A 72,089-nucleotide genomic window follows, 5' to 3' on the forward strand; every position below is an offset into this window, starting at 1 on the left:
TGGCAAACTTCAATCTAAAAATCAAACCACTGAAGTCTGCTCAGGTGATATTCTCCCTTAAATCCATGCCGACAGTACTCAACGTTTCACTCGCAGGGGTACGAATACCAAACGTACCCTCGCACTCAAACCTTGGCGTTCTGATTGACCAAAAGATGTCCTTTGTCAACCAGATCAACAAAATCAGTACCAAATTCTCTCGTCTACGGTGGAGCTCAAAGCAGCAGCTGCTACACGTCCGACATCCTTTCACTGTTAAAAGGTTCATCACCTCCACCGTCTACCCCGCCATTCTCTATGGTGCAGAAATATGGGCCTCTGCTGCACCTACAAACCTCAAGCTGGTGTGCACCGCTGAATACTGGTTACTGAAATGGGCCAATAACAAGCTTCGGCTACCTCCCGCTACCACAACCACCATGATGGCACAAGCACTCGACATCCCGAGGTTGAAGTTCCTGATCGTGGAAAAGAGGCTGGTCTTCACAGCCAAACTCATCACAGGCCAGATATCATCCCCAAATATTTGGAACGCTTGCTCTTGGAGGATTCCACAGCCAAGCCTAAGGTCGGTACCAGCACTCGTGGGTCACCACAACAGGCTTGTACTCACTGAGAGATTTCTTCCCAAGCAGATGCTCGCTGCCCTCAACCGTATGGATGCCGACATCGACAGTATAATAAGTAAGAAGAAGGACAGACACAACTTTATCAAAGCCCTTGAACCCTGATATATTACCAAGTTGTATTTATTTCTGTGTTTGTGTGTAGCTCTGTGTTTTTATGCTGTATTTGTATTTCTTTTGCATTTGTGATCGGTATTTTGTAGCCTTTTGAATTTGTACGCTGTACTTATTCTGCTTTTCTCTAACTGCTATATGCGAACCCCTGGCGCTCGTCGCCGTGATGGGATATTGTGCTGTAACTCCACTTCACAATAAAGATTTATTTATTTATTTATGTAATTGCCCTATGGTCAGATGTTGACCAATCGCTTTGGACTGTCCCGTCTGTGATATAATTCTCTATATTTCTTGTTACCATAGTGACGTCTATGATTGCCTCCCAAAGCGTGTTGCAGAATGTTGGGAGACAGAAGGGTTGGATAATAACAATGAATATCGAGTTTGTTAAGCAGTCTTCCAACTTCTGTCCATTAGCCTTTCCTCTGCGGTTGGGGGAGCGTCTATACCACAGTGGTGATCTACAGTTCACGTCTGCCCCAATAATTATCTTTCGTCCAGCTAAAACCGATTGTACGTTGTCTAAGTACGCTGTGACAAAGTCAATTTCTATGCCAGATCTACAGTAGACAGTTAAGACGTAAATGGTTCCAATTGAAGTGATTAACTGGACACAGGTTGCCCAAGGCGTGCAAAGCTGCTGGATTTTTGTAACAATTATATCCGTATTCCTTACGATTATTGCCGCCCAAGACGTATCCTCTGTGCAGTGCACAATTTTGTAAGATATGGGGTATGCTCTCACATGTTTTTGGTGGTGTACGGTTCCTGTACAATTATGAGGTCAGTGTTTTCCTCGTCTGCCTTCTTTCTGATCTGCTCGACCACTGCCCGAGCACGCTGCGCATTAAAAGCTGTTGTAATTTCAGTATCCCGGTGTTGAAGGTTTGTTTAAGGAGCGAATCCATAATCAATCCTGGATTGGTATAACTCCTTGGTTCTGATGTATGTTGGACATTTCGCGTCTCTTAAGGAGTGCGCATGCTCTTACTTAAGGCTTTTACAGCTGGCGCAGACAGATTCGCTAACTTTATTTGGGCAGTTTCTAAACTCGTGCGCTTTTTCGGAGCAGTGGCCGCAGGTCGGTTCCTTCTGGGAGTAGGTGTGTGTAGTGTGGCCCAACTTATAGCAGGAAAGCACTTTGGAATGGCCACGTGCTCCCTGTACCGCAGACAGCTCCACTCGATGTAGATACTTGATTGTGGCTTGATCGCTTGCCAGGCAACTGGGACCAGCTCCATTTGACTGTCCAATTGACAGTCAAATGGAGCTGGCCATTTGACTGTCAATTGGATTTGCTGTCAATTCTATTTCTTGCTTTTGTTTTAAATTTTGGTATTATAAGATTTTTGGCCTCTTGGTCTGGGATCTCATGTTTTAGATTCTTTTTGTAGATCTCTTGTGCTCGCTGTTCAGCTGTCATCTCGGAGTCAACGTCAAACACGACTACGGAGGGACTCTTTTTCTTCGGGATCTCCACCCTTGACCCGAGCTTTGTTATTTTGGTATTTTTTTAGGATCTGTTCGGCTTCTTCTTTACTTGCCGTTTCTATTACTATCCCCGGGTTTCTAGTTTTTCTTATAGACTTAATCCTTGTGTTTTCAAAATCTCTCTTCATGTTATCGATCACCTTTTGCTTAATTTGTTCACCGGTGTTGTTTTCCTCCTCCGTGGAACGTAGGATTACTAGATTTGTTGTTTGTAACAGCGTTTTCCTTTTCTGAGTCTGGACATTGGTTCTATTTTCTACCTCTGGCGGTGTAGCCCTCAACGCATTGGCATAGGCTGGGGAGCGCTGTTGCATTTAAATAAATAAATAAATTTTTCATTTATTGCAACTACAGCAAGCCCATCACAGCACTAGGCTAGGGGCATAAATTCAGTACAAAGGAGACAAATATATATATATACAGTATATAAAAAATACATAGGATATTCTATATATACATTAACAACGAATATGAATTATATTGATCAAAAATATATATTACAGAACATCACATTTGGCTCTCGGATGCAGTTACTGGGTTGCAGGCAGGCAGTTGTTTGTATTTCTCATAATTTGTTTGGAAATGAGACTCTTGTAGGCTTCAGAGTTGAGCAACCTCTTACAATCAATGTTTTGATAATTTATGAGGTGAAGGGATGCATTGGGGAACATCCTGTCCATTTGTTTTAGTCTGGAGAGTTTGGATTTGAATTGTTGTTGGTTTCTTCAGTTTTCCCTGTTTGTGGGAGCTATTATGTTGACAAGGTTTGGTGAACTGGATGCAGAAGTAATTAACTTTGCAAGAAGCATGACTCCAGATTCGTTGATCATCTGTTGCAGAGGCTTTGTTTTTAAATTTTTATAAAGCTGTTGCCTGGATATTGTACGGGGAAAACGAAGTTTATTGTTCAGCCATCTAAGAACCCAATACTCTAGCGCAAGGAATTTTTTTACGGTAACTTGAGGAGCACCAGACCAGATTTCGGAGGCATAGGACAGAATGGGAGAAATGCATCTCTGAACATGGTTAATGACTGTTTTTCTATCTTGAATCGCCGCTGTTTCTTGCTTGATAAGCCATCTTGATTTTTGAATTTTTTTAGCAACATACACATAGTGAGAATTAAATGAAAGATTTTTGTCAAAAACAACTCCTAGGTCTTTGTGAGCAAATACGTTGGGAATTGAAACATGTGCAATTTTAATTTCTATGTGGTTTGGTTGTTTCTATAAGGAATAAGTTATTTGAGCAGATTTGTTTTTGAATGCCTCCATCAGCCTTGTATGTTTCCAGAGCTGCAATACCTTTCTGATATTCTACGTTGGTTTGCAGTAGAATTGTCTCGAGCTTTGTCCACTGTAGGACTATTTTAGCTCTAATCTCAGAGGATTTCTACTGCTGTTGTCTCTCATTATTGTTTCTAGTGCCGCTCTGAGTACCAGCATTTGATCGAGTACTGTCCCCCTGCGGGAGGGTGGGGACCCTTTCTCCCCTTGTTTTTGCTCTTCCACTCCTTTGCTAGGTTCCTGGGCGCCTTTAGCTTCTCTGGTGCTTCTTGTTTCTCGGTCTGAATTAGCCGAAATAAGTTTCGGTTTTGTTCTTTTGCCCATTGTTCTTTGTTTTGATTCTTCTGGGTTTTCTGCCCTCTCATTATTATCTATGTCTTGATCCGTGTCTTGGGTTGTCAGTAAGGTACCCGGCTGGGTTTGATTTCTGTCGGTCATTATTTTTGTGTGTTCTGCTTCCATTTCACGTATATTTCGGATTATCTGATTTAACGAGTTTATCCGTTTTGTAGGGACTTTAAGAGCTTTCGAACATCACCTTTCACAAGTCCGCAAGTAAATTTTCGAGAAACGCAATGAGGTTTTGAAGGTTTGAAGGTTTTGAAGAAGTACTGAAATGGTGCAGGCTGGTTGAGCTGGGATGACGCCGATCACAGAAATTATAGTTATTTTGGCGTGGGAGCAACGGAAGAAAAGTTGCAACTCGCCCATGTAATGTCTATTGGTAGGGAGGAGGTGAACTGGAAGACACATTTATTTCACTGTATTGTTTACAAGGTCATAGAGTTGACGGAGCACAATCCTACGCTATAGTAGCACACAGGGGGGCACTAATCCCCAGTCTATAACAGAATCTCACTTCTACCCAAAGAAAGTTAAAACAAAACTCACCAAGGTGTTCCAGTTCCTTAATGGCTTTGGTCCAACACAAATCCAGAGTTTGGCACTAACTTTAAACTAGTAAACCAGGTCACAATTTACGGAGCTGTTACACACACGTGCACGCTTGAAAGCGGCCATTTTATCAAAACCGATGTTCGGTAGTGGAGGAAAGGGACTTGGGCGTTACGATACGGTCAGACATGAAGTTCTCCGAGCGTTGTAGACTGTCTGCAAGGAAGGTCTGCGTGGGTAGCACAGTGGTATCGTCACCGCCCTCCCCACACCCTGTGGAAAAGACCCAGGTTCGAATCCTGTTGTTGATGCGAGGAACTTTAATGGAATTTGTTTATTCGGGTGGCCAAAAAATAATAGTTTTGGTTGCAAGGAAGGAGTTAGTCGGTCTCAGGCGTAGATAAGGAGGTTCCCCCCTACCAGAAACTGAGGTTTTTTCCAGCAAACAGGAAAATCGACCAGAGAACACAGGCAATTTACAGACTAATTAAATATGTAATTATTTTACGGGAAACACTAATATCATAAATTTTTTTTTTTTTTGGTTGCAAGGAAGGCCCATGGTGTCCTATTGGTGATTTATCGAACATTTGCTACTAGAGATAAGGACGTCATCATCCCATTGTATAACTATTGTTAGACCACACTTGGAATACTGTGTTGAAGTATGGAGAATGCACTTAAAGATAGACATTGTGCTTCTTGAAAGGGTCCAAAGATGGGTAACTCGCCTTGTGAGATTGGCAAAAGGGCGTCCATACGAGGAAAGACTTCGAATATGTGGGTTGCACAGCTTGGAAACTAAGCACCTTAGAGCAGACTTAATTGAGGTGTTTAAGGCTCTGAGGGGCAAACGCAAAATGAATGAGGACGAAATTGTGATGGTTATAAATGATTCTAAAACTAGGGGCCATAATTACAAGCTACGGGGGGAGTTGTTTAGACTGTATTGCAGGAAGTTACCTACATGGGTGGTAGAGGCTGACAGTTTGGGGAAATTCGAAGGGCAGCTGGATAATACCTAAGGGAGGACGAAAATGCATAGGTTGTCCATTTCCTTTTCTCTTATTAATTATTTATTTTTTTAATTTCTTATTATTCTTATTATTTTATTTTATTTATTTTTTGTCATTTTATATTATTTATTTATTTTTTGTTATTTTATTTTATTTATTTATTTTTTAAATTTAATTTTATTTATTTTTGGATTTGGATGGTGCAGCAAAAGCCATAGGATTCCTTGCACCACGTGGCCATTTCTAATACTAACTACTATTAAATGCTAAAATTATCACTAGATGATCACATTGAGTTGCGATTTACTCAAATATGTAACTATCATTAAGGGTAAGGGGAGGGGAGGGGAGGGGAGGGGAGGGTCGAAGAGGGGTTTTTGCTTTCCTAAAGGTGAATCTGATCGCAGTTGAAATTTGAAAGAAACGAGAACTATTCAATTAATTCTAAGAGTTTATTTTTTTATGAAAAGATAAAAATAGTTCTGAAGACATCAGACAGAACTAGAAATGATATACAGTTTCAACTAAGGTTGAAATCCTGATCTCGATCACTAACACCTACCGTTACAGTTTATAAAAAAATATATCTTCATTGAATAAAAAATAAAATCTTTAATATTTCTGCTCAAACAGGAGTAGTGAAGCTGATCTCCGGGAATATTTAAATATAAGGAATTTAAATTTAAGAAATAATCCTATCTTTCTAATTATTCTAAATTTCGCTCTTGGCTGACTCACAAAATATATTCTGGACGAAGAAAAGCGGACTTCAGAAAGCATTTTCTTTGTTGTACACCAAGATTATAAACAAATAAATTTAAAACTTAATACTCCCTTTCCATCACATTTCCTGTACCTATTTGGCAAAACAAATATTTCTATTTTAATTTGTAAGATCGACTTCTTACAATATCTTTGGGAAGGCTGTGCTGTTTGTTTTTCTCTTTGGTTCCATTCATAAGAACCCTTGCTTTTGGAAGAGTTCTTATGGATTGATCGTTTGAACCCTTGATTGTGTATAATCAAGGATTCTCTTGATTATACACAAATGTAACTTGGTTACATATTTTTATGTTGTTTTTGTTAGCCACCTACATTGACTTGATTAAATTACATGAATTGCTTCCAGGCATCAATCAATTCTGTTCCTTTAAATTTCTCGTAAAACTTTTCATCCAATCTTCGCGATTGTTCTTCAGATAACAAGGATCTCCAATCTCCAATTTGACCTTTACGGATGAATTCCATTTTGGCATTGATGTTGGCAGTTGTAGTGCCATTGTATACTCTATAACATATTTTATTCCTTCAGGTACTGAGGGAGATTTTAGCATTTCTGGAGACGGATGTGATAGTTTCTCAAAGGTATCATTTAGATTCGTCTTCATATTCTTAAAGCTACTGTGTTCCAAAATACTATTCAGCACTGTTGGATCTTTCTCTAGAAGATCGACGTGGTCTTTCCCAAGAAAGCTGGCGAGGTCTAGAATTATTTGACGGGTGTTTTTCTTCATGGTCTCGTAAGTGGTAAAGAAAACGTTGCTGTGTTTGCGGTGGTTGTATCCGTCTAGTGTGTGATCAAAATAACCGTCATATGCAGTCTGTCCACGTATAAAATTCTCAAAATAATCATCGAAATGTCCATTCCAAAATTCAAAGCCAAGAATCGATCTGCACTGGTGGTAATAAGACACGCAACAGTCTTTGGGATTTCTTGCAACACAGATGTATTTTGCATCGGGAACAAAGCTGAATTTACTCAATGGAATGTGCGTCTTAATGGCACTTGGCTGAGGCATATTCTCAACCACTGAAGCTCCTACCATATCAATGAACGGCGTTGCCATTAAGAAATCAAATGGATTTTCAAGTGGAACGCCTTTACGGAACAGAAGAAGAAGAATATTTTGCATCCAGGTTGTCCCACACTTTTGGTAAGTCACTACGAAGACATCACCAGAACGAGGCCGGAACTGCAAAGCAGAACGGCAGCAATCAGGAGAGAAGAAATTGGGAAAGAGAACGCCATCAATCATTTGAAATTTTAACTTTTGGGCGACTGCCATGGTGTGTGTGGATATCTGAAAATAAAAGAATGCAAGTTAAAGGAAGAAACATTTTCAGATTTCTTTAATATTGATATATTTCTTATTCTAAATGGATACGATATCATATTAGCATTATATCGTGTCTAATAGTTTTAACAGCTAGAAGTAATACATCGCTAGAATTACATTAGATTTACGAGGTTTGGCTATTAAATAACGAGATTAAGCATGCGGCCAACGTACCCACCCAGTGCCCCTTGTGAAACAAGAGAAGACAGTTGTTCCATAGTCGTCTGCGAAGTCACGACTGTGGAACAAAAGTGACAGACAAAAGAATCGAACAATGAATCAACCTAAAATTTTTAACAAAACAAAAGAGAACACCAACTGAAAGTTATGAGTTGCTATGTAAAGTGTATGGGAAAGATACTATGCCAAGAGCTCGTGTGTTTGAATGACATAAAAGATTTTTAGTATGAAGAAAGAATGTGAAAGACGATGAACGACGAGACAGATTTTAACTGAAAATTTAGGCAAGAGAAAAGTGTGTGCCAGATGGTGTAGCTCAAAGAATGAAAAGATTCTGTCTGTGAAGATGTTTTGAAAAAAAAATAAGAAATTCCATACTTTCAAAATATTGACCAAAGTTGGCTGAAGTATTCAGAAACTGAAAGGCAATCAGTGCAATAGAAGACGAAAAAAATAAGAAAATAATTATGATATTAGGGTCCCCCCCGTAAATGATTACATCTACCCATATATTTATCTTGTCTGTAAATTCCGTGTGTTCTCTGGTCGATTTGCCGGACGAAAAAACCCCGTTGTTTCTCGTTTTCTTCTATATTAAAGGAATTATTATCGCCAAGTACGCACCACCAAATCAGACTGTCAATGAAACACACCACATCGAAGTTCTGATGGCTGTGTAAAAAAATTCGAAGGAAGAGACTTGAATTTTGGAAGGATGGTTGGATGGTCCATGAAGACCATACTCCAGCACTCTATTCACCTGTTTCTGGCTGAAAAAAAAAAAAAATCCCTGTGTGTGAACAGGTGAAAAAAACATCCTGTCCAACTCCATGTGTATGAATGCACGTAACCCTACTCGCAAGGCCTAGACCCTAGGGCCTTTTTCATTTCCCCAAACTGAAAAGTGTGCTGAAGGAAACCCATTTTCAGTTCATTAAAGGCATTCAGAAAATAATGACTGAAGTGTTAAAAAGAGTAACAAAAGATTACTTCCGGAAATGTTTCTGTTCTTGGAAGAAACATATGGAAAAGTGAGTGCAAGTCCAAGGCAATTTAAAATAGAAATAGGCTTGAAGAACACGGTGGACGCCCTCGAAGAAATTAAATTGGAGTCAATCATGCGCTCAGATGCCCTCATTAACTCGACAGTTTATACTTGATCATCAATCAAGAGAGTGGCCACCCCAAAGGCAGAATGCACTGATCCCCAAGGAGCTAGTTCTTGTTGGTGACTTGACAGGGAAACCTGAAATATATTGTGCAAAAAGAATTGATGGAATAAGACTAGGGTGTGTCTGCTAGGGGCAAAAGCAGATGACGTTATAGAGCAGATATCATCTTTTAAGTGTACGAAAGATGACAGTGTTGCACAGATTGGCCTTATGACATTAAGACTAGGAGATCTGCAAACTTTTTTTAACAAGAAACAGGTCAGTGTTGAAAAAAAAATCGCGATTAGGGTTCAATTCGAAAGTGTCTGCAATTCTGCACAGACTTAGGAGAGAGTTTAAGATGAGAGCCTTGTCAGTCAATTTGGCCCTGGAGAGATTGTGCAAGGCTCACGGGGTAAAATTTTGATCTGTGCTTGTTAACAAGAGAGACTGCTTCTGTAGGGATGGGGTACACTTAAATATAAGGGTGCAAGAATATTTGCAGATGCTATCGAGACAGTGTTGGGTCGGAAAACTGTTAGCTTGGGGGATTCACAGACGAATAGGTTAATAGTGGCCGCAGGCACATGTGAAAGTGATTCTTGCACTGCTTCTATTGGAATGAGCAGCAGCCTGGAAAGCAAGTTGCTGGGTATTTCAGGAACTGCTGGGAGTCATCAGGGAACAAGAAAATAGATGGACTGCGTTAGAGGAAATAAGAGTAAGAACAGGTGCCAGTTCTAGAAGTTTGGTAAATAAATTTCATGAAATTGAAGTGCTGGTCACGACATCAAAGGCAGATATTGTTGGGATATCAGAGACCTGGTGTCACACAGAAGATATAAAGAACGCAAAACTGGAATTTGAGGAGTACAATGTTTACAGAAAGTACAGACAGGAGATGTGGGGGGCTTCGCTCTTAGTTATGAAGCACATAAAATCTAAGGCACTGCACTGTTGACATGAGTGGCCAGTGCAATGTTTAGTCAGTTTGTTGTGACATAAGCTGGGAAAGGAAAAATTTGAGTAGAAGTGTGTTTACTTGCTTGATAACTCTGATGAGTGAACGAACAACTGTACAGAGAGGGCCAGTAAATCACAATCATTTATAATTGCTTTCAGTATTGATTAATAATATTGATGATATTATATCGAGTTTGATGTCAAAGTTTGCTAATGGTAAAAAATTGTCAAAGATAATTAATGAAAGTAATCATAGCACTACGTTCAAACACCTGGATAAACTGGGAAGATGCTGAAAAGTGGCAACTGAAGTTAAACATCGACAAATCCAAGGTGCTGCATATGGGTGGCAGTAAATCCAGAAAATAAAACCAAGTGGTTGCTACAACACTCAAAACAGCAACCATTTGGATGCTACTTTGAGAGAACTTGTTTCAGGTAATTGTACAGTGCAACATGAAATTCTCTGAACGGCGCATACAGGCTGCTAGGATGGCTCATATGGTTCTGCAGTCAAAATTTCTGTATATGATTGACAGAACCCTATCTATATACAGAACCCTATATACCCTCTGCACCAGCAAAGGCGCAATAACTAGAAAATTTCTACCCAACATACGGCTGGTATACCCGAATTATCCACCGTGGCTCTCACCAGGCCTCTACACCACCTACCTGCTGACGGGACACGGGGCCATTAGAGACAAACTACAAGGATTTGGACTGAGTGATACACCGTTCTGCCTCTGTGGTGAACGTGAAACGTGGGAGCACCTAATGCACAGTTGCCCACTATATGAGGACCTCTATTGCAGGTTCATTACTAGAACACAGCTTAAACTCCGTAATCAAGAAGACCTCGCCATAACTGAAGTTGACACATACAAGGCATTCGCGCAGCTGGCCCAGGACCTCTTCACAAGGAGAAGGACGCTCCCACAGCCTCAACCACTGCAGTAAACAACCATGCCGTGCAGGCCAGCAGAATGTCTACACAACCACGGAAACCTTCCCAGAGAAATGATTGCAGCACATTGCTGCCACCTAGCCATATGGCGATCTGGGCTGGCAACTTTGACCAGCCTGCTTTCACTCCTATTCCTTGGCGGGGGGGGGAGATGGCTCGCTGTCTTCTCCTCCTCCTGCCATCCCCCTTTCCCTCTGGTGGGGCATGGGCATGCCCCACTGACTGCAGGGGCCATCTACCCTATCGGCCCCTTACTTCTCTTTCTTCCCCCCAGCCTTCAGTCTCCCTACCTTTCTCTTTGACTATACACCGCGAAAGCCCCACGCAGCCAAATTTAAATTAGCACCAAAATTATTGCCCGCCCCATTAGGCCTCTAGAACTTGTCATTTTAGCGTACAATCCCATGGTAATTTCGGGGAACAAACCGCACATACTAACTTAATAGCGATTTTGCAATTATACCACCGCGATTATCTATCTTTTTTTTTTTTTTTTCCTTCTATAGGACCCAGCCGCTGAAATCCCAGGAAATTAGGCGGCGGGACCTGCCAGAGTATAATAAATTTCAAGGTACACCTGGCCAGCCTCCTCGTTGGCATAGTACGGACAACGTCGGGTCTCATCAGGGGCTCGACGGCCAATAGGCCAGAAGAACAATGGGCACAACATACTACACAACACATGATCCACACACTTTTAAATCTCTAGTCTTGACAGAGTACTGTCCCTCGATACAGCGAACACTCGCGGAGATGGGAGAAATTCCTGGTGCCGTTTGACCCTCAACATACTTTGTACTTTGTACTTTGTATCTGTATTGCAAGTCGCCTTCCTAATTACAGGGCATGGACCGTTTCAGCAAAATCTAAGAACAATGGGAAGAGAAAATAATCCATATTGCCACTGTGGTGAAGAGGAGGCCTGGGAACACCTTATGTATGAGTGTCCCGCTTACGACAACGTTAGACTTCCGTTCCTCACAGAGATACAAGAAAACCCCTGCAATCAGGAGTCGACTTTACTACAAGAAGAAGCCACATGCCTAGCCTTAACACACTGCGCCCAGGCTATATTCACTTATAGACGATCTAGACTTGCGGACCTCAGGACGGAACAGAACAACGCACCACACCTGCGGAACCCGACTGGTGTAGAATAATGCAAGCACCCTTGGTGCAGGATTTCAAAGGCAAGTTGCCCTGCTAACTCGATAGGGGTAGAATTCAGGCTGACACTCCTCAGAGTGCGGATACTCAGAGAGTGCAAGGCTAATGGCGCTCACACAGAGGCACCTGCTCCTGCGACTTTCAACCCCTCTTCTCCATCCCCCACTTTCGTCTAACTTTGAGTGGACTGCCTTCCCTATTAGTCCACTCTAACTACTGTTCCCCACTTTCTGAGCTCTTCTTCTTCTTACTCCCCGTATACTCTCTTCAACAAAACCTTTTTTTTTATGGCCTCTATCAGGAAGCTTAGGCAACCCTGGCAGAGGACATTTCCATTCCATTCCATTTATTTGTGCACACACACACACACACACACACACACACACACACACACACACACACACACACACACACACACACATATATATATATACAATATTTACAAAAATATATATATACAATTTTATATACATTAACATTCTCATCACACATATATAAGACATTATATTATACCTCCTGGTGCACTTCGTACGTGTATCCCAGAGTGAAGGGTGGCTCCTAGGCAAAGCCCATCTCCAGCTAGTTCATCTGTTTTGGAGTAGAACCTCAACAAATCTAGCCTAAAAACATGTGCGAGGTATTTTACCACCGCCAATATAAGACTGCTGTCGCCCGGTCCCCTTCTCTATTACGTTATGTATTTGTGCCGAATGCACAAGTCCTGCACCCACCGGATGTAGTGCAATACCAGTGGGTGTCAACAAATGAATTACTAGTGAAGAACTTCTACAAATTATCCTCACTTATACCCACTAATTATTATATTAAACAGATATATACAATACTTTTTTTTTTTTTTTTTTAAAAGTACCCTGGCAGAGGACAGCCAGAGTATGATGGGCAGCTTGGCTCACCTCCCAGTGGTGGTGGTGGTAGGCAACGTAGTGTCCCACTAGGTCCTGCGGCCAAGCAGCCAGAAACACAACAACAGAACAAAGCACATAAACCAGACACTTTTTTCTGGCATTTGTAGTAGTTCTGCATTCCATCACAGAGCCGAAGACCGCCTCAAAAAACAAGAATTGCATCACAGAGCACATACGACGCAGATGTGGGTAACCACCAGTGGTGCCAGATCCTAAATACTATGCCACTATGACAGAACCCTATGAGCTATCCTAAAGCATTCAAGATACAGCCTAAAGTAATATTTAGGCCGCATCTTGAGTACAGGTCAGTAGTAGTAGTAAGACTTGAGGAACATCAGCAAAGCCATATTGCTCCATATATACTGTCTGTAAATTGCGTGTCTGTGGTCGATTTTCTGTTTTACTGGAGGCAGAGGCAAATTTACCGTGAAACTAATAAAGCTTAAGGGCCCTTCACTTGCACAAGCCCCTTCCAAGGCCCCGAGAGGGGCTCTAGCAATGCGTTTACATGGTCGTATGGTTTTGTAAAATTTGCAAAAGTAAGATATTTTAACCACAATCGGTTAAGACCACTGTCTCTCTCCACTACGACTTCCCCACCGTCACACTTCTGTGTGTGACTTTATTCAACAAAAAGTGAAACAAGTTCTGGACGATTGTAACCTGCCGTTGAACAACATTCTCGATCAAGTCTTATGACAACGAGCTGTTATGAAAGGTGAGGACAAAGGGCTGCAAGCACTCTTTAAAAACATTAATAAGTACGCAGAATACGTGCGGTGCGCAGCTCATTCCCTTAATCTCGTGGGAGAAAATGCTGCCTCCACAGTACCTGAAGTTGTTGACTACTTCGGTATTTTGCTGCAGTTATATATTTTCATTTGGGATTCGTCTCGTATAGTACCACACAGATGATTACTCTGGGGGAGGATTGCTGCTAACTTCAGCTCCCATCTCTCAGTCCACCTGCTCAAATTTTCTAGATCCTGTACTGCTGGAAGTCAAGGGTAGAATAAATTTCCCATGGATAGCACTCAGGAAATATAGTCACACACTGAGGAGCAATATCCCAATTTGTTTAAAACGTAAAATAATGAACCAATGTATACTCCCCACCATGATTTATAGATGTGAAACTTGAGCACTCACCAAAAGAATGGAAAAGAAGCTGAGAACTACACAGCGAAGAATGGAACGAATTATATTAGGAATCAGACTGTTGGACAAGAAGAGAAACACAAGGATTAAGCAGCAGACACAAGTAAAGGACATTCTTATCAAAACTAAAGAACTAATATGGTCTTGGGCAGGACACATAGCTCGAAGACTTGATGACAGATGGACTAAGAAAATAACAGAATGGTACCCAAGAAGACAGATGAAAACGAAGACGGACAGATGAAATTCGTGGTTAATGGCTGGTAAATGGATGGCCATTGCACAAAACAGAAAGAAATGGAAAGTTGCTGTAGAAGCCTTCATCCTGCAGTGGACTGAAAATGGCTGATGATGGTGACTGTCGTTAGCATCATTAACAACCCTGCCAACCTTCGTATCGTCCCCAAACTTGGACATTAAACCTGATATACCTTCATCAATATCATTGATAAATACATAAAACAACAATTGGCCAAATACCCAACCCTGGGGGACTCCATTAATAACATTAGTCCACGAAGAGCAGTGTCAATGATTACTACTGTCTGTCTTCTCCCACTCAACCATTCCTTTATCAATAGCAGCAACTTGGCCGTAATGTCACACTGTTCCAAATGATACAGTAGTCTTCCATGTGCAACAGTGTCAGAAGCTTCCCTAAAATACAAGTATATGATATCAAAGTTATTTTTTTGCTTCCTGTTCCATTCTGACCACATCATAGTATCCAATCAAATTGGTCAGACAGATTTCCACTTAAGAAACCCACGCTGTATCTGAACTATAACTGCCGTCTATTCCAGATGATCCTGCAATTCTTCTTTAGCCAATGCCTCCATTAATTTCCCCCAAAACAGAAGGTAAACTAAGAGGTCTATAATTACTAGTGTCACCCTTAGATCCTTCTTTCTGAATTGGGGAAACAATTGCAGATTTCCAGTGCATGGGAACCTCCCCAGAGTCCAAGGAAGCTCTCATGATTATAGCCAATGGTTTGGTTATTTCCTTCGCTGCCTCCTTTAACTTAACTGGATAACTGGACATAACTGGATAAATCCCATCCACCCCAGGTGCCTTTCTTATGTTTATCTTCAACAATGCCTGCTCCACTTTGCTCTCAGTTATTACAAAATCATTTAGCTCCTTGTCAGAATTTGTAACCTTCCGGCATTTCGTATGCATATATACCATTAAAAAAATACTCCACGAGGAGGGTTCCAAGTTGGATGAATAGTGAAGTTGCCACATTACTTGAGAAGAAAAAGGTGGCATGGAAAGGTTACAGAGCAATAAAAAGTACTGAAGCCTATAACAGCTACAAGGTGATGTGTAATAGAGCCACAGAAAAGGTTCGACAGGCAAAGTCAGTTTATGAGAAATCACTAGCAAACAGAGCAAAGAGGGTTGGGGGATAATGAATTTTTCACATATATAAATGCCAAGAAGAGCAGGACAAACCAGATCGGACCTTTACGTAAGGGGAAAGGGGATAGTACTAAATACACCAGCTGCCGTTGCAGATGCTCAACAGTTATTTTGCATCGATATTTACAAATGAAAAACCTCTTGTGGCAATGGGAAATTGTGGGAGCGAAGTTGGGAAATTGTGGGAGAGAAGTTGAAAAATATGTAATTAATGATATTGAAATTTCGCAAGGTTATTTAATGAAAACACTTTCGAGCCTACAGACCAGTAAGGCTCCTGGAGTTGATGGAATATACCCTATAATCTTAAGAGAGGCGGCAAGCGAGTACATTGAACCATTGAGGCTAATTATGCGAGCATCACTAGACTCTGGGGAGAATCCCTTGGATTGGAAAAGTGCAAATGTATCTCCCATACATAAGGGTGGCTCTAAAAGTGAAGTTGGAAATTATCAACCTGTCAGTGTGACTTCAGTAGTAGGGAAAATCATGGAGGCAATGATCAAGGGTGGAATTCAGGATCATTTGGATCGAATTGAAATTCTCAAGGATACTCAGCATGGTTTTGTAAAGGGAAAATCATGTTCAACAAATCTGGTTGGCTATTTCGAAAGGGTCACTCACGAGCTGGATTCAGGGAATAATTTCGACATTGTTTATTGTGATTTCAGCAAAGCTTTTGACTCAGTCCCACATGAGCCGTTGCTTTATAAGCTGGAACAGGTTGGAATCACTGGAAAAATCCTTAGATGGATAGAAGGATGGCTTCAGGGCAGGAGGCAGAGGGTTGTGATAAATGGCTATTCCTCGGATTGGGCTGATGTAAGAAGTGGGGTTCCCCAAGGATCAGTATTAGGACCACTGTTGTTTTTAATTTCCAACTTCACTTTTAGAGCCACCCTTATGTATGGGAGATACATTTGCACTTTTCCAATCCAAGGGAATCTCCCCAGAGTCTAATGATGCTCGCATAATTAGCCTCAATGGTTCAATGCACTCGCTTGCCGCCTCTCTTAAGATTATAGGGTATATTCCATCAACTTCAGGAGCCTTACTGGTCTGTAGGCTCGAAAGTTTTTTCATTAAATAATCTTGCGAAATTTCAATATCATTAATTACATATTTTTTAACTTCGCTCCCACAATTTCCCATTGCCACAAAAGGCTTTTCATTTGTAAATATCGATGCAAAATAACTGTTGAGTTCATCTGCAACGGCAGCTGGTGTATTTATTACTATCCCCTTTCCCTTATGTAAAGGTCCGATCTGGTTTGTCCTGCTCTTCTTGGCATTTATATATGTGAAGAATTCATTATCCCCCAACCCTCTTTGCTCTGTTTGCTAGTGATTTCTCATAAACTGCCTTTGCCTTTCGAACCTTTTCTGTGGCTCTATTACACATCACCTTGTAGCTGTTATAGGCTTCAGTACTTTTTATTGCTCTGTAACTTTTCCATGCCACCTTTTTCTGCTCAAGTAATGTGGCAACTTCACTATTCATGCAACTTGGAACCCTTCTCGTGGAGTATTTTTTTAATGGTATATACGCATTCAAGGCATCTGTGATTAATGTTTTAAAGGCGTACCACAGTTCAATTGTATTCATTCTCTTCGCGATATCTACCCAGTTAATAGAGGCCATGTAGTACCTTAAGGCATCGTAATTTCCTTTTCTGAAATTAAAACCCATTCCTTTGCCTTTTACTTCTGCTACCCCTCTTTCTCTTCATCATCCACCGTAGAACTCCGTGATAACTTCCTGCTACTGGTTCCTCTACTTTCAGCCCTGTTATGTCATCTGATTCATGTGTGATGATGAGGTCTACGATCTTCTTTTCTCTAGTACTTTCCCTGACATGTTGATACAAATAACAGTCGTTTAGTTGATTTAAAAATTTTGTTCCCCATGTCGAGTTTCCTTCCCATTTACTCCAATCAATTAGAGGCAAATTGAAATCACCCATAATAAGGCATTGACGCTTACTTGCCCATTCCATTTGCATGTAGAGGCTTTTGTCATGATCTTCACAATCACCTGGATAGAGGGCGTGATATCTAAATTTGCAGATGATGTTAAAATTGGTAGAGTAGTTAATGATCACTGTGAAGCTGAGCTTCTTCAGAGAGACCTAGATAGACTTCAGGAATGGTCAGAAAAATGGCAGCTGTGCTTTAATCCAACAAAGTGTAAGGTATTACACCTGGGAAACAGTAATTCCAAAAAAACTTATTCACTTGGTGGAGTTCAACTAAACCCAGTACTGGAGGAAAGGGACTTGGGTGTTATGATACGGTCAGACATGAAATTCTCTGAGCATTGTAAACAGGTTGCAAGGAAGGCCCATGGGGTGTCCTATCGATGATCTACCGCACTTTTGCAAGTAGAGATAGGGACGTGATAATCCCATTATATAAGGCTTATGTTAGACCACACTTGGAATACTGTGTTGAAGTATGGAGATCGCACCTAAAGAAAGACATCGAGCTTCTTGAAAGGGTGCAGAGACGGGTAACTTGTCTGGTGAGATCAGCAAAAGGGCGTCCTTATGAAGAAAGACTTCGAATATGTGGGTTGCAGAGTTTGGAAACTAGACCCTTTAGAGGAGATTTGATTGAGGTGTTGAAGGCTCTGAGAGGCATCAGTAAAATGAATGAGGACGAAATTTTCAAGATTATAAATGATGCTAGAACTAAGGGGACATAATTCAAGTTACGGAGGGAAATGTTTAGAGTGGACTGCAGGAAGTTTTATTTTAGCCAGCGAGTTATAAATTACTGGAATAAGTTGCCTTCATGGGTGGTAGAGGCCGACAGTTTGGGGAAATTCAAGGGTCATCTTTATGATGCCTTCGGGTAGGGGAGGAGCGTGGAATGATAGGTTTAATTTCCTTTTTTTTATTAATTATTATTATTTATTTTTATTTTTTTTTGTTTTTATCATTGTTTTGTTCGGATATTTTATTTTATTTCATTTTATTATTATTTTTTTTTTGGTTGGTGCAGCATAAGCCATAGGCTTTCTTGCACCATGCGGCCATTACTAATACTAATTTCCTTCCCCGAGTAACAGCTCACATGTGAATGTAGATGCAAAATACTCATTTAGTTCGGCAGCTAAGTAAGCAGGATCATCAACAATCAAACGATTCAATAAAGTGGACCAATATGATTCATCCCATTGCTTCTACTGTACAGTTTCCATAAGTAAAGCAGTCTTTGGTGTTTTTCTTTGCATCTTTTGCCAAAGATTTCTTTTAATCTGCCTTGTCTGCCTAACCTCCTTTGTGACTTGATTACAGACCAGATTATATATACCATAGGCTTCTGTGTCGGGTGATAATTTGTATACATCTCATGCACTTTTCTTCTCTGCCACGGGTCTCACTAGCGCATCAGACTTGCATTTAGGCCAAAACTTGAACAATATTTCTTAGTAGGAGTGAAAAGCCTAGTAGCTTACAAGATTAGTTTTTTTAATGAACACCCCAAACACGCGAGGTATTAGAACATATAGTACTTAGTACCGTGCTTGGGTTGGAGGTTGAGAAGACGAAAGAAGATATTTGTTGACATTACACTTGAACTTCTGTAGACTGTAATTTTCAGGAAATATGTATGAAGGAAGGTTGTTCCAGAAAACAGCAGTTGAATGAATAAACGAAGAAGATGAAAAGTTGGTTCTGTGAGTTTGAAGTTGGACAGTAAATGGATGTTGGCTGGACGTGTTCGGACTGTTTTGAAAGAGAGAGCGGGAATTATAGAAGCAAATTCAGAAGAACAGTGCCCATAGCAGTATCTGTGGAAAAGACATGCAGCAGAAAGAGTACGTCTATGAGACAGCGAGTGAAGAGAGTCTGTTAGAGATGAATCATTAATTAACCTAACTGCCGTCTTCTGAATGGAATCGAGAAGCCTGAGAGAGGTTTTGGGGGCACCACCCCAGACGTGGGAACAATATTCCATGGCAGGGCGGATTTGCGATTTATACAGAGTGAGCAGCTGTTTGGAAGAAAAGTAACGCCGAGAGCGAAAGAGAAAACCAAGTTTTTTAGATGCAGAGGAAGCAATATTTGTAATGTGCTTGTGCCAAGAGAGATTAGAAGTCAGGGTAATCCCCAAAAGAGATATATCATTTTGCCTAGAAATCGGAGTGTCACTAAAGATAAGCATAGGAGTAGAAGAATCCTTTTTGCGAGATATGAGACAAGATTGAGTTTTAGAACGATTGAAATCAACTATATGAGAGCTTGAAGGGCCTTTATGAGGGCTTGAAGGACAGGGTGGATGCCCTCGAAGGTAATAAATTGAGGGGCCCATCAAGCTCTCAGCTGCCCACATCAACGCCAGAGCTTGCACTTGGTCATCAGGCAACACAGAAGCAGCCCCCTAGGCAAAATGCGCTGGTCCCACAGGAACTAGTAGTTGTTGGTGACTCTATTGCCAGGGAAACGGGGAACATACTTTGTAAAAAGGATAGGTGGAATAGGACCAGGGTATGTCTGCCAGGGGCAAAGGTTGATGACGTTGTAGAGCGGATATCATCTTTTAAGGGCACAAAAGGTGATATAGTTGTACACGTTGGCACTAATGATATTAAGAGTAGGAGACCGGCGGAATTACTTAGCAAGTACAGGTCACTGTTGAAAAAAAGCCGTGAATTAGGGTTGAACTTGAAAGTGTCTGCAATTCTGCCCAGACACGATAGGAGGGAGTATATGATGAGAGCCTTGTCGATCAATTCGGCCCTGGAGGGATTGTGCAAGGCTCAAGGGGTAGAATTTTTTTCAGCCTGGACTGTACTTGTTAACATGAGAGATTGCTTCTACAGGGATGGGATACACTTAAATAGAAAGGGTGCAAGAATTTTTGCTGATGCTGTCGAGGCAGTGTTAGGTGGGTCGGAAAACTGCTAGTTGGGGGGGGGATACAAGGACTAATAGATTAACAGTAGCCAGTGGCAGAGGTGGAAGTGATTCTTGCACTGCTTCTATTGAAATGAGCAGAAGTCTGAAAAACAAGATGCAGGATATTTCAGAGACTGCTGGTAGTCATTGCGGTACAAGTAAACACATGGGTTGTGTTAGAGTAGCTAAGAATAGAAACAGGTGCATGTATACCTGCGTGTACACCAATGCTAGGAGTTTGGTAAATTAATTTGATGAATTCGAGGTATTGCTCAAAACATCAAAGGCAGATATTGTTGGGATATCAGAGACGTGGTGTCACACAGAAATAAGGAATGCAGAACTGGAATTTGGGGAATACAATGTGTATAGAAAGGATAGACAGGACAGGAGGGGAGGAGGGGTTATGCTATTAATTAAGAAACACATAAAGTCCAAGGAAGTGAAGCCAGTCGACATCGATGGACAGGGCAGTGTCGAGTCAGTTTGGTGTGACATAAGCATTGGGAGATCAAAATTGAGAGTAGGAGTGTGCTATAGGCCTAATGACTCTGATGAGTATAATAAGATATTGTACAGGGAAATAGAGTGGGCCAGTAAATCAGAGAGTCTTATAATGGGGGACTTTAATTTCCCAGATATTGACTGGAATTTGTGGGTTGGTCACTCGCACACTAGCAAGGCTTTTGTGGATTTATTGGATGATTGTTTTCTACATCAGCATGTTCGTGAGGCAACAAGAGGGAGCAATACTCTTGATCTGATTATCAGTAGTGATTCTTCATGCATTAAGAACCTGCAGATAAATGAACCACTAGGTAGCAGTGATCACAGTGTGTTGAAGTGGGATTTACTCAAGGAGGTAACTACCATCAGAGGTAAAGGGAAGGGTTTTTGTTTTTGTAAAGGTGACTATGATGGTCTGAGACAGTATTTAAATTCTATACAGTGGGACCAACTGATGATGTTACCAACAGCAAACTCAAAATGGGAAGCATTCAAGGAACTAATCTTGGAGGCTACCAGGCTTTACATACCAACTAAGAAATATTGTTCAAGGTTTAGGCCTAAATGGTTGTCAGATGAACTAATGAGACATGTGGCAGAGAAGAAAAATGCATGGGATACATACAAATTAATGGGTGACATGGAAGCCTATGATAGATATAAGTTGGTCTGTAACCAAGTCACAAAGGAGATTAGGCAGGCAAAGGCAGACTATGAAAAATCCTTGGCAAAGGATGCAAAGAAAAACAGAAAAGAGTTCTTTACATACTTGAACTCGAAAAGGAAAGGGATGAATCAGATTGGTCCACTGGATATTGATGGTTCAACAGTTGAGGATCCTGCTCAGGTGGCTAACAATCTAAACGAGTATTTTGCATCTACATTCACGCATGAGGAGTTATTCAGGAAGGAGAATGATGTAGGTAAAGTAAACATTGGCAGTGAGCTGGATGATTTTGTAATAACTGAGAGGAAAGTGGAGGAGAGATTGTTGAGGATAAACATAAAAAAGGCACCTGGGGTGGATGGGATCTATCCAGTTATATTAAAGGAGGCAGCAAAGGAAGTATGCAAACCCCTAGCCATAATTATGAGAGCTTCTTTGGACTCAGGGGAGGTACCCATAGACTGGAGATGTGCAAATGTAACCCCAATTCACAAAGGAGGATCAAAGGCTGACACAAGTAATTATAGACCTGTTAGTTTAACTTCTGTTCCAGGTAAATTAATGGAGGCACTGGTTAAAGAAGCACTGCAGGATCATCTAGACAAGAATTCAGTTATAGCTCAGACGCAGCATGGTTTTGTTAAGGGCAGGTCTTGCCTGACCAATTTGATTGGATACTATGATGTAGTCACAAAAGAACTGGATGCAGGGAATAACTTTGATATTATATATTTGGATCTTAGAAAGGCTTTTGATACTGTTGCACATGGAAGACTGCTGCACAAATTGGAGCAGTGTGGCATTGGAGGCAAATTGCTGCTATGGATAAGGGGATGGTTGAGTGGCAGAAGACAGAGAGTTGTAATCAATGGACACTGTTCAACGTGGGCTAATGTTATTAGTGGAGTTCCTCAAGGTTCAGTGTTGGGTCCGTTGTTGTTTTCGGTGTTTATGAATGATATTGATGATGGGATATCAAGTTTAATGTCCAAGTTTGCAGATGATACAAAGGTTGGCAGGGTCGTTAAGGACAATACTGACGCTATGCTGCTGCAACAGGATCTGGAAAGGTTGAACAGATGGGCTGAGAGGTGGCAAATGAGGTTTAACATCGACAAATGTAAAGTGCTGCATATGGGAAACAGTAACCCCAGAGCAACGTATCAACTCTGCGGTACTACACTGACAGTGGTGGAGAATGAAAAGGACCTGGGGGTAATTGTGCAGGCAGATATGAAGTTCTCTGAGCAGTGCAGACGAGCTGCAAGAGTAGCTCATGGTGTCTTGTCAATGATATACAGGAATTTTTCTAGCAGGGATAAGGAGGTGATTATTCCCTTGTATAAGGCAATGGTAAGGCCACATCTTGAGTACTGTATACAGGTCTGGAGGCCTCATTTCAAGAAGGATGTAGAGCTGCTGGAACGGGTACAGAGAAGGGCAACAAGATTAGTAAATGGAACAAAGGGTTGCTCTTACGAAGAAAGGCTTAAGTTTTGCAAATTACAGAGTTTAGAGACTAGGCACCGGCGAGGTGATCTGATAGAGGTGTATAAGGCTTTGAATGGTTTGAGCATGCTCAATGCCAATGGGATTCATCATCTTTCTCAGAATAATCACCTCAGAGGGCATAAATTCAAATTGAGGAAGGACGGATGTCGGATAGATGTGCGGAAATTTGCCTTTGGCCAGCGGGTGGTTGGTTGGTGGAACCGACTTCCATCACTTGTTGTTGAAGTTGATAGCCTAAACAAATTTAAAGCTCAACTGGACAGGTATTTCGAACGAACGGAGGGGTGAAATGGGAGTGGGTTTTTTTTTTTTTTTTTTTTTTTTTGGCTGATGCTGAATAAGCTTGCTTTCTTGCATCATATGCCTCTGCTAATGCTAATGCTAATGCTAACTAAGTTGTCTTCACCCCACTGGAAAATTACCTGAACATCGGCATTTAAGGAATTGGTAGCAGATTTTCGAGAAGTTGAAGCTGATTGAGCAGGACAAGGTTTCTCAAAATGGAAAGTAGAATGCAATGTGCTATCATCGGCAAAACTATGGATAGGATTTCCAGTCAATGGAAGAAGGTCATTAATATACAAGAGGAAAAGAGTGGGGGAAAGAACTGAACCTTGGAGGACATCAGCATTAGTGGTGAAGTTAGAAGGCAGAGAGCCATCTACTATCACCCTCAGTGAGCGGTCAGAGAGAAAACTGGATAACCAATTACAAAAAACATTTGGCAAACCATAAGATGGAATCTTGTTTAGAAGACCTTTATGTCAAATACGATCGAAAGCCTTTGAGATGACAAGAGCAACTGCTTGTGTTTCACCGAACTTTTCCATTGAAATTGTCCATAAATGGGTAACATAAGCCAGAATATCACCAGTGGATCGACACTGACGGAATCCATACTGGCGATCGTTGATCAGACGGAAGGTTTCTTGGTAGTCTAAGAGTTGGCGGTTAATTGATTTCTCCATTACTTTAGAAAGAGTAGAAGTAATTGCAATGGGACGATAATTGGATGGGAGAGATTTGTCACCCTTTTTAAGAACTGGCTGGATATGAGCAAATTTCCAAGCGGAAGGAAAAACACCTTTGGAATAAGAAAGTGAAAAAGGCGGCAAAGAACAGGAGTAAGTTCAGGAGCAATGTTTTCACAACAAGTGGAGAAATACCAACAGGACCAGGAGTTTTCTTAGCAGCACAAGATTCCTCAAAATCCTTCTGACATCCTTTTGACGGAAGACCACAGGAGGTACTGAATGGAGGGTGTTGGGATTGGTGTGAGGTGTTTTACCGAGATCATTAATACATGAGTTGGAAGAAAAATGGGATGGTAGCAGATCAGCTTTATCCTTGGCTGAAGTGACAACAGAACCATCTGGTTTTGACGAAGGTGGGAGCAGAGATGGGTAAAAGTTGCTTTGACAAGAGACCAGAATGCTCGGCTACTATTAGGGCAGGAAGCAAGTTTTCTACTCTTAGCCCGTTCAAAGTCTAGTTAGGACTGATTAATAACTGCTTTACAATTGTTGCGAGCTTTGGTGTAAGCACAAAATGGAACTGAAAAATTGGAAAGAAGCCAATTACCATATGCAACGTTCTTCTCTTGAACAGCCTTAGCACATTTATTGGAAAACCAAGGTTTACATAAAGGACGAGATTTTAACGTGGAGTGTGGAATAAAGGTTTCTATTCCTAAAAGAATAATTTCGTTGACACGACCTGAGCAAACTTTGACATCAGACGTTTTGAAACAATAATCCGATTATTTGTATTCTTGTGGAGAAATACCATCAGGACCAGGGGTTTTCGGATTATTTGTATTCTTGTAATGCCAAACAATACGTGGTTGGGAATAGCCATGAGATAAAGGCTCCATGGAGAAGAGACAATCACCAAGTTGTGACCTGAGATGCCTAAAGGACCTCTCACTTCGACCGTGTACTTAGGAGGGTTGTTTGTGAGAAAAAGATCAAGCGTATGATTGGCTGTATGATTAGGATTGTCCGGTATTCTTGTAGGTAAATGAAAAATCTGTGCAAGGTCATTAGTAATTGCAAAAGCCTCAGCATCTCGACCTGCTGGGTTAGTGTGACTAGAAAACGGAAGCCAGCTGGAGTTGTGAACATTAAAATTACCGAGGAAAATTATCTCACTGTTAGGAAAGTTGGACTGGAGAATATCAAGTTGCAAAGAGAGGAAGTCAAAGAGCTCCAAGTGATTAGTGGAGTTGGGAGAAGGGTAGAGGCAACAGATGAACTTGACCCAATGTGGTAGAGAGATTTTAAGGCAGAGCAGATCTAAAAGAGGAAATTCCAAATTACCAATTCTCTCACAGGGAATATCGGAACGGACATATGCACAAGTGCCACCTTCGAATGAGTACCCTCTCTGATTTATGTATTTTACTACGACGGATTTTGAAGATTGAGTTCCGCAGGATCTAGAGGAAACCTTGGAACAGCAGAAAAAGAAAATAATTTTTCTATTATGCTCTTAGAAAACTTTGCGTAATACTTTGTATTTTGTAATCAGTACATTCGAATATAACAACGTTACATTGAAATGATTACCTTAGTAAATTATGAATGATTTGGTGTTTTAAATGCGATATGAAGGTTGTTGTTTTTGAAGGGTTTTGCATATGTTGTTTTTGAAGGGTTTTGCATATGTTGTTTTTGAAGGCATTGCATAGTATATAATATGCCCCTAAATTGAGTGCGTTATGTGGTCGATTTGATGTTGCTGGACGAAAAATTCGAGTTCGAGAGGAAAAAACAATGCCACCATCGTCTGAGACTGACTAACTCAGCAACGTTTGTAAAAACGACACATAAGAATTCCTCGCGTCATTCATGGGATTCGAATTCAAGTACTTTCGAGCCAGTGTGGAGAGGATTGTGACTAACCAACTGTGCTACTCACGAGGAAAACAATAAAGGAAAAAACATCTAATCGCAGTTGAAATTTTAAGGCAAAAAGAACAATTAAATGAATTCTGAGATTTATTTTTTATGAAAAATTAAAAATAGTTCCGCAGACAATACATTTCATAAAAACGTAAAAGATATACAGACAGAATTCGAAATGATATACAGTTTTGACTAAGGTTGAAATCATAATCTGGATCACTAACATCCACCGTTACAGTTTATAAAAAATATATTCTACATTGAATTAAAAATATTCTTTAATATTTCTGCTCAAACAGGAGTAGTTCGTTCAAATTTCAATTTAAGAAATGATCCTATCTTTCTAATTATTCAATTTTTTTCTCTTAGCTCAATCACAAAATATATTCTGGGCGAATTGCAGTGGACTTCAGAAAGCATTTTCTTTGAGTATATATATATATATATATATATATAAACATTCTATAAACAAAGCTTCAAGAGATCTTTGGCAGCACTGTTTACTGTTTGTTTGTTTTTCTCTTATGAATGAAAATTATTCACTTGATTGTATACAAAGAATATTAGTTCGTTATATATTTTTGTGTTATTTTGGTTAGCCACCTACATTGACTTGATTAAATTACATGAATTGCTTCCAGGCATCAATCAATTCTGTTCCTTTAAATTCCTTGTAAAACTTTTCATCCAATCTTCGCGATTGTTCTTCAGATAACAAGGATCTCCAATCTCCAATTTGACCTTTACGGATGAATTCCATTTTTGGCATTGATGTTGGCAGTTGTAGTGCCATTGTATACTTTATCATATATTTGATTCCTTCAGGTACTGAGGGAGAGTTCAGCATTTCTGGAGACGGATGTGAAAGTTGCTCAAAGGTATCATTTAGATTCGTCTTCATATTCTTAATGCTACTGTGTTCCAAAATGCTACTCAACACTGTTGGATCTTTCTCTAGAAGATCGATGTGATCTTTGCCAAGAAAGTTGGCAAGGTCTAGAATTACTTGACGGGTGTTTTTCTTCATGGTCTCGTAAGTGGTAAAGAAAACGTTGCTGTGTTTGCGGTGGTTGTATCCATCTAATATATGATCAAAATAGCTGTTATATTCAGTCTCTCCACGTATAAAATTCTCGAAATAATCATCGAAATGTCCATTCCAAAATTCATAGGCAAGAATCGATCTGCAGTGGTGGTAATAAGACACGCAACAATCCTTGGGATTTCTTGCAACGTAGATGTATTTTGCGTCGGGAATAAAGCTGAATTTACTTAATGGAATGTGCGTCTTAATGGCACCTGGCTGAGGCATATTCTCAGCCACCGAAGCTCCTACCAAATCAATGAACGGAGTTGCACTGAAGAAATCAAATGGATTTTCAAGTGGAACGCCTTTACGGAACAGAAGAAGAAGAATATTTTGCATCCAGGTTGTCCCACACTTTTGGTAAGTCACTACGAAGACATCACCAGAACGCGGCCGGAACTGCAAAGCAGAACGGCAGCAATCAGGAGAGAAGAAATTGGGAAAGAAAACGCCATCAATCATTTGAAATTTTAACTTTTGGGCGACTGCCATGGTGTGTGGATACCTGAAAATAAAAGAATGCAAGTTAAAGGAAGAAAAATTTTTAGATTTCTTATTCAAATCACAGTTGATGTCATGTCATTATTATATCGTCTCTAATTGATTTATCATTAATAACATCGCTGGAATTACGAGGTTTCGCTATTAAATAACGAGATTTTGAGCATGCAGCCAACCTACGCACCAAGTACCACCTGTGAAACAAAGGCAGTGCAACTGTTCCATAGTTGTCTGCCAAGTTACGTTTCAACACGCTCATTTGCTTTGCAGTGAGACAGATTTTCGTGACCGCGTGTTTGTAGTTTAAATAACAGACAAAAGAATCGAACTACGAATCAACCTCAAATTTTAAATCAAACTAAAGAAAACACTTACTGAAAGTTATGAGTTGTTATGCAATGTTTATAGGAAAGATACTATGTTCGTGTGTATGAATGGCATAAAAGGTTTTTAGTATGAAGAAAGAATGAGAAAGACGGTGAACGACGAGAATATCCGGTATCCATGAAACCTGATGAAAATACAGGGTGTGTGTCAAAAGTGATGATCAATAATTTAAAGGTGAACTGTACAGACTACAATATGTTAAACATGGGTCCTTAAGTGAACCGTTTTCGAGATATTGCACATTTCTATATGGGATCCACCACTGACAAGGTGAACTGTGCAGAGTTGGGATCCACCACCGACAAGGTGAACTATACAAAGTTGGGGTCCATCACTGACTTGTTTGTTTAGGTTAGGTTATGCTCATTCTCTCCTTTCCCCTCTCTCAATGCTCTGAGATGTAGCAGGTATATTAGTACTTGTCAAAGCATAGTCAACGTGGAAAGAGGTTACAGCAACGAAGAGTATGCTTTAATGCACTTCATGTAAGGTAAAGTGAACGGCAGTGCACACCAGGCTGCACGTTTGTACCAAGAAGCATTTGCACGCCGAAGGCAGCCCAACAGGCGCACATTGTGAGTACATCAGCGCCTTAGAGAGCATGGGCGCTTCACACATGGAGTACGAGCAGGTAGGCCCAGAAGCAAAACACCTGATGTTGAGGATAGGGTGTTAGAAAGAACAAGGTCAAGGTCAAGGTGTGTTTGTTTAAATTTCGGTCTCCAGGGTTCCCCCTATATGGCGCTGTAGCATCTGAAAAGGCCAAGGCCCGCAAGTGTATATATATGTAGATGGGTAAGTATGTGTCTTATGCTGAGTGTTGGCACATGGCGACTTCTCAGCCAGTGGGCAGGGGACACCTGGTCCCCTGAATTCCAATCTTGGCCACGAGTAGGCGCCAGGGAGCCCTAAGGTGTTTAGGGAAAGAAAGTGGGGATAAGAATTGAGAAGTATGGGGATTAGAAAGAATGGAGAAGTTGGATAGCAGATAAGGGGAAGAGATAGATCTCCCCTGAAATAGAAGAGAAAAGTTTACAATAGTTTACAGAGAGAAAAAAATATATATAGAAATAAAAATATAAAAAAAAAATAAAATAAATAAATAAATAAAAATATAAAAAAATAAAATTAAATAAATAAATAAATAAAATAATAATAATAAAAAAAGTACCTATATACAATGTTTATTACACTGGTGTACAAAACTTAAGGACCAACACTATTCCTAAAGGTTACAACCACAAAATCTTTATTTAAGGTGCTCTTTACTGATGAGAGTAGATTCAGTCTCAGCAGCGATTCTGGACGTCAGCCAATCTGGCGAGAGGTTGGCACACGGTATCACCCCGCAAACATCACTGAAAGGGATCGATATGGCGGTCGAGTTGTTCTCGTCTGGGGAGGCGTTATCTTGGATGGACGTACACAACTCGAGATACTGGAAGGTGGTACTGTACTGAGCTAATCCTTCCCCATGTGCGTCTGTTCCGAGGTGCCATTGGCCCCGAGTTCGTGTTTATGGATGATAACGCCACACCCCATTGCACTGCAACTGTTGATATGCTTTTGGAAAGTGAGGACACTGTTCGTATGGATTGGTCTGCCCGTTCTTCCGATCTAAATCCCGTCGATCGCATATGGGACTCTCTGGCGAGACGCGTAGCGGCACGTCCACACCCACCAGAAAATGTTCACCAGCTGAGGATGGCGCTGACAGTGGAATGGACGACGTTACAGCAAGAACTTATCAACAACGTTGTTCTAAGTATGGACAGGCGGTGCAAAGCTGCATCGACATTAGGGATGGCCATATCTCCTACTGAGGACCACCTCTTCCTTTTGTTCCATCTATGGCAGTGTTGCATCTGTATCATGGCAGCCAGTGCTATGTTGCCATTTTTGAATAAAGTCCTTCTGCACCGTTTTGTTTCCGTTGCTGTGTCGGTGTTGTTTCCTTCATCATTTTTGTACCTCACGAGGTTCCTTTGGTATGCTTTTCCCATATCCAGGCCACTCCTATGAGAAGCTACAGGTGAAAACCTGACTGGTCCTTAAATTTTGCATACCAATGAGTACGATCACCACTCCTGGGGAACTTAATCAGAAATTCCAAAACTATAAATAACACTCCATTACATTAATTAACACCATTTCAAAAGTACAGGGTTGTAAAAATTAAAGTAACTATGTAGAGGGCTCTGGAGAAAGTTCTAAGGCTCGTACTGAAGAGAAATTTGGACAACGGGTACAATAAAGAATGCGCTCGCCATTTATTGGAAAAAAAAAAATTGTTACAAAATTTGTCACTGTATGCCCCTGTGTCGCTATATGGCGCATAACTACCTTAGTTATGATTATTATGCAAATAACTTACATTATTTGCATAATCGTAAGTTATTGCCGTAGCGCCACTACTCAGCTCTTGTATAAAATCAAAGCAGTCTCTTCAAAATCATACAGTAGATGTTTGCCTGCATTACAGCAGCAATGCCAACAACGTTGCAGGAAAAGGCGCTATTACTGAAGGCGCTGTGCTATCAGAACAGCAACAATGCAGCTGCTAGTGCTATGAAGGCTCACGTGGACCTATCACTGTTTGTGCTGTCCGCAAAGTGATTGCGAAATTTGAAGTGACAGGACATCTTGGTGTTCAACCATGTAGGGGGCGAAAACGAGTGGACTCTCGTGTTGAAGAAGATGTGGCTATGGCTGATTTATCAAGTCAATCTCCATGTGGTAGTGCAAGTGTGCCAGCTGTTTCTCGTGAAGTGGACATGCCGTATTCCACTTTAAGGCTAGTAATGAGTCAGGTGTTGCGGTACTATCCTTACACGATGCACATGCTACAGCAGCTAAAGCACGGTGATGAAGCAGATATTCGATTGACATACGCACTTCAGTTTCTGGCGCGAATGACAGTGGATATCACTTGGCCATGGAACATCCTTTGGAGTGATGAAGTCCACTTCTGCTTAAATGGATAACTGAATACGCACAAGTGTCGCATTTAGGGAACAGAAAACCCTCGAGTTATCCAAGAGGTCCCGTTGCATTCTCCAAAAGTGAGAGTGTGGTGTGGATTTACGGCCACATTCATGATTGGGCCATATTTTTTTGAACAGGTAACACCGACTTGACCCCACACCTGTTCCGTCACTGGACCAAAATGGAGGACACATTGAAGCGCTGTTCAAGTGATTTGTATTGCCACAGCGCCATACAGTGAAAAATTTTGTACCTAATTTTTTTTTTTCCAATAAATGGTGAGCGCATCCTTTGGACCTGTTGTCCAAATTTCTCTTCAGTACGAGCCTTAGAACTCGCTCCAGAGCCCTCTACATAGGGATAGTTTAATTTTAAAGTATTTAAAGCGACCAGACACACTTGTCCAGTCATTATACAGGACTGAACCACTTCGCATCTTAATAACACTGATTATCTGATCCTACACTACCAGATTTCAGCATTACACTCAAAGGCAAATTGCAAGGCGTTACAATTCAATATCATATTTACAACACGCATAGCCAACTTTTCCTCTGTACACAAAATCGCTATCAATATCCTGATAGTCTTTACAAGTCACATCTTGACAGGAACCACGCCCAGCTCCAGAACCACTAACACAACCAACAGACAACCTCTTTGTTACATCTACTAAATCCAATTTTATATTTATAACAAATAATCTACAAAACAATATCCAACGTGTACAAGGTCTCAGCAATACACACTACCCTCCCAGAGTGAACTGCCAGTGGATGCAACCATAGTGTGTTCTGAACCCCCAATTATTAAACAACATTTTGTTCACTGACGAAGCCGGGTTTACTCGTGATGGTATTTTTAATTTTCATAGCTATCAAGTGCAGTCCGACGAAAATCCTAAATTGCTTGAACAGGATGGATGCCAGGAATGAATTAAACTGGAGGACAATCAAGCTCTCAGCTGCCTTCCCACATAAATGCCAGAGCTTAAACTTGATCAACATGGAACACAGAGGCCCCTAAGGCAGAATGCGCTGGTCCCACAACAGTATTGAATATGTGGAGATGGGGGGAACCCCTGGTGCCGTCAGACTGTAAGAACTATTCTTACACTTATATTTGGAATTTATAAATTATCAAATTTTAATAAATAACTAAGTTAAAAACAGTCAAGCACTCAGCAGAATTGCTGGTCTGTTTACTCTTCGAAAGTGAGAGATTAGCGTAGCAGCAGGAGGGACGCTGACCAGACTATGATACAATGGGTAGGCCAGTTTGACGCAGTTCGTGCCTACAGAAAAAATAGGACTGTCGCCTACTGACGGTAACGGGAGACAAAAGAACGCCCACACCCCAAAAGTGGTTTCGGTACCCCATCCAAAGGGAAGACCCAGATCAGAGAGTTCTCCGTGTTCGAGCTGTAAACAAAGTACAAACAGGCCGACACGAGAGGCACTCTCACAAATTTCACAGACGGTGTCTTGGAAGGAAGCATGAAGGAAGAGGTAAGTGGCTGCGGGCATCCCAAAGATAGTTTTTGAGATTGGTTAGAGCCCGGATGTTGTCAACACAAAGAAGGGAGCTGGACCTACTAGACGCGGTCCAGGTGACGAGAAAAAAAAATAAGCGAATGAAATTAAAGATGAAGAGAGAGAGAAAAATATGATTGGACGAAAAATAAGGGAGAGTTGGAAACAAAACTCGAATGCAGGAAGAAGACGGGACAGAGCCCGAGAGTCAGAGTCCCGAAGCCTGGAAGGGAAAGATCCGGAGGAGAATCCCGGAGGTGCGAAAGAGTGGCGGAAAGATATTTTTGGAGTGCGGGGAAACGCGTACGGAAAGTTAGATCATGATAGTTTAGTGGGTGCAGATAATAGCAAAAGGCAGAATGACCTGGAGGAAGTCCTGAGAGTGGGAAAGTCAACGTGGAGACAGAAAAGAGCCGTAAGCCCAGCTGATCAGGGAAGAAATCGCAGGAAGGCCTGAAGGATCAGAAACTTACCCAGGTGGTAGAGAAAATGATACCAAGTAAGTCAGCTTAGTGAATGTTACTAACGAGAACGGGGTTGTAAAGAAATCCATGGGAGAAAATTGGACAGGACAGTTTTAGAAGTATTGTAACGTGTAGAATACAAATTTGTAAAGATAGGAATAAGATATAATAGAAATAGAGAGAGAGTGAGTGAATGTTACTCATCTGTGACTAGAGGTATTGATGAGAAATTTTAAAGAAATGTGTTAAAAGTAAAACAGTGGGTTTCTGGAATTGTCTAATTGCTATTAATGGAGTTAATTGTATTCGATAGAAATTTCCTCCTTAAAGTATGTAAGAAAGAATGAAACAAATTATTGGTGTTATTCAGAATATGTTGAAAGGGGATATATATATATATATATATATATATATTTGATCATATAAAAGAGTATAGGATAGAAATTTTAGATTTTTATTGAAACATAGTGGAAGTTTATAGATGGCTTAAGGAGAGTAATTAAGGGAGGACACCTTTTCATGTATATGATAATTACTGTGTTGTAAAGTTTTGGTATTATGAATAATCATGAATATATAGTGTGTGTAAATAATTGTACAAATGGTAAATAAATCTAGTTTGTTGTTTTATCATGAGCTTTATGTGTGATATTGACACCAAGCATTAATTGTAAGTCACGGGAACTATTCTAGCACGGGGAGATAATAACACAAATAAGAGAAAATTAGTATTTCCTCCAACTTGGATCTTCCGATACAAAAACCTTAATGACAAAGGAGTGAGTGAAAAAGGGTGCCGATTAACTGCGTAGCAGATAGCTTGTGGGCCTTGGAAGGGAAGTGAGGATCCCCCTGTTTAAAGGAATAAAGAAAATAACAACAACAGCCTTTATGGTTTCAAGGAAAAGGGGGAAAGAAATAGCTAAGAGATAGATTAAAAAAAAAAAAAAAGGTCTCTAAAATAATAATAAGAATAGCAAAAATAAATAATAATAATAAAAAAAAATCCCCCCCCCCCCACAATTGGCGAGCCAGCCAGGATTTTTCTCACAGTTGGTGATAGCTTCCCGAAATCGGATAACAAAGATAGTTCCCCCAAAAGTGACTTATCCAGCCTGGAAAATTTAGCCTTAGAGTGTTGGAGAGTGATAATTCTCCCAGGCAAGGAGAATCAAAGAAAATAATTACTGAACTATGCATCAAAATCAGTTGGCGAGCCAGAAATTTAACAGTGGAATTTTGAGTAATGATTAAGTAAGCTAGTGTGGATTTAAAGAGGATTCCCGAATAAAGCGAAATTTATTTATAGAGGGTGCAATTTGTTATGACTACAATCCATTATATGATTAGCATTGATTGGTTGAATGAAGTGAAATATTATTGATTGAAAAATTGTAGTTGATTAACATTGATTGTTTAATTGAGGTTGATTAATATTGAAGGTTTAAGTGAAGTGAATTATAATTAATGGATAATGGTAGTTGATTATTATTGATTAAAAAATTGTAATTGATTATTGGTGATTAATATGTTAATAAGTATTGAGTGATTAATTGAATATTGAGGATTGCTTAATTGTGGTTAATAAGTATTGAGGGATAAATTGTAGTTGATTATTGACGATTGCTTAATGGTGGTTGATTACTGTTGATTGACAAATTGGGATTGAATTAGCATTGATCATTTAGTGAAGCTGATGAGTATTGATTGTTTAAAGTGAAGCTGATTAGTATTGATTGTTTAAATTGAAGTTGATTAGTATTGATTGTTTAATTGGTTAGTCATAGTAGATTATTTTGTTTAATTGGAATAATCGATAAGATTATATATTTTGGAGGGGATATATTGTAAACAATGCTCCTAAGATCACAGATGGCAACTAGCGAGAGAGATGAACGGGAGAGAGAGAGTTCCGTTGAATTAGGCGTACACTCGAGTGTAGGTAACAAATTTAAAATGAGCAAATACCTGAAACCATTTAAGGGTGAGCCCACTGAAAGGGTAGACGTATTCTTACGTAAACTAGAAATAGTCCAGGAAAATGAAAACTTAGGGGACATAGAGGTTGTGGCGTTGGCAGAATATAAGTTAGAAGGTGAAGCCCTACTTAAATATCAGCGAGCTACACAGGTTACTGACGTAGACACACTTAGGCAATTCGGGGAAATTTTGATAAAATTGTTCCGTAAGAAATATACATTTATGGAAGGCATAAATTGTTTGAATAATTGCGTACAAACAGGTAAGGAGACTGTAGAAGATTTCCATAGGAAGTTTGTAGAAGTGAAATTAGCCACTGAGAGCGAAATAGAGGAGATACAAGCATTAGACAAAATACTGATGGCACAATTCATCGCCGGGGTAAAAGAGAAATACAGAAAAGAACTCCTCAGATGCAGCCCATCTTCTTTGGCACACGCCCTTATACTGGCACGTGATGAGGAGAGACTAGAGATGTATTTTAAGAAAGAACGAAAGGAGAGTGTATACCAAATATCTACAGAGAACAAGAGCCTTCAGCCAGACAAAGATGGTCCGGAAAGAAAAAATCTAGAAAAGCAGGTCGAATTGCTAGGAAAGCAATTGGCCGAACTGACGGCGGTAGTAAAGAAAAGGGTAAATTCACAGGCCGAAAGCGATAGAGACAATACGGGGTCAATGAACAGGAAACTTGAGAGGGAATTAGTCAATTTTGAAGGGTTTGGCAATGAACAGGACTGGCCGAAACGGTGTTTCATTTGCGGTGACAGAGAACACTTCGCAAGACAGTGTCCACTTAGGAATAGCCAGAGGGGATATCAGGAAAGTGGCCACTATAACTACCGCTATGAGCAGGATGCAGGTCGGCAAACTGAGGTCCCGAGGGCAACGCGTAATGACGAACGTGGATGGGGCAGGAGAACGAGGAAGGCCGAAAATCTACAACAACACATACGTGTCAATTCTTTAGATTATAGGCAGATTAAACATAAGTCTTTTTATGCAGATGATGATAGAGCAGGCCGGAATAAGGGAGGGTACAGCAATCAGAGAGGTAAGTTCCAGGACAGTAATCATTCATTTCGTGTCACACCAAATAATAGAAAAATTGATCACTGTCTGATAAAATGCTATAGCTGTGGTAACTATGGGCATATAGCTAGATTTTGCCCAGCACGAAGGGTACATCACAGAGCCGAATACAAAGTTGATGACCCAAGAATGGTATGGAAACTGAAGAGGGGTCGGTTCTATCCATGGCGCCCAGCAAACCTGAAATCCAGGCCTGGTGCAAGCAAGAATAGACCAAATAGGGTCGAGGTTAGTTATCAGATGACAGAAAATGATGTTAAAAGTAAGACACCGACTGCAGTGGTGGAAGCGAATAGAAACATAAGGAAAGGCAATGAGAGGTAAATGCAAAGAACGAGTAGAAGGTTACCGCAAAGAAAAAAAGGTGTTGATAAAGTTCTGATTGCACAGGAGGAGTTAAGAAGATTAAGGAGAAGGAGAAGAATTAGAGAAAATGATGGAACAAGGCAACAAGCAGAAAACAAAATAGTGCAGGTTGGAATAGTAGAACTAACAGAGAAAGTCAGACAAAATTCAGGTCAAATATCTCAAAAGGAAGAGAGACTAGAAAATAAAGATCGCAAACCTCGAATGGAAGTAGCAAACCGCAGTAGAATCAAAGGACAGTGGAAGGAAGGATTTGTGAATCAAAGTGCAGAAAGGGCAAATAAACTGAAAGAATCAAACAGACTCCAGCAATTGTATTTAGTGGGAGGATTAATTGACGAGTACATGGGATGGGAGTAGAATTAGTAATTGCAAAATGTAAATTAAAATAGTTGAAAAAAAAAAAAAAAATTGTATAGAGGGCTACTCATAAGCAAGGTAGAGGGATATGTATATAAATAATAGATAGGGCAAAGATTAACAAATTAGTGAGGAGGATTGGTCGGTATAGAAAAAAAAAAAAAAGAAGTTTTTTTTTTTGACGGAGTGTTAAGGAATGTAAGAACTATTCTTACACTTATATTTGGAATTTATAAATTATCAAATTTTAATAAATAACTAAGTTAAAAACAGTCAAGCACTCAGCAGAATTGCTGGTCTGTTTACTCTTCGAAAGTGAGAGATTAGCGTAGCAGCAGGAGGGACGCTGGCCAGACTATGATACAATGGGTAGGCCAGTTTGACGCAGTTCGTGCCTACAGAAAAAATAGGACTGTCGCCTACTGACGGTAACGGGAGACAAAAGAACGCCCACACCCCAAAAGTGGTTTCGGTACCCCATCCAAAGGGAAGACCCAGATCAGAGAGTTCTCCGTGTTCGAGCTGTAAACAAAGTACAAACAGGCCGACACGGGAGGCACTCTCACAAATTTCACAGACGGTGTCTTGGAAGGAAGCGTGAAGGAAGAGGTAAGTGGCTGCGGGCATCCCAAAGATAGTTTTTGAGATTGGTTAGAGCCCGGATGTTGTCAACACAAAGAAGGGAGCTGGACCTACTAGACGCGGTCCAGGTGACGAGAAAAAAAAATAAGCGAATGAAATTAAAGATGAAGAGAGAGAGAAAAATATGATTGGACGAAAAATAAGGGAGAGTTGGAAACAAAACTCGAATGCAGGAAGAAGACGGGACAGAGCCCGAGAGTCAGAGTCCCGAAGCCTGGAAGGGAAATCTCCAGAGGAGAATCCTGGAGGTGCGAAAGAGTGGCGGAAAGATATTTTTGGAGTGCGGGGAAACGCGTACGGAAAGTTAGATCATGATAGTTTAGTGGGTGCAGATAATAGCGAAAGGCAGAATGACCTGGAGGAAGTCCTGAGAGTGGGAAAGTCAACGTGGAGACAGAAAAGAGCCGTAAGCCCAGCTGATCAGGGAAGAAATCGCAGGAAGGCCTGAAGGATCAGAAACTTACCCAGGTGGTAGAGAAAATGATACCAAGTAAGTCAGCTTAGTGAATGTTACTAACGAGAAATGGGTTGTAAAGAAATCCATGAGAGAAAATTGGACAGGACAGTTTTAGAAGTATTGTAACGTGTAGAATACTAATTTGTAAAGATAGGAATAAGATATAATAGAAATAGAGAGAGAGTGAGTGAATGTTACTCATCTGTGACTAGAGGTATTGATGAGAAATTTTAAAGAAATGTGTTAAAAGTAAAACAGTGGGTTTCTGGAATTGTCTAATTGCTATTAATGGAGTTAATTGTATTCGATAGAAATTTCCTCCTTAAAGTATGTAAGAAAGAATGAAACAAATTATTGGTGTTATTCAGAATATGTTGAAAGGGGATATATATATATATTTGATCATATAAAAGAGTATAGGATAGAAATTTTAGATTTTTATTGAAACATAGTGGAAGTTTATGGATCGTTTAAGAAGATTAATTAAGGGAAGACACCTTTTCATGTATATGATAATTACTGTGTTGTAAAGTTTTGATATTATGAATAATGATGATTGTGTAAATTATCCTTATACAAATGGTAAATAAATCTAGTTTGTTTTATCATGAGCTTTATGTGTGATATTGACACCAAGCATTAACTGTAAGTCACGGGAACTATTCTAGCACGGGGAGATAATAACACAAATAAGAGAAAATTAGTATTTCCTCCAACTTGGATCTTCTGATACAAAAACCTTAATGACAAAGGAGTGAGTGAAAAAGGGTGCCGATTAACTGCGTAGCAGATAGCTTGTGGGCCTTGGAAGGGAAGTGAGGACCCCCCCTGTTTAAAGGAATAAAGAAAATAACAACAACAGCCTTTATGGTTTCAAGGAAAAGGGGGAAAGAAATAGCTAAGAGATAGATTAAAAAAAAAAAAAAAAAAGGTCTCTAAAATAATAATAATAATAGAAAAAATAAATAATAATAATAAAAAAAAAATCCCCCCCCCCACAAGACAACTAAAAGCAGTACTGCATTGAAAACAGGCGGATAACCGTAGGTGAGTTTCATCCCCAGTGAAAAATGGCATTTTTTATTTTAATATTCGTTCAAAGACCTCAGGCGTTGAAATTTCCTCCACATTTCTTGTTTAATTTTAATTGAATTTTTCTTCTTACTGCACTCTTTAGGGACTATATTTTCAGTTGGCACAACGTTGTAATTATAAAACAAGATTTCAGTAAATTTAGGCCAAATAAACACAGCACAAAAAATCATATCAACTAAGTATCAACTGTGTGGTACTTGTTAGGTGATACACGTCGTAAATAAATCACTGAAATTCAAAAGACACTATTTCAAGTGTTTTTTGATGAAGGATTTTCGTTTCATGGTTGTCAGCTTCCCTTTATTTTCGCACAAAGTCTCTTGATAATGTTCCCCACAAACGGTCTACTTGCGACTAATTGTTTGTTTGTATATCGCAAACAAGACAATGATTGGATCGCAGGCCGTAAATAGGTTCGCATGAATTGGTTTCTCAGTGACGGGTGCTATTGTAATTACAAAGCGTCTCCTGGCTTTCAGGGCAAGGGCTAAACGATGTCCGCGCAGAGAGAGAGAGAGAGAGAGAGAGAGAGAGAGAGAGAGAGAGAGAGAGAGAGAGAGAGAGAGAGCAGTCTACTGTAGCCACTATTTCAATTTTCGGCAGTTTCGCTTTATAGTTTTCACATTCCCTTTACTTTTTTTTTCACAGCAAGAGTCTACTTGTGGCTAATTCTTCCTTTGTATACCACAAACAAGACGGTTTGGTCGCACCCTATAAACAACACATTTTATAATCTTTTTATTATATATGTATCTGTACTGTAATATTTCAAGATGATAAGATTAGAAGACCCGAATGAATTATCAGAAAAATTAATAAATTAAGTGATTTATACATATGCAAAGAAGAATAAGATTATTATAACTTTGAGTACTGTGAGTACTTTGAGGCCTCATTTTAGGAAGGATGTAGAGTTGCTAGAACCAGTACAGAGAAAGGCAACAAGATTAGTGAATGGAAAAGGGGTGCTCTTACGAAGAAAGACTTAAATTTTGCAAATTACAGTGTCTGGAGACTAGGCACCAGAGAGGTGATCTGATAGAGGTGTATAAAGCCTTGAATGGTTTGAGCATGCTCAATGCCGATGGGATTCTTCCTCTTGCTCAGAATAATCACCTGAGAGGGCATAAATTCAAATTGAGGAAAGACGGTTGTAGGATAGATGTGCTGAAGTCTGCCTTTAACCTGCGGGTAGTTGATTGCTGGAACAGACTTCCATCTGTTCCAGCAACCAGCTGAACTACACAACCATTTAGAGGTTTTTTTTTTTTTTTTTTTTTGGCTGATGCTGTTTAAGCTTGCTTTCTTGCATCATATGCCTCTACTAATGCTAATGCCAATAACACTGGCATGTTTTATTATACTTTGTATAATTTTTTTTGTGAAATTCAATCGATGATTTTCATATTATTAAACTGCGATTATTGTTTGTAATGTGGTTTTTGTGAACTGACTATTATCATTTTAGATGTATTTCGTTTTGCTTTCTCACATTCTCTTTTAACATTCAAAAACATACAGATTTGTTTTTTATCTTATTCATACACTGTAAATATTAAATAATAAATATATATATATATACACATATAACAACAAGCATCCCCCCGAAGTATACATTCTCACTCCCCGGTGATGACCCCCGAAGTTTCCGTCTCCATCTCCGGTTATTACCCTCGAAGTTTACATTCCCTCGGTGCACACACTCTGGATTACCCACTGCGTCATAGGAGCTAGGTCTTGTTGGTGGTTCTATCGTCAGGGAAACGAGAAATATATTGTGCAAAAAGGACAGGTGGAATAGAACCAAGGGATGTCTACCTGGGAGAAAAGTAGATGGCATTAATACAGATATCTTCTAAAGGCACAAAGGATGATACGGTTGTATACATTGGTACTAATGACGCTAAGACCAGGAGATCAGCAGACTTACTTAAAAAGTACAGGTCAATGTTGGCAAAAAGTCGGGAGTTAGAATTTAATTTGAAAGTGTCTGCAATTCTGTCCAGACACGATAGGAGGGAGGATAATGTGACAGCTTGTCAATAAATTCTGCTTTTCAGAGATTGTGCAAGGCTCGTAGGGTAAACTTTTTCCCAGCGTGGTCTGTGCTTGTTCACAGGAGAGATTGCTTCTACAGGGATGGGATACACTTAAATAGAAAGAGTGCAAGAATATTTACTGATGTTATCGAGGCATCGTTAGGTGGGTCTTAAAAACTGCTAGTTTAGGGGGAGGGATACACAGATTAATAAATTAAGAATAGCCTCAAGCGGAGGTGAAAGTGATTCTTACACGGCTTCTACTGGAACAAGCAGTAGCCTTTAAAGCAAGATGTCGGGGATTTCAAGGACTGCTTGGAGTCATCACGAAACAAGTAAATACATGGGCTGTGTTAGAGTAACTAAGAGTAAGAACAGGTGCACGTATACTTGCATGTACACCAATGCTAGTAGCGTAAATAAATTTGTTGAATTTGAAGTGCGGATATTGTTGGGATATCAGAGACGTGGTGCCATTCAGATATAAGGGATGCAGAATTGGAATTTGGGGAGTACAATCTGTACACAAAGGACAGACAGGATAGGAAGGGAGAAGGGGTTATGCTGTTAGTTAAGAAATACATAAAATCTAAGGCAGTGCATTCAGTTGACGTGGGTGGCCAACACAATGTTGGGCCAATTTGGGGTAAAAATGAGAGTAGATGTGTGTTATAGGCCTAATGGGGATTTTAACTTTCCAGATATTGACAGGAACGTGTGGGTTGGTCACTCACACATGGGTAAGGCTTTTGTGGATTTATTGCGTGGTTGTTTTCTACAGCAACATGTTACAGAGGCAACCAGAGGGGGGTAATACACTTGATCTGCTTATCACAGTGGTCATTATTCATGCATTAAAAATCTGCAGATAAAGGAACAACTAGATGGCAGTTATCACAGTGTATTCATGTGACATCTGCTTAAAGAAGTAAATACTATTAAGGATGAAGGAAAACGCTTTGTTTTTGCAAAAGTGACTACAGTGGCCTCAGAGAGGTTTTAAATTCTATACATTGGGATCAATTGATGATTTTACTATCAACAAATTCTAAATGAGAAGCAATGAAAGAACAAATCATAGAAGCCATTAGGGTTTTCGTACCAACTAAGAAATATTGTTCAAGGTACAAACCCAAACCGATGTCAGATGAACTGACGAGACTGGTGGCAGAGAAGCAAAATGCATAAGATCTTACTTTCTTCAGTGTCTCCCATAATGTAATTGGGTAGATCCCATCCAAGCCAAGTGCCTTTCTTATGTTTAACAGCATCATCAACAGCCGAACCATCGATATCAAGTGGACTAATTTTATTCATCCCCTTCTTTCTTGCGTTTACATAAATAAAGAATTTGTTGCTGTTTTTCTTCGCATCCTTTGCCATAGATTTCTGCCAATCTGCTTTCGCATGCCTGGCCTCCTTTGTGACTTGATTACAGACTATTTTATGTCTACCATAGGCTTCTGTGTCGCCTAATAATATACACTGTGCTGCCACTTTATTAGGTACATTTATCTAGTAGCGTGTCGAGCCTCCTTTAGCCTTCAAAACAGCCTGAATTCGTCTAAGCATGGATTGAACAAGATGCTGAAAACGTTGTGCAGGAATGGAGTACCATGCAGACATGATGTGTCACGCAGTTCCTTGAGATTCGACGGAGGTGTAGGCCTGCAGCGAACAGCCCTTTCCAGCTCATCCCAAAGTTGTTCAATAGGATTGAGATCCGCAGACTGAGCGGGCCACTGCAGCAAAGGAAAGTCATTGGCATGTTCCTGGAACCATTCCATAGTGATTCGGACTTTGTGCACCGGCGTATTATCCTGCTGGAAGTAACCACCTGACTGAGGATACACAGTCAACATGAATGGATGCACTTGACCAGCAACGATATTTAGGTACGATGTGGCATTCAGACGTGAATCTATGGGTATTAATGGACCCAACGTGTGCCAAGAAAACATTCCCCACACCATAACACTGCCCAAACCACCTTGCACAGTAGTCGTCAGACATGATGGGTCCATGGATTCATGTTTCCGCCAAATTCTGAACCTTCCATCAACATGATGCACAAGGAACATGAACTCGTCAGACCAAGCAACTGTTTTCCAATCCTCGATAGTACAGTGCTGGTGTTGCTGTGCCCGCAGGAAGGGTGCTCTCTTGTTCTTCATTGATAACAAAGGATGCGACGTCGGCTGTTGTAGGCCGTTCACGACAAAGTGTTACTAATGGCCGTTGCGATATTTTGTTCTGCGCACAAGGTTGTATTCTGACGTGATGTGCGACATTGTGGCCCGTCTGTTTGCTTGCACAATTCTAGCCATCCTCCTCGGACCTCCCTCATCAACAAGCGATTTTCTTCCACAGGAGTGCCGTTGACAGGATGTTTTCTGTTCGTTGCACTATTCTCTATACACCCTTGAAACTGTGGTGCGTGAAAATTCAGGAGAACTGTCGATTAAGAGATGCTTTGTCTAGCACGTCTTGCACCTACTACCATGCCACGTTCGAAGTCCGTTAGATCTCCTTTTCCCCATTCTTGCTACGGTTTGTACGCTTAACTGATACTAGAAAGGTTGTTCTGCTGCATATAATAAACAATTGTGATCGTTGCAACGCTGTGGGACAAACTATTTTGTACACAGCAGGGGTGTACCTAATAAAGTGGCAGCACAGTGTATGTTGGTTAAAGCAGCAAAAGTCAACTGAGCATGATTATGCATCACCAGTCTGGTGTCGATAGAGCAGAATTACGTATACGTGATGATTGCCGTTGCTCACTGCACTATAAAACAGTAGATTCCATAATGAAGTGCATATGCACTCTGCTATTGCAATTCATGGTACTATTACTGCTAGCTAGTAGTGCCTTAAGTCATGAGCGCCAGCGGTAATCATGTGAATAGTCGACGATTACTGCCTGCTTCCCCTATTATCCAGGCGTGTCGAAACGACTTGCTAGGATTTTTTGTCTCCACCATACATAATGTGTGCAACTTCTGGGGAGGAAATTGCATTCTATTATTTCTAAGGTGAAAACACCCGTTCCTCCTCTCCTACGGAGTTGATCTGTATACCGCATTACATGTACGGAATGTGGGTGGTGCTACGTAGGTGAGCCTGCCAGGAGATTGAAAGATCGGGTTTCTGAACGTGAGGTGGCTCTTCGAACCGCTAATTTTGAACGCTCTGCTGTTGCTAAGCATTTTTGGGTTGGGTAGAATAATCTTGAGCCCCAACGGGATACTGAAATCGTCGACTACTCACGTAATTACCGCCAGCGCTCATGGCTTGAGGCACTTCACATAGCTAGTAGTAATAGTATCATGAATGGCAATAGGGGAGTGCACTTGTACCCCTTTATGAAATCTACTGTTTTGCAGTGCGATGAGCACGTTCTATCGTCACGTAATTACCGCCAGCGCTCATGGCTTGAGGCACTTCACATAGCTAGTAGTAATAGTATCATGAATGGCAATAGGGGAGTGCACTTGTACCCCTTTATGAAATCTACTGTTTTGCAGTGCGATGAGCACGTTCTATCGTCACGTATACGTAATTCTTGTCTTCCTACACCAGACTCACAATGCATGATCATGGTCAGCTGACTTTTGCTGTTTTAACCAACGTACTGCAATACACTATTTGCCGACTAAGCTGATGAAGAGGCACTTCGTCTCGAAAGCTACTGTATATTTTATTAGTCTTTTCCAAATTGTATTGTATTATAATGCTTTTATTTTATTTTATATCTGTTTTATTAATTTATATAGATATTATTCATTTATTTTATTTTAATAAATTTATTTAAAATTTCTGTTAATTCAGTTTGTCGGTCTTTTCTAGAATGTTTTGCGAAAAAAGTTATAATTCAACATGCTGAAGACTAATAGTGATCATTTCACTTAACTTCCAGCGTGCTCGACGCATAAAATTTATTTGGTAGAGTAGTGTATTTGCTTTGTACTCTGTCAATGCAAACGGGAGATGAATTTTAAAATTCTGGCCGCACATATTTAATACATCTAAGAAAAATAAATATAATTTTTTTTTATTTTAAATAAATATAATTTTTTTATTTTAAATAAATATAAATTCAGACACTTAAATATGAAATTCAATAATTTAAAATAAATTATTAGTAATTTTCTTTTTGGAATCCAAACAATATTGAAATATTAATTCAGTTCGTTAATTCACCTTTAAGTAATACAAATAATATTTTACAAAAATAAATTATTAAACGTAGGCCATTTTTCATAAGAAAAGGTTTTGTGACGTCATGGGGTTTCAGTACCTATGCGTGAGTGATATTCACAGGAATTGATGTGTGACTCCCCTCTGCAGACACGCAAAGGAATTTCCGAGCGAAATTTCCTTTTAAGCCATTTTTTTTTTTTTTTTTTGTTAAACAAGTACTCTGTGACAATCTTCTTATTTGTCTGTCAAACTCGGGGGAGATACGGGTGGACATTCTCTGTAAGGACTACACAGTAATCGTTGGATAAAGAATTTCTAAAATGGCGCTTAACTGTGCCTGACTTCAGTATTGCGTGGAAGAGATTCGCAATACTTCCTGCAGTTCGCTTTATCTCATCTAACAGAAGCAACATCGAAAAATGTATCGCTAAATCTAAATGCACTTACCACGAAATTATATTTCTTTCAGAAAAGCACTTGTTGGGAAAACAGCTCAAAGTACCAAACAGTCGCTCTTAGTGTACATCACAGAGTAGATATCTTACGTCTCTGTGGTATACAATTTGAGTACATATTTGAGTGCGTACGCATATGCGTACGCATTCAAATATCAGACAATAGATTTTTATGATCGTCTGGCTGACGAGTTAGACGTCCTTGATAAGATGGCCAACTGATTAAAGTAGAGCAGGGGTCGCTGCATGCGTGCCACTAATGGCACGTACAGCTCTTCATGATGTTAAAAAATGATGTAAAAATTATGCAGCTGATTTGAAAAATCAGAAATGCAGTTGAACACTAAAGTTTAAATTCCACTTCACTTTTATTGCCAGGAATTATGACTAGGATTTTAGGATGACGAGAACACACGGTTCGTAATTCTCAGCCTTTAGCAGTTGATTCCATAACGACTAACATTTATTCGTTAACTTATTTTTAAATTATTTAATAAACATAAAATTGTTATTTTTTTTTTTAAACGCAGAGTATAAAATTCCTTTACGTAGTTAACAAAAACATTTGGTGGGCCCACCAGCTGATCAATAAGGGAGGTATTGATTCCGGTAGTTTCTAGAGCTGTTCTTAGGTGACCTGATTTTTTCTTTGTGCAAGTGTGGAAATTTCCAAACGTGCACAAGGAAAAAAGGGACTATTCACAACCCTGTGACATGACAGCAACTGAAAAAGATAAATACAATGATATACAGTGGAGTAGATCAAAAGGAAAGAGCTAGTGGAGGGGTAGCAATATTAATAGATCGGAAATGGAAAACCAAAATACAGAGCTACACATTTATAAATAATAGAATAATAACAGTAAGATTTAAATTAGACAGAGGTTATTCATGTATAACTGGAATTTATGCTCCAGAAAAGAGGAAGAAACAGATAAGTTTTATTTAGAGTTACAAAAAGAACTAGATAAGAATATAAAAAAGGACCATGTAGTTATTGTTTTTCTAAAACTTTTGATTTAAATTTAGTAGTATAACATTATTTTGTGATTTTCTGATTAATTTGGTGTATTTATTCTTTACTCGGCCTTGTAATTGCATAAAAGTATCGGTAAAGGTTTCCACGTGTTTCAACTCCGCTAACCGTTCGTAATTTTCCCGCCTTTGGGATACGATATACCGTACTAGATAGCGTTAGTTGAACTTCGTTGGCAGTTAAATTGTACGTTTAAATAAATACATATAACGACTTAGATTACAAACGTAATATAATTAATTTTATTTAACATAATTAATTATACATATAACCACTTAGGTTACGTAACATAAATAATTAGTAAAAACAAATAATTAATACATAACTTGATACGAAAGTTTTATAAAGGGATTTCGCAGATAACACTCGTTACTGAAACGTAAATATTCCGTAGATAACACTCGTTACTGAAACATAAATATAGCGTTATAACTGTGTTTGGATACAAGTTTAGGATTTAATTTTGTACAGAAATTGAAATTTTATTGAAAGTAAATCTAAATCATGACTCAAACCAGAGCAGCAAAGCAAACGGCTCAAGCTAATGGGAATGCTGTGGCCCAGGGGAGACCTGAGGGGGGCAGTTGTCCTCTGAATCACAGCCTTGTAAGTTGCACTATTTGCTTGATGTTTGCGGAGCAGTCAAGTATGGGACATGATACTGCCATGGGGGATGTCTTTGTGTGTGTGCGATGCAAGGAGTGTAAGGAGATAAGGCGACAACTCAGCGTTGTTATGGGCCTATATGAGAGCTTGAAGGATAGGGTGGATGCCCTCGAAGGATTACAAGTGAGGGGCCCATCAAGCTCTCAGCTGCCCACACCAATGCCAGAGCTTGCACTTGGTCAACGCGGAACACAGCGGCAACCCCCAAGGCAGAATGCGCTGGTCCCAAAGGAACTAGTAGTTGTTGGTGACTCTATTGTCAGGGAAACGGGAAACATGCTTTGTAAAAAGGATAGGTGGAATAGGACCAGGGTATGTCTGCCAGGGGCAAAAGTTGATGACGTTGTAGAGCGGATATCATCTATTAAGGGCACAAAAGGTGATATAGTTGTACACGTTGGCACTAATGACATTAAGAGTAGGAGACCGGCGGAATTACTTGACAAGTACAGGTCACTGATGAAAAAAAGCCGTGAATTAGGGTTGAAATTGAAAGTGTCTGCAATTCTGCCCAGACACGATAGGATGGAGTATATGATGAGAGCCCTGTCAATCAATTCGGAACTGGAAAGATTGTGCAGGGCTCAAGGGGTAGAATTTTTTTCAGCCTGGTCTGTACTTGTTAACAGGAGAGACTGCTTCTACAGGGATGGGATACACTTAAATAGAAAGGGTGCAAGAATGTTTGCTGATGCTATCGAGGCAATGTTAGGTGGGTCGGAAAACTGCTAGATTGGGGGGATACAAGGACTAATAGATTAACAGTAGCCACTGGCAGAGGTGAAAGTGATTCTTGCACTGCTTCTATTGGAATGAGCCGCAGCCTGGAAAATAAGATGCAGGATATTTCAGAGACTGCTGGGAATCATTGGGGTACAAGTAAACACATGGGTTGTGTTAGGGTAGCTAAGAAAAAGAACAGGTGCATGTATACTTGTGTGTACACCAATGCTAGGAGTTTAGTAAATAAATTTGATGAATTTGAGGTATTGCTCAAAACATCAAAGGCAGATATTGTGGGGATTTCAGAGACGTGGTGTCACACAGATATAAGAAATGCTGAACTGGAATTTGGGGAGTACAATGTCTACAGAAAGGATAGACAGGATAGGAAAGGAGGAGGGGTTATGCTATTAGTTAAAAAACACATAAAATCCAAGGAAGTGAAGCCAGTCGACATCGCTGGACAGTGCAGTGTCGAGTCAGTTTGGTGTGACATAAGCATTGGGAGATCAAAATTGAGAGTAGGAGTGTGCTATAGGCCTAATGACTCTGATGAGTATAATAAGAAACTGTTCGGAGAAATAGAGTGGGCCAGTAAATCAGAGAGTCTTATAATGGGGGATTTTAATTTCCCAGATATTGACTGGAATTTGGGGGCTGGTCACTCACACAGTAGCAAGGCTTTTGTGGATTTATTGGATGATTGTTTTCTACATCAGCATGTTCGGGAGGCAACTAGAGGGAGTAATACTCTTGATTTGATTATCAGTAGTGATTCTTCATGCATTAAGAATCTCCAGATAAATGAACCACTTGGTGGCAGTGATCACAGTGTGCTGAAGTGGGAGTTACTCAAAGAGGTAACTACCATTAGGGGTAAAGGGAAGGGGTATTGCTTTCGTAAAGGCGACTACAATGGACTGAGACAGTATTTAAATTCTATACAGTGGGATCAACTGATGATATTGCCAACAGCAAATTCAAAATGGGAAGCATTCAAAGAACTTATCGTGGAAGCTACTAGGCTTTACATACCAACTAAGAAATATTGTTCAAGGTTTAGGCCTAAATGGTTGTCAGATGAACTAATGAGGCATATGGCAGAGAAGAAAAATGCATGGGATACATACAAATTAACACGTGACACGAACGCCTATGATAGATACAAGTTGATCTGTAACCAAGTTACAAAGGAGGTTAGGCAGGCGAAGGCAGATTACGAGAGATCCTTGGCAAGGGATGCGAAGAAAAACAGCAAAGGGTTCTTTACTTATGTAAACTCTAGAAGGAAGGGGATGAATCAGATTGGTCCACTTGAGATCGATGGGTCAACTGTTGATGACCCTGCTCGGGTAGCTAACAAACTAAATGAATATTTTGCATCGACATTCACACATGAGGAGTTATTCAGCGAGGGGAATGCCAGAGGTGTATTCAACTCTAGCAGTAAGCTAGAGAATCTTGTAATAACTGAGAGCAAAGTGGAGGAGAAATTGTTGAAGATAAACACAAGAAAGGCACCTGGGGTGGATGGGATCTATCCAGTTATATTAAAGGAGGCAGCAAAGGAGGTAAGCAAACCCTTAGCCATAATTATGAGAGCTTCCTTGGACTCAGGGGAGGTACCCATTGACTGGAGATGTGCAAATGTGACCCCAATTCACAAAGGGGGATCAAAGGCTGACACAAGTAATTATAGACCTGTGAGTTTAACTTCTGTTCCCGGAAAATTAATGGAGGCACTGGTGAAAGAAGCACTGCAGGATCATCTAGACAAGACTTCAGTTATAGCTAGGACACAGCATGGTTTTGTTAAGGGGAAGTCTTGCCTGACCAATTTGATTGGATACTATGATGCAGTCTCAAAAGAACTGGATGCAGGGAATAACTTTGATATTATATACTTGGATCTTAGAAAGGCTTTTGATACTGTTGCACATGGAAGACTGCTGCACAAATTGGAGCAGTGTGGCATTGGAGGCAAGTTGCTGCTATGGATAAAGGGGTGGTTGAGGGGGAGAAGACAGAGAGTGGTAATCAATGGACACTGCTCATCGTGGACTAATGTTATTAGTGGAGTCCCTCAGGGTTCAGTATTGGGGCCTTTATTGTTTTCTGTATTTATAAATGATATTGATGATGGTATATCAGGCTTAATGTCCAAGTTTGCAGACGATACGACGGTTGGCAGGGTTGTCAAGGACACTACTGACACTATGCTGCTGCAACAGGATTTGGAAAGGTTGAGCAGATGGGCTTCGAGGTGGCAAATGAAGTTTAACATTGACAAATGTAAAGTACTACATATGGGAAACAGCAACCCCAGAGCAACGTATCAACTCTGTGGTACTACACTGACAGTGGTAGAGAATGAAAGGGACCTGGGGGTGGTGGTGCAGGCAGATATGAAGTTCTCTGAGCAGTGCAGACGAGCTGCAAGAGTAGCTCATGGTGTATTGTCAATGATATATAGGAATTTTTCTAGCAGGGATAAGGAGGTGATTATTCCCTTGTATAAGGCAATGGTCAGGCCACACCTAGAGTACTGTATACAGGCCTGGAGGCCTCATTTCAGGAAGGATGTAGAGCTGCTGGAACGAGTACAGAGAAGGGCAACTAGATTGGTGAATGGGACAAAGGGGTTCTCTTACGAAGAAAGGCTTAAGTTTTGCAAATTACAGTGTCTGGAAACTAGGCACCAGCGGGGTGATCTGATAGAGGTGTACAAAGCCTTGAATGGTTTGAGCATGCTCAATGCTGACGGGATTCTTCCTCTAGCTCAGAAAAATCACCTGAGAGGGCATAAATTCAAATTGAGGAAAGACAGATGTAGGATAGATGTGCGGAAATTTGCCTTTAGCCAGCGGGTGGTTGGTGGGTGGAACAGACTTCCATCCCTTGTCGTGGAAGTTGATAGCCTAAATAAGTTTAAGGCTCAGCTGGACAGGTATTTCGAACGAACAGAGGGGTGAAGTGGAAGTGGTTATTTTTATTTATTTATGTTACTTTTTTTTTTTTTTTTTTTTTTGGCTGATGCTGCATAAGCTTGCTTTCTTGCATCAAATGCCTCTACTAATGCTAATGCTAATGCTAGTTATTTTGGGAGATTATAATGCTCGGGTAGGGAATAAGCCAATAAAAAATATTATGGGATGTTATGGAGAAAATAAAGTAAATGGAAATGGATATAAATTGAGAGATTTTTCAACATTTAATAAATTAAACATAACAAATAAATTTTTTAGAAAACTTTATATACATAAATATACATGGTTGGCAAGAGGTACATAATCAATAATAGACTGTGTAATAGTAAATCAAAAATTAGCAAAACAATTTCGAGATTCTAGGGTGTTTAGAGGATACGATATTAATTCAGATCATTTTTTAGTGGCTTCAAAAATAGCGTTATGGGCTAAATGGAAGAAGAGAAAAGCTATTAAACAGGGGAAGGAGGAGTTGAGTTATAAAGTATATCTACTTCAAGAAGAAATTATACTAAATTTATATGAAAAAAGGATTAAAGACGAAATAAGTGAAACATCGGAGAGAGAACAAATAGAAGAAGAATGGAATAATATACGAAATATAATTCAAAAGATAGTAAAAGAGACACTTCAGGAAAACACTATAAGAAGAGGGAGGTAAAGATATGGAATGAAGAAATAGCCAAAGCAGTACAAGATAAACGAGATAAAGAACGCAATAAAACTGAAGATATAATAAGAAAGGCTAAAGCAGAGTCATGGGGTAGATTTATAAGCAAAATAGAACATGATGTTCGTGGAAGACAAAATTTGGCATATAAAATGATGAAACACTTGAATAGCACAGAGAAAGACACTTCAAGAATAAATATAATAAAGGAAGAACAATGGAAAAAACATTATGAAGAATTGTGGAAAGACTCAACGTACCAAAGAGAAGAGATACAGTTAGTGACAAAGATCCGATAACGAAGGAAGAATTGGAAAAGGCATTGAAAGCTACAAAAAATAGGAATGGATAGTATAAATGCAGAACTGATAAAGTATGGAGGAAGTTTTTTAAAAGACAGGATACTAAATTTATTTAATAAATGTTGGGAACAATATAAAATACCGGAAGAACGGAAGATAGCAAAAATTATTTCAATATTTAAAAAAGGAAATAGAAATGATACAAAGAATTATAGAGGGATTAGCGTACTAAATACAGTATATAAAATGTATAGCAAAATAATAAATAATAGAATTAAAATGATATCTGATGAAATATTAATAGAAGAACAGGCAGGATCCAGAAAAGGAAGATCATGTACAGATAATATTAAAACAAATAATAGGAAAACGAAAAGAGTTTATAATTTAGAAACGAATTTAGCATTTACAGATTATGAAAAAGCATTTGATCGAGTAAACAGAAGAAAACTATGGAGTATATTGAGTAATAAAGGATACTCACAGCATCTTACAAAAATAATACAGAGTTTATATCAAAGAACAAAAATAGTAATAGATGCAGGTAATAAATTAACAGAAGAAAGTATAATAAATCGAGGAGTTAGACAGGGATGTAGTTTGTCACCAACGCTGTTTAATATATATATGGAGGATATGATATGTAAATGGAAGAAGAAATTAATAAGGGTATATATATATATATATATATATATATATATAATTATATTTAAATAATGTTGGAAAAGAAGTATTACTTAATAAAAATAAAAAGGAGGGTACAGCACACATCAGAGGCAGCAAAAGGCATATTCCTCTACATGATGCTTGAAATATAGTCATATAAATTAGAATAAGGTTTAAAATAAAACAAATTTGTTTTATTTTAAACCTTATTCTAATTTATATGACTATATATATATATATATATATATATATATATACGTTTACAATAGTTCGATTTTCTTAAGTACTGGTGTTTTATACATATAGGTATTGGCGTTAATACAATACTGGTCTTTAAGTTAGCCTAGTCTCGGTTATCTTAAATTCACATGGCCTATGTAATTAATTTAAGGCCCTTTTTGTATGTTCCGTCATACCTAAATGTAGGAATTTTTTATGTTTGTAATTAATTTAAGGCCCTTTGAATAGGCCATGTGAATTTAAGATAACCGAGACTAGGCTAACTTAAAGACCAGTATTGTATTAACGCCAATACCTATATGTATAAAACACCAGTACTTAAGAAAATCGAACTATTGTAAACGTATATACACTGGCACGTATAATGTTCAATTGGCCAACAGGGCAATAACAATGGCATTAACGATGCACAAAAAACAGATTAAGAAACAATAGAATGATAATACAAAAGAATTATAATACAAAAGAATAATATATATATATATATATATATGTGTATATATGTGTATATATATATTATTTTTTTTAGGTCCTAGCCACTGAAATCTCAGGAAATTAGGTGGCAGGACCTGCCAGAGTAAATCTTAGTCTACTGGTGTTTCCTGGTCTGCCTTTACGGAGCGAAAGTGAGGCAACTTTGGGCCTCAGTAGGGGTCCAGCGGCTAAATGACCAGATGAACAACACGACACTACACATGTACAATATCCATACACTTTTGAATCTCTGGCATTTCCAGTAAACTGGCACACCCATCACAATGCAAGCAACGCGGAGATGGGGGAAACCCCTGGTGCCGCTTGACACCAAACACACTTTACACGCCTTAAACGTCTGTGTAAATCAGTGTTATGAAGTATGTAGAACTGGAATTTTCGCCCTCCAACGATGTTAGTTGAAACTCTTCAGACACTGGACATTAAGGTGACTTTTTAGCTAAAAATAACCTGTTTTAAAGAATATAAGAGTGTTTGAAAATTTTTTTTTGTATGTAATAGTCACCATACGTAAAGGACTTGAGAGTCCCGAGAAATAGTTTTTTTCCCTGTGGACTCCGCAGGGCAAACTACAACTGGTGAAAAGACTAGAAACCTTGCAGTGTTTAGTTATAGGAAATTACCATAATAATGACCATGTATTTTTGTACTATTCTAATCATCTATTCCTTATCGTCGCCATGTCGAACAAACACGTTGCCAACAATAGCGACGCCATCTTGGTTTTTACCTCGTCGCGAGAGGAAATACTTGCTTAATTGTACTCTTATCACTTACATAAAAACTGAATTGATATTGTATGGCAATTATATTTGTCACTTATCAACCCGGAAACAGGAATATGGCTCTTTTATATATTTTTAATATGTTTTACCTTGGTATTGTGCACCACGTGGTCAGAACTCGCACTACGCTCCGAGAAAATTTGAGCAATTTACGGGCTTCTGTAAATAGCGATCCAGGTAGTGAAAAGAAATTCTAATTATACTGCTTTAAAGAGGGAGGCCCCTCCATTAAACAAGACCAACTTGACATCAATACCTGGATCATACTTTTGGTGTCCCCCCCCACCCCTTTATAGACTTTCCATGGGACTGAGCCAACTTTGCTCCTGCACATCTGTTTGAAAAGTAAATACCACCAATTTCGAGGTCCCGGAACAAGATGTTCCGGGACCTCGAAAAGCTTTTGAGGAAAGTTTCCCCGTCTCTCTAGGGGAATTTTGCACTGGGAGTCCCCCCCCCACGTGACCTCTGGCAGTCATCCCAAATATTCGCCGAAGGACTGTTCAGCACCAAACTGACCTACAGACCTACGGTTTTCACCGCACGGTAGTACTCTAAACGGACTTAAAAAGGTTAAATAGCAAAATGTTCGATCATCCGAATAATTTCGGTTATGCGACTCTGAGTGAAATGCACACCGATAAGACACAAACCGCACAACAGTAATGTAACTTGTGTCAGTCCCTAGAAAATGCCGATATCACCATAACACAAGACCGAGAGGACCAAAGGTCAACTCCAGCCCCAAGAAAAAATAAGAGGTTGGTCGTCTCCAAATCTGAAAGAAAAACGGGAGGCCAGACTGAGCCTAACGACTCACAGGAAGGCCTTGGTAAGCAAATAGCTGCTGACATTTCACCCAGAAAGGCGGGATTTCCCAACCCACCCCACCCCACCCCAGATCCTTCACTCAGAAGGGGATATTGTAAATCAGGTATTGGTACTGCGCACCAAACTAGAAGACATTACGAAGGATAATAACAATAGAATCACCACGTCAGTAAGAGGGGACATTGTGTCCATATGGTCTAAACTCGAAGCCATATTAATGGCCGAGCACCATGCAAGGGATAAAGCAATGGCTAAATTAGAAGCCTAATTGGAAGAGAGAGAGAGAAACAAAGGTCACAGCACTCTCTCTTACTCTTCCATACTGAACACCTTGAGTAGGTTTAGCACGCTGAATTCTAATGGGATCCTTCCACTTGTTCAGATTACGAACCTAAGGGGGCATAAATTCAAACTACGAAAGGACAGATGTAGAATAGATATGCAGAAATTTGCCTTTAGCCAGTGGGTGGTTAATTGCTGGAACAAACGTCCATCTGTCGTTGTGGAAGTTGATAGGTTGAATAAATTTAAGGAGGAACTGGACAGGCATTTGGAGGGAATGGTGTGATTTTTTTTTTTTTTTTTTTTATTGGCTGATGCTGCATAAGCTCATACATTTGCTTTCTTGCATCACATGCCACTACTACTACTAAATGCACCTACTGCACAAATTCTAGCACAAGCAAAGAAGAAAACACTCTTGAAACCGCCAAACCTGACAATTCTTAGACCCAAGGAAGGGTCTAAGAATTGTCAGGTTTGGAGCAGCAACTAGCGAGGAAATCAAGAATAAGGTCATGGCCACTATGAGAGATGACTTTAGAACGACAAGAATCAAATCCATACGGAAAATGCGAAGCGCAGGAATCGCCATTGAAACTGAAACACAAGAGGAAATTCAAGGAATAATGAAAAACCGGAAATTTGCGACCTTAGGCCTAACTGCTGAGCCACCCAGGAGAAGAGGGCTAACGGCTATTATCTTCGATCTGAACAAGGATAGAAATCCACAGGAGTTGACGGAGGAGATCTACCAAAAGAATCTCAGAGAAACCCTACCAAATCATGAACCGCGAAACCTCATTAAGCCTAGATACGTAACAAAGTTTAGCAAAGCAAACGCCTCCAATTGGATGGTGGAATTCGCCCCAGCTGCCTGGAAAGTGCTGAAAACTCAATCGAGAATCTACTTTGAGTGGCCCTGCCATCGATTCAGGGAATACGTGGTCGTGCCTAAGTGTTTTAGATGTTGTAGATTTGGCCACACCACCCATACCTGGCACAACAGGTAGCAACCTGCGGCCACTGCTCTGAGAGAGGGCACGAGTACAAAGACTGCCCAAATAAAAATAAAGAACCCGTCTGTGCAAACTGTAAGTCAGCAAGAATGGAAAGCAATCACTCAATCAGAGACTCAAATGCCCTTCATGCCTAAGAGCAAAAGGAATATACCAAGAAAGAACAGATTATGGCGACACGAACTAAAAAGTACAACACCACTGAGATTAAAATCTTTCAACATAATGCACAGAGGGCCAGAGCGGTGGCCGACCAACTCCGGGTAAAGGCTGATGAGGAGAGACCTGACATCCTCCTCCTACAAGAACCATATGCACATGTGAAAATTGTCAGGGGGATACCCGCTGGCCTACAAGCTCATACAAGCGGACGAAGATACCCCTCGGGCAACGATACTGCTCCGAAATCCTTATCTAACGGCTACTAATGTGACTCAACTCTGTACTCCCTGGACGGCTTGTGCCCACGTAATATCTCCTATTCGCACCTTCTTTGTGGTTTCCCTGTACTGCAGACCAGGCCAGGAAATAACATATGCAATTAACTAACTTCAGCACGTGCTGGATGCACTCCCAAACCAAAAACTCTTAGTTGGAGTGGACACCAACTACCGGTCCCCCATGTGGCATAGCACAACGCAGGACAGGAGGGGGACCCATAATGGACAACTCCCGGAAGACTTCCTAGCTGGATCGAGATTCACCGTGTTAAACAAACTGCACCACTTCCCGACGTTCTGCAACACGCTCTGGGAAGTAACTATCGACATTTCCCTTGCACACAACGAACATGGCTGCGCGCTGCTCTGGCTGGAAGGGGGAAAACGCGTGGACGACCTCTGACCACCAGATAATCACCTACAGGATTAAAAGAACGCTAACAGCAGTACCGACCATCAAACAACTGCAACATAGATTCGCGATTGCTAAAGCAAACTGGGACCTCTTTGCGCAACAATTGGAAGCAGCTACATCTGGTGGCCCACAGGAACAGGAGACTGAATTAGACCCAGATCACCACCAAAGAACAGTTACAGAACTCATTACCAGTGTAGCCAAATGGAAATCAGGAAGAAAAATCCCATCCCCTGCGCGGTGTCCTGGTGGAATCAGTAGATCCAGACACTCCGAAAGGAAGTTACAAAACGAAGAAAGGATTTCCAGTGGACACGCAGGATCTGGCTGGAGAATGAGGTTGAAGTCTTGAGACAAAGGTATAGGGAAGCCAGGAACCAATACACAGATAAAATTCGCAAGAGCAAAAAGAGTGTGCCTGGGAGCGCCTGATGACAACAATCAGCAATCCATGGGGGGGGGGGGGGTATATAAGATAACCACCAACAAACTCCCTAGGGGGAAGTTCTCACAACCACCAGAACCCTACAAGGATTACGTACAACTACGTGGGAGCAGTCCATTAACAATATTTTGGACAACATCTTCAAGGATTGCTGGCACCCACCAGTATTGCACTTTCTCTGGTGGGTGCGGGATTAGTGCTTTGCACAACAGTTATTTAAAAGTAGATGCAGGTATTATTGCATCAGGCAATAATAAAGATATTAAGGAGGCGGTTACTCCAAACACAGAAAGCAGCAAACCCCATGCAAACAAAATGAAAACTACGAGACGGAAGCTGTGGAGCAACCATTCGCATTAGAGGAACTACAAGAAGCAGCAGCACAAATCCGGTCCAAAAGTTGCCCGGGCAAAGATCTACTAGAGCCAGAAATTATTAAGCGATTTGTCAATTGGCTCCAAACCTACTACTAAAGCTATACAATCAATGCTTGTCAGAGGGATACTTCCCCAAAAAATGGAAAATGGAGACTGAAAACTGATTCTCAAGAACCCCAGCAAGGACCCACAACTACCGAACTCGTACCGGCCTATAGCCCTCCTCACAGTCATGAGCAAACTACTGGAGCGACTACTACACAAGCGGATTCAACTCTACTACTCTGCTGCAAAACCTGGAATCACCCAATCAGTTTGGCTTTAGGTATGCACTATCAACTTTGGATGCCATGAGGAACCTTCTGGTTGCTGTTGAGGAATGTAAAAAAAAAATACTTCCTTGCCATAGCAGTGGACTTTTCCGGGGCTTTCACTCCCTTTGGTGGCTGAGCCTCCTGGGCAGACTCCGACAAGCGAAAATCTCAGCCAACTTATACAATAGCATAAAAACTTACTTCTCCCAACGAGCTATAGAAGTAGTGACATCATACCACCGAATCACCAGAACAGTACACCGAGGATGAGGATGTCCGCAGGGGTACGTCCTAGGCCCCCCTGCTCTGAAACATAGTCTTTGACGAGTTCCTGCACATTAATCTTGGGGAAGTGCACTCACAGGCCTTCGCTGATGATTTAATGCTTACAGTGACTGCAGACTCAAGAGCTCAGCTGGACCAAGAAAACAACGCCCTAAAAATTCCTACAGAAGTGGGCAGAGGACAACTTTCTCCGAATATCAACAGAGAAAACCAAATAAATCCTACTGAAAGGAACCCTCAATGTCAGAAGGCCACCCCAAATAAAAATAAATGGCATCACAATCAAATTTGCCACTGAAATGAAATACTTTGGTGTCGTTTTTGACATAAAGCTATCATTCCCGCCCCACCTCAAACAAGTCAGGAACACTGCTCATCGTGGACTAATGTTATTAGTGGAGTTCCTTAGGGTTCAGTTTTGGGTCCATTGTTATTGTCTGTATTTATAAATGATATTGATGATGGTATATCCAGCTTAATGTCCAAGTTCGCAGACGATACAAAGGTTGGCAGGGTTGTTAAGGATACTACTGACGCTGCTGCAACAGGATCTGGAAAGGTTGAGCAGATGGGCTGAGAGGTGGCAAATGAAGTTTAACATTGACAAATGTAAAGTGACAAATCTACATATGGGAAACAGGAACCCCAGAGCAACGTATCAACTCTGTGGTACTACACTGACAGTGGTAGTGAATGAAAAGGACCTGGCGGTAATTGTGCAGGCAGATATGAAGTTCTCTTACAGTGCAGACGGCTGCAACAGTAGCCCATGGTGTCTTGTCAATGATATACAGGAATTTTTCTAGCAGGGATAAAGAGGTGATTATTCCCTTGTATAAGGCAATGGTCATGCCACACCTTGAGTACTGTATACAGGTCTGGAGGCCTCATTTGAAGGATGTAGAGCTGCTAGAACGAGTACAGAGAAGGGCAACAAGATTAGTGAATGGAACAAAGGGTTGCTCTTATGAAGAAAGGCTTAAGTTTTGCAAATTAGTGTCTGAAGATTAGGCACCAGTGACGTGATCTGACAGAGGTGTATAAAGCCTTGAATGGTTTGAGCATGCTCAATGCAGATGGGATTTTTCCTTTTGCTCAGAATAATCACATGAGAGGGCCTAAATTCAAATTGAGGAAAGACAGATGTAGGATTGATGTGTGGAAATTTGCCCTTAGCCAGCGGGTAGTTTATTGGTGGAACAGACTTCCATCCCTTGCTGGGGAAGTTGATAGCTTGAATAAATGTTAGGCTAAGCTGGACAGGTATTTCGAACAAACGGAGGGGTGAAATGGGAGTGGTTTTTTTTTGGCTGATGCTGAATAAGCTTTCTTTCTTGCATCATATGCCTCTACTAATGTTAATGCTAATTTACCACTACTAATACTCATTTTCTCGCACGTGACGGGTTTTCAATCTCTGAAATTTGCAGAACAAAAGTCTTTCTTGCTAACAACCCCAGGGGGCTCACATCTGGTGAGTATGGGGTTGGCAAACCCAGGGTCCTAAGCTGGATATCAGCATTCTTCTCTTTCTTGGTGATTCCTCTCTCTCTCTCTCAGGGTAACTTGGGAATTTTTTTTGGTGTGGTGCAGCATAAGCCTCAGGCTTCCTTGCACCATATGGCTAATAATAATAATAAAAAAAGAGTATTCTTTACTGTCCCCGATTAATTACCGTTCTGTATTCTGTACCCATTCCAGCAGATATACAGATTTACTTCCTTCCCAAAATAAGGCCTCTTCACCTGTACTCAAGATGCGGTCTAAACATGCGGTGCCTTATACTTATCGATGTTTAACTTCAGTTGCCACTTTTCAACACACCTTCCCAGTTTATCCAGGTGTTTCAAGAGTAGTACTTTTTGTTATTTGTTATGTTATTTGGTTTTTAGGGGCAATAGCAACTAAGGCCATATTTGCTTCGGGATATGCTGTGGTCATTCTCTGACCTTTCCGCATCCTCCGTATTTGGTGGTGACGGGCTCGAACCCGGTCTAATCAAGAAGGGTGTGCTACTCATTGCTGCTCCTTCCCACCTGGCTACGGAGGAACCTGAGCGTAGTACCACTATTACTTTCATTAATTTCCTTGCCAATCTTTTTATCATCAGCAAACTTTGCCATCAAACTGGATATACCATCATTATCATTAATAAATATTGAAAATAATAAGAGGACTACCCCAACCTTCAGGGACTATACTAATAACTTTAAGAGAAGGAAGTCCACAAAGAACAGTGGCCATTAATAGCCATTCTGTCTCTTGTTATTCATCCATATCCACAGCAGCAACTTTCCCATAATTACACACTGCTGAGTTTATACGGAAGTCTTTCATGTGGAAAGTCTCAGACCTTTATTGAAATTAGTATTAGTAATAGCCACATGGTGCAAGGAAGCCTATAGCTTATTCTGCACCAGTCGAAAAAATATAAATAAATAAAATAAAATAACAAAAAAATAAATAAAATGATCTAAGTGTTTCCCTCCTACCATAGGCAATTTTTAATTTCAGCTGACCTTTGAATTTACCCAAACTGTCAGCCTCTACCACCCATGTAGGTAACTTTTTCCAGTAATTTATAACTCGCTCTCTAAAATAAAACTTCCTGTAATCCACATCCCAAAAAAACGTATTCATTTATGAATGTTGATGCAAAACATTTATTTAGTTGGCAGCAACTGGAATAGAATCACAACCAGCTATATCACTGTTATCTGGTGTACCAATGTTGTTCAATATTTTCTTTCTAGGGTTAACATGAGAGAATTGTTTATTTTAATTCCCATTCTTAGTCAAAGACTTCGTGAAATGTGGCTTAACCTGCCTAACAACTGTAGTAGCTTGATTTTAGATTTGCTTGTACTTGTTGTAGGTTTCTGTTTCCTGAAAACCTGTAATCAAAAATGTTTTAGTGCATATTTCTTCTCTGCAACTAGGTCCATCTAATATCCATTTAGGTCTATACCATGAAGAGTATCTCTTTGCTGGTGTAAAAAGCTTCTATATGCTTTTTAGAATATTAAGTATATGCATGTTCTGCCAAGGGCAGCTACACGCATATACTCAATTACTGCTCCATATACTCAGCCACCCTTTTCATAGCTACCATCACTTCTCAGTTCATCTAAGTTTTCCTTTCTATCTCTCTGGGTCTCTGCTTAATATTTCCTTCTATTACATTCTTCACCAATCTCGTAACACATGTCCAATCTTTCTCGCCTCCTGATTACTTCAGTTAAACTCCTCTTCTCACCAATCCTTCTCAAAAACTACCTGTTTATCATGTTATGAACTAGTCTTATTTCTAACCTTCTCTATAATCACAACTCAAAACTCCTCTTCTGATATCTTCTGTATGTCTCAGTGTTCCGTAAAGCTATACTAAATACCACCAATCAACTAAATAGTTGATTGGTGGAACAGACTCCTATCTTTTGTTGTGGAAGTTGATAGCCTAAATAAATTTAAGGCTGAGCTGGACAGGAATTTGGAACGAACGGAGGGGTGAAATCGGAGCGTTTTTTTTTTGTTTTTGTTGATACTGCATAAGCTTGCTTTCTTGCATCGTATGCCTCTTCTAATGCAAAATGTTGTACCAACTTCCCTTTAAACCAATTCCTAACATATATTTCCTCGCTTTTCAAAAACGTTTTTTACCTATTACTAATCTTATGTACACCTTTTTATTGAGCCTGTTAGGTAAACAGTAGTTATATCTTTAAGTAACTTCTAAATTAATTTATTATGGTTACAGTGCATATAATTATTATCCACCCACGCCGGATGGAACCGATCTGAGTTCGGATCCTGTAAATGATGGGGAATTTTTATGCCCGTTTTTCACAATACGGCCGATTTAGCCGGTCTCAGACGAATATCGCACGGCTTTTTCTTCTGAAATTTGGGTTTCATTGAAGAAATGAATGCAACTTAAACACAGAGACAGTTATAAAAGAAAATACTGACATCTCGTAACATACATTTTACTGCCACTTGATAGTCAGTTCTTTTATCTGGAGATTTTTAATGCAAGATCAAGACTATCAGATTAAGACTATTTGCTTTTTCTTGTTGTCTCACTAACATGCTGCTGCTGCAGAAAATTATTAGCATTATCATTATCATTAGTAGAGGCATTTGATGCAAGAAAGTAAGCTTATGCAGCATCAGCCAAAAAAAAAAAAAAAAAACCCACTTCCACTTCACCCCTCTGTTCATTCAAAATACCTGTCCAGCGGAGCCTTTAACTTATTTAGACTATCAACTTCCACGACAAGGGATGGAAGTCTGTTCCACCAACCAACCCCCGCTGGCTAAAGGCAAATTTCCGCACGTCTATCCTACATCTGTCTTTCCTCAATTTGAATTTATGCCCTCTCAGGTGATTATTCTGAGCGAGAGGAAGAATCCCATCAGTATTGAGCATGCTCAAACCATTCAAACACCTCTATCAGATCACCTCGCTGGTGCCTAGTCTCCAGACACTGTAATTTGTAAAACTTAAGCCTTTCTTCGTAAGAGCACCCCTTTGTTCCATTCACTAATCTTGTTGCCCTTCTCTGTACTCGTTCCAGCAGCTCTACATCCTTCTTGAAATGAGGCCTCCAGACCTGTATACAATACTCTAGGTGTGGCCTCACCATTGCCTTATACAAGGGAATAATCACCTCCTTATCCCTGCTAGAAAAATTCCTATATATCATTGACAATACACCATGAGCTACTCTTGCAGTCCGTCTGCACTGCTCAGAGAACTTCATATCTGCCTGCACAACTACCCCCAGGTCCCTTTCATTCTCTACCACTGTCAGTGTAGTACCACAGAGTTGATACGTTGCTTTGGGGTTGCTGTTTCCCATGTGTAGTATTTTGCACTTGTCAATGTTAAACTTCATTTGCCACCTCTCAGCCCATCTGCTCAACCTTTCCAGATCCTGTTGCAGCAGCATAGTGTCAGTAGTGTCCTTGACAACCGTGTCTACCTTTGTATCGTCTGCAAACTTCAACATTAAGCTTGATATACCCTCATCAATATCATTTATGAATACAGAAAACAATAATGGACCCAACACTGAGCCCTGAGGGACTCCACTAATAACATTAGTCTACGACGAGCAGTGTCCATTGATTACCACTCTCTGTCTTCTCCCCCTCAGCCACCCCTTTATCCACAGCAGCAATTTGCCTCCAATGCCATACTGCTCCAATTTGGGCAGCAGTCTTCCATGTGCAACAGTATCTAAAGACCTTTCTAAGATCCAAGTATATAATATCAAAGTTATTCCCTGCATCCAGTCCCTTTGTGAAAGCATCATAGTATCCAATCAAATTGGTCAGGCATGACTTCCCCTTAACAAAACCATGCAATCCGAGCTGTAGCTGAAGTCTTGTCTAAATGATCCTGCAGTGCTTCTTTAACTAGTGCCTCCATTAATTTTCCTGGAACAGAAGTTAAACTCACAGGTCTATAATTACTTGTGTCAGCCTTTGATCCTCCTTTGTGAATTGGGGTGACATTTGTACATCTCCAGTCTGTGGGTACCTCCCCTGAGTCCAAGGAAGCTCTCATAATTATGGCTAATGGTTTCTTTACTTCCTTTGCTGCCTCCTTTAATATAACTGGATAGATCCCATCCACCGCAGGTGCCTTTCTTGTGTTTATCTTCAACAATTTCTCCTCCACTTTACTCCCAGTTATTACAAGATTCTTTAGCGTACTGCTAGAGTTGAATACACCTCTGGCTTTCCCCTCGCTAAATAACTCCTCATGTGTGGATGTCGATGCAAAATATTCATTTAGTTTGTTAGCTACCTGAGCAGGGTCATCAACAGTTGACCCATCAATATTAAGTGGACTAATCTGATTCATCCCCTTCCTTCTAGAGTTTACATAAATAAAGAACTCTTTGCTGTTTTTCTTTGCATTCCTTGCCAAAGATTTCTCGTAATATGCCTTCGCCTGCCTAACCTCCTTTGTAACTTGGTTCGAGATCAACTTGTATCTATCATAGGCTTCTGTGTCATGTGTTAATTTGTATGTATCCCATGCATGTTTCTTCTCTGCCATATGCCTCATCAGTTCATCTGACATCCATTTAGGCCTAAACCTTGAACAATATTTCTTAGTTGGTATGTAAAGCCTAGTAGCTTCCAAGATAAGTTCTTTGAATGCTTCCCATTTTACATTTGCTGTTGGTAACATCATCAGTTGGTCCCACTGTATAGAATTTAAATACTGTCTCAGTCCATCATTGTCACCTTTATGAAAGCAATATCCCTTCCCTTAACCCCTAATGGTAGTTACCTCTTTGAGTAAATCCCACTTCAGCACACTGTGATCACTGCCACCTAGTTGTTCATTTATCTGCAGATTCTTAATGCATGAAGAATCACTGCTGATAATCAAATCAAGAGTATTCCTCCCTCTAGTTACCTCCCGAACATGCTGATGTAGAAAACAATCATCCAATAAATCCACAAAAGCCTTGCTAGTGTGTGGTCAATATCTGGTAAATTAAAATCTCCCATTATAAGACTCTCTGATTTACTGGCCCACTCTATTTCCCTGTACAGTTTCTTATTATACTCCTCAGAGTCATTAGGCCCATAGCACACTCCTACTCTCAATTTTGATCTCCCAATGCTTATGTCACACCAAACTGACTCGACAATGAACTGTCCAGCAATGTCCACTGGCTTCACCTCCTTGGATTTTATGTATATCTTAACTAATAGCATAACCCTCCTCCCTTCCTATCCAGTCTATCCTTTCTGTAGACGTTGTACTCCCCAAATTCCAGTTTTGCATTCCTTATATCTGTGTGACACCACGTCTCTGATATCCCAACAATATCTGCCTTTGATGTTTTGAGCAATACCTCAAATTCATCAAATTTATTTACTAAACTCCTAGCATTGGTGTACTCGCAAGTATACATGCACCTATTTCTATTCTTAGATACCCTAACACAACCCATGTGTTTACTTGTACCGCAATGACTCCCGGCAGTCTCTGAAATATCCTACATCTTGTTTTTCAGGCTTCTGCTCATTCCAATAGAAGCAGTGCAAGAATCTCTTTCACCTCTGCCAGCGGCTACTGTTAATCTATTCGTCTTTGTCTCCCCCCACCTAACACTGCCTCGATAGCATCAGCAAATATTCTTGCACCCTTTCTATTTAAGTGTATCCGATCCCTGTAGAAGCAATCTCTCCTGTTAACAAGTACAGTCGAGGCTGAAAAAAATTCTACCAAATTATCCAATACATTCGAAAAAGTTTTGGTTTTGTGCTAAACGAACAATCAAGTTTCAGTCAATACCTGAAAAGTTTAAATCACCCATTACAAAACATTGAATTTACTGGTTTGCTCTATTTGTCTATACAGTTGTTTTTCTCATTTGACTTAACAGATTTCTATTTTCAATTTTGTTTTCTCAGTTATCACACCGACTGCCTCAACATCACCCCAGAAACGCTGGTACATTGGATACACTGTCTTAGAATGTACTTACTTTTAATAAAGAACATACCCACTCCCTGCCCGATATCACCCCTTTTGTCCTTTCTGCACACGTACTCACAGTAATTCAAATTCCACACGCCTTGCTTTTGTTGCATTTCCCAAGAAAAGCAGCTCACGGATCCTTTCTTGCTCTGCTTATGCAGTGACCGACCGTTTGTTCTATGAATCGCCCAGGGCCAACTATAAGCATGTTCATTAGGTTCTATCGAATAGGGTCCCGCACTCAAATGGTCTAAATAATATCATCCGTGTCTTTTCCTCATTTCTATCGCCATCTTAATGCCTAGTTACCCATATTATATTCACCCCAAAGGCGCTTGCGCATTCGAATTGAAAATTGCTAGAAGTAGAGCGTAAAAATTCATTCTCAATGTGTTTCCAATTTACAAAAGGGGGAACTAAGAATGCTACGAGTAATTACAGACCAGTTAGTTTAACTTCCATTCCAGGGAAAACAATGGAGTCACTGGTTAAAGGTGCATTGCAGGATCATCTAGACAAGATTGCAGTTTTAATTCAGACACAGGTTTGATGAGGGGAAGTCTTGTCTGACCAATGTGATGGGATACTATGATGTGGTTACAAAGGAACTGGATGCAAAAAATAATTTTATCATCATATACTTGGATTTCAGGAAAGCTTTTGACACTGTTGCACATGGAAACTACTATACAAATTGGAACATTATGGTATTAAGGATAAGTTGCTACAATGAATAAAAGGGTGGTTGAGTGAGAGAAGACAGAGTGGTAATCAATGGACGCTGCTCTTCATGGACTAATGTTATTAGTGTAGTCTCCAGGGTTTGGTGTTGGTCCCACTGTTTTCTATATTGTATTTATCAATGACATTGATGAAGGTATATCAGGCTTAATGTCGAAGTTTGCAGATGATACAAAAGTTGGCAGGGTTGTTAATGACAATAATGGCAGTGTGCTACTGCAACAGGATCTAGAAAATTTGGGCAAATGGGCTGAGAAGTGGTAAATGAAGTTTAGCATTGACAAATGCAAAGTACTGCATATGGGTAGAAATAACCCCAGAGAAATGTACCAACTGTGTAGAACTACACTTAGGAAGGTAGCAAACGAAAAGATATGGGAGTAATTGTGCAGTGAGATATGAAGTTTTCTGAGCAATGCAGACAGGCTGCCAGAGCAGGACATGGTATATTGTCAATGATATACAGGAATTTTGCTAGTGGGGAAAAGGTGATTATCCCTTTGTATTGGGCAATGGTCACGCCATGCCTTGAGTGCTGTATACAGACTGAAGGCCTCATTTTAGGTAGGATGTAGAGTTGCTTGAGTGTGTACAGAGAAGGGCAACAAGATTGGTGAGGGGAATGAAGGCGGTTCTCTTACCCAAAAGGCTCAAGTTCTGCAAATTTCAGCGGCTGGCGACTAGGCACCTGCAAGGTGATCTAATCGAGGTGTATAAGGCCTTGAATGGGTTGAGCACACTGAATTCTGATGGGATTCTTACACTTGCTCAGATTACAAGCCTGTAAGGGCTATAAATTCAAATTGAGGAAAGACAGTTGTAGAATATATGTGTGGAAATTTGCCTTTAGCCAGTGGGTGGTTAATTGCTGGAACAAAATTTCCATCTGTCATGGAAATTGATAGCTTAAATAAATTAAAGGGGTAACTGGACACACTTTTAGAAAAAATGGATGTGTGAAATTTTTTTTTTGTCTGATCATACTTAAGCACATACACTTGCTGTTTTGAATCACATGCTTCCATTACTCCCACTACTATAACAAAGAGAGTCCACAAGTAATTCTTGAAAAGGGTCACAAAAATTTTAGGGCTAGCCCTGACATCACCTCAAACTAGTTTCCTAACCACTTAACACAGCCTCGATAGCAAAAAAACATTCTCGCATCCCCTTCTATTTAAGTATATCTGCAACCAGCTCGGCTGGTCAAGAATATTTCAATTGGTTCATGACTGGGAGATAATAGACACCAAATTATATGTATAAGTAGAATCTTTTGCTTGTCATTGGCCATTCTCATTAAGTTGGAGTCTTATCAATGAAGCGTTTGTGTTTCTTTGTAATTCATTGAGTGGGTTGAGCTTTACATCCTCATTCATCTCGTTGTTTGGATGATTGTAAGTTTTAGCATTAGTAGAGGCATTTGATGCAAGAAAGCAAGCTTATGCAGCATCAGCCAAAAAAAAAAATAAATAAATCTCGCAGTCGCGTTACAGGGCTAGGCAGATCATTCCACATGCTTCGTCAGGGACACCATCATCTTGATGCAGTCTTGCATATTTCATTGTTTGCAAATGCCCGAGTCTGATTCATACAATTTACGATCTAGATTGAGCTCTTGTCGTCAATGGCGCCTCCGTAGCCAGGTGGGAAGGAGCGGCAGTGCGTAGAACACGCTTCTTGATTAGACCGGGGTTCGAGCCCGTCACCACCAAATACGGAGGATGCGGAAAGGTCAGGGAATGACCACCGCATATCCCGGAGCAATATGGCCTTAGTTGCTAATGCTCCTAAAAACCAAATAACAAACAAACATCTTGTCGTCAATTTTAACCGGGGCCTCTGACAGTATCTCTTTCCTCATTGTGAAATGGAATGTGCCATGTTACCATCTTGCACTTGTACTCTTTGAGATCCCGAGCCAAGTCATAGTTTCGATAGCATATTATGCTTGGATGCTGTTGTTTCTTGCAGATGTCATTAGGGTTGCACGTGTAATTTGCAACAAAGCATCACAGTAACATGAAAGTATGATTGTAACAATACAAATACTTGTATTGTTGCAATCACACTATTCAACAAATATACAAAGTTAAAAATAACTTACATTACTTTATATATATTGTACCAACAAACATTTACAAACCACATAAACACTATCACTGCATTCTCCCCTGGCCTGCAAAAAAAAAAAAAAAAAAACACCTTGCAGCTAGGCCTGCACCACAACTGAAGAATAACAGTAAGTTGCGGTGCCCAGAGAGTGCAGTGCAGAAAGAAAGAGTCGAATAAATGAGATGAGAGCTAGAAGAATGAATAAAAGTGCAAGCGTGAGAGAAAAGAACACAAACCACAAATGCTAAGTTAAGTACACACTAACCCTGGTTTTAATTAGTATTTAAATTTACGCTACCCATCATTGCATCCCCTCCTGGTGTGTGAGAAAAAGATGAATGAGTTGAGTGAAATAATAAAAAAAAAAAAAAAATAAATAAATAAATAAATAAATAAATAAATAAAAAATATATATATATATATATATATATAAAAAAAAAAAATTATAAAATAAGAAAAAAGTATAAAAAAAAAAATAAAATAAAAAAAAAAAAAAAAAAAAATTATAAAATAAGAAAAAAGTATTAAAAAAAAAAAAAAAAAAAAAAATTATAAAATAAGAAAAAAGTATAAAAAAAAAAAAAAAAAAAGAATGCAAGTAGAGTGAGAATGCACATTACGAATGAAGTAAATGTGTGTGTCCCCCCCCCTTCACCTGGTAGGTTCCCCACTGCCAGCTAACATATCCCACCCCCAGAGCGGGATGGGCAGGTGGACCTTCATACCGGATTCGACACTCCTTGGACATGACACCGACGAAGACATTCTGCGGCTTTGCTGCCAACACGCCATTGGCGATCCGAACTGGGTACTCTAACCTGGTTCCCTTTAAAACCCCATCCCCAGGCAGGGAATGGAGGAGACGGATCTCTGTCTCCTCTCCTCCCTGCCTACCCCCCATATTTCGCCTGGTGGGGCTCGTCTCCACTGACCTCTTTGGGGATGCCTACTCTATCCGTCCCTATTCTTCTATCTGTTTCCTCCCCAGTCTTCAATCTCCCCCCCCCTCTCTCTCTCTCTCTCACTAAATCGACCTAGTACACCCCTTAACAATGCCGCCAAATTATAACCAACGTCTAAATTCTACCGGTTTTGTGCAAATCTCTAAGATATCTATCAGCTTTTATCTAGCGTTACATGTCTAAATTTAATAACATCAAAATTTTGCCCGACCTATTTGGCCTTTAACATATCTCTTTAGTGTTCAACCCTAACCAGCGATTTCCTAACAGCAATCCCATTAAGCATTAATGTCAAATGCATAAATTTTTTTTTTTTAAATAGGCCCTAGCCACTGAAATCCCAGGAAACTAGGTGGCAGGACCTGCCAGAGCAAATTGTTGTGATACTGGATACACCCGGCTAGCCTCCACGTGGCAGGGTATGGGCAACGTCGGGCCCCACTAGGGGCCTGGCGGCCAATTAGCCGGATAAACAATGGGCACAACATATCACACTGCACAGACACGACCCACACACTTTCAAGTCTCTGGCTTGACAGTGTACTGTCCTCGATACAGTGAAACACATGCGGAGATGGGAGAAATCCCAGGTGCCGTCTGACACGAACATACCTTATACCTTATTCAACAAATAGCTACATTCAAATGGGTAATTATGTTATTGGCATAACCTGTTCCAAATGTTGATTCGGTAGAGTAGGCAGCGGGTGTATCCTATTTATCACTAACATTGATTCGGTGGAGTAAGCATTAGCATTAGCATTAGTAGAGGCATATGATGCAAGAAAGCAAGCTTATTCAGCATCAGCCAAAAAAAAAAAAAAACCCTCTCCCATTTCACCCCTCCGTTTGTTCGAAATACCTGTCCAGTTGAGCTTTAAATTTGTTTAGGCTATCAACTTCAACAACAAGTGATGGAAGTCGGTTCCACCAACCAACCACCCGCTGGCCAAAGGCAAATTTCCGCACATCTATCCGACATCCGTCCTTCCTCAATTTGAATTTATGCCCTCTGAGGTGATTATTCTGAGAAAGATGAAGAATCCCATTGGCATTGAGCATGCTCAAACCATTCAAAGCCTTATACACCTCTATCAGATCACCTCGCCGGTGCCTAGTCTCCAGACTCTGTAATTTGCAAAACTTAAGCCTTTCTTCGTAAGAGCAACCCTTTGTTCCATTTACTAATCTTGTTGCCCTTCTCTGTACCCGTTCCAGCAGCTCTACATCCTTCTTGAAATGAGGCCTCCAGACCTGTATACAGTACTCAAGATGTGGCCTAACCATTGCCTTATACAAGGGAATAATCACCTCCTTATCCCTGCTAGAAAAATTCCTGTATATCATTGACAAGACACCATGAGCTACTCTTGCAGCTTGTCTGCACTGCTCAGAGAACTTCATATCTGCCTGCACAATTACCCCCAGGTCCTTTTCATTCTCCACCACTGTCAGTGTAGTACCGCAGAGTTGATACATTGCTCTGGGGTTACTGTTACCCATACGTAGTACTTTACATTTGTCAATGTTAAACTTCATTTGCCACCTCTCAGCCCATCTGTTCAACCTTTCCAGATCCTGTTGCAGCGGCATAGCGTCAGTAGTGTCCTTAACGACCCTGCCAACCTTTGTATCATCTGCAAACTTAGACATTAAACTTGATATCCCATCATCAATATCATTCATAATGTCAAGGATCTGGGTATATTCTTCCCACATGTACGCCATATCCAAAAATTTCATTACTTCATACAGCATGTCCCACCCACTTTTTCTTACTATTGAATACACCATGAATTGTCAAACTAATAGAACAAGCTTATCTGCGAAAAGATCTAAACCTCCCAAGGATTTCCTAATTCATTTCACAAATATACGTGGTCTCAATTCTAATCTCAACGATGTCCATTTCCACTTGCAGTCTGCCAAACCCCATGTACTTTTTCTGACAGAATCTCAGTTATCGGTTGATTCAACTACTGTTCATCTCAGATGCCCAAATTATTCGCTGTATGATTCCTTTCGCCTCAAAGGTGGTACTTGTGCATATGTCCGTTCTGATATTCCCTGTCAGAGACTTGGCAATTTGGAATCTCCACTCTTTGATCTTCTCTGGCTTAAAATCTCTCTACCTCATTGTGTCAAATTCATCTGTTGT

General features: G+C 40.1%; 2 protein-coding genes across 2 annotated transcripts; both read right to left on the reverse strand.

Moving 5' to 3' along the window:
• Window positions 1-6,566: 6,566 nt before the first annotated feature.
• On the reverse strand, window positions 6,567-7,496 carry LOC150082391 (sulfotransferase ssu-1-like). The gene has a single exon (XM_090380507.1). The coding sequence runs from the start codon at window positions 7,494-7,496 to the stop codon at window positions 6,567-6,569; it is 930 nt and encodes a 309-aa protein (XP_090236633.1).
• Window positions 7,497-26,478: 18,982 nt separating this feature from the next.
• Window positions 26,479-45,718, reverse strand: LOC150082392 (sulfotransferase ssu-1-like). Its single transcript, XM_090380535.1, has 2 exons — window positions 45,621-45,718; window positions 26,479-27,575 (listed from the first exon to the last, which is right to left on the reverse strand). Exon 2 carries the CDS (start codon window positions 27,560-27,562, stop codon window positions 26,606-26,608), a length of 957 nt encoding a protein of 318 aa, XP_090236661.1. The 5' UTR covers window positions 27,563-27,575; window positions 45,621-45,718; the 3' UTR covers window positions 26,479-26,605.
• Window positions 45,719-72,089: the final 26,371 nt, after the last annotated feature.

This window comes from Mastigoproctus giganteus, chromosome 8, assembly GCF_048544385.1.
Source record: "Mastigoproctus giganteus isolate SK-2022 chromosome 8, ASM4854438v1, whole genome shotgun sequence".
Taxonomy (NCBI): Eukaryota; Metazoa; Arthropoda; class Arachnida; order Uropygi; family Thelyphonidae; genus Mastigoproctus; species Mastigoproctus giganteus.

What these genes read in the sequence shown, in the direction of transcription:
- LOC150082391 (XM_090380507.1), bottom strand. Translation starts at nt 7,496, where the DNA reads ATGGCAGTCGCCCAAAAGTTAAAATTTCAAATGATTGATGGCGTTCTC.
- LOC150082392 (XM_090380535.1), bottom strand. Translation starts at nt 27,562, where the DNA reads ATGGCAGTCGCCCAAAAGTTAAAATTTCAAATGATTGATGGCGTTTTC.